This window comes from Acipenser ruthenus, chromosome 8 (genome assembly GCF_902713425.1).
Source record: "Acipenser ruthenus chromosome 8, fAciRut3.2 maternal haplotype, whole genome shotgun sequence".
NCBI classification, from domain to species: Eukaryota; Metazoa; Chordata; class Actinopteri; order Acipenseriformes; family Acipenseridae; genus Acipenser; species Acipenser ruthenus.
Genome location: NC_081196.1, coordinates 1,075,332 through 1,146,261, shown reverse-complemented (window position 1 = coordinate 1,146,261; position 70,930 = coordinate 1,075,332). Strand labels below are relative to the sequence as shown.

General features: G+C 40.8%; 5 protein-coding genes and 2 non-coding genes across 12 annotated transcripts in view; 4 read left to right on the top strand and 3 right to left on the bottom strand.

The window, feature by feature from the left end:
- LOC131737836 (odorant receptor 131-2-like) overlaps window positions 1-485 on the top strand; it is a 641-nt gene extending 156 nt beyond the window's left edge. The window contains exon 2 of the mRNA XM_059029611.1: window positions 99-485. Coding sequence (XP_058885594.1) covers window positions 99-439 — 341 coding nt within the window. The 3' untranslated portion in view covers window positions 440-485. The remainder of the gene's footprint in view (window positions 1-98) is intronic.
- A 7,992-nt stretch (window positions 486-8,477) lies between these two features.
- On the bottom strand, window positions 8,478-9,686 carry LOC117406329 (odorant receptor 131-2-like). Its single transcript, XM_034010265.2, has one exon. The coding sequence runs from the start codon at window positions 9,684-9,686 to the stop codon at window positions 8,733-8,735; it is 954 nt and encodes a 317-aa protein (XP_033866156.1). The 3' UTR covers window positions 8,478-8,732.
- Window positions 9,687-13,990: 4,304 nt separating this feature from the next.
- trnap-cgg (transfer RNA proline (anticodon CGG)) lies at window positions 13,991-14,062 on the top strand. Its single transcript has one exon. It is a non-coding gene; the product is annotated as a tRNA-Pro (tRNA).
- Window positions 14,063-14,473: 411 nt separating this feature from the next.
- trnap-agg (transfer RNA proline (anticodon AGG)) lies at window positions 14,474-14,545 on the bottom strand. The gene has a single exon. It is a non-coding gene; the product is annotated as a tRNA-Pro (tRNA).
- A 208-nt stretch (window positions 14,546-14,753) lies between these two features.
- Window positions 14,754-35,001, top strand: LOC117406143 (myelin protein zero-like protein 1). Of its 3 annotated transcripts, none has more exons than XM_034009983.3 (6): window positions 14,756-14,932; window positions 21,678-21,844; window positions 23,578-23,791; window positions 24,531-24,675; window positions 29,070-29,175; window positions 31,417-35,001. In XM_034009983.3, the coding sequence occupies exons 1-6, from the start codon at window positions 14,818-14,820 to the stop codon at window positions 31,516-31,518; spliced, it is 849 nt and encodes a 282-aa protein (XP_033865874.2). In that variant the 5' UTR covers window positions 14,756-14,817; the 3' UTR covers window positions 31,519-35,001. The 3 variants fall into 3 exon arrangements, with proteins under 3 accessions (XP_034778866.2, XP_033865874.2, XP_033865876.2); XM_034009985.3 differs by having other exon boundaries at window positions 14,761-14,932; window positions 24,543-24,675; XM_034922975.2 differs by lacking the exons at window positions 29,070-29,175; window positions 31,417-35,001 and adding an exon at window positions 25,712-25,808 and having other exon boundaries at window positions 14,754-14,932.
- Window positions 35,002-40,611: 5,610 nt separating this feature from the next.
- Window positions 40,612-49,621, bottom strand: LOC117407013 (kelch-like protein 35). The gene is made up of 7 exons (XM_059027957.1): window positions 49,306-49,621; window positions 47,111-48,124; window positions 46,466-46,650; window positions 46,261-46,379; window positions 44,352-44,540; window positions 43,690-43,878; window positions 40,612-43,534 (listed from the first exon to the last, which is right to left on the bottom strand). The coding sequence occupies exons 2-7, from the start codon at window positions 47,959-47,961 to the stop codon at window positions 43,346-43,348; spliced, it is 1,722 nt and encodes a 573-aa protein (XP_058883940.1). The 5' UTR covers window positions 47,962-48,124; window positions 49,306-49,621; the 3' UTR covers window positions 40,612-43,345.
- A 4,136-nt stretch (window positions 49,622-53,757) lies between these two features.
- Window positions 53,758-66,197, top strand: LOC117405547 (transforming growth factor beta activator LRRC32-like). Of its 4 annotated transcripts, none has more exons than XM_059027956.1 (3): window positions 53,758-53,976; window positions 56,493-56,583; window positions 61,874-66,197. In XM_059027956.1, exons 2-3 carry the CDS (start codon window positions 56,574-56,576, stop codon window positions 63,802-63,804), a joined length of 1,941 nt encoding a protein of 646 aa, XP_058883939.1. In that variant the 5' UTR covers window positions 53,758-53,976; window positions 56,493-56,573; the 3' UTR covers window positions 63,805-66,197. The 4 variants fall into 4 exon arrangements, with proteins under 4 accessions (XP_058883939.1, XP_033864591.3, XP_033864590.3 ...); XM_034008700.3 differs by having other exon boundaries at window positions 61,870-66,197; XM_034008699.3 differs by lacking the exon at window positions 53,758-53,976 and adding an exon at window positions 54,867-54,987 and having other exon boundaries at window positions 61,870-66,197.
- The last annotated feature ends 4,733 nt before the right edge of the window (window positions 66,198-70,930 follow it).

Here is a 70,930-nt window from a genome sequence, read left to right as displayed (position 1 = left end):
GGCTATTTCCAAGGCTATTTTAATTGCAAACGCAGTCTATTCATGATCCTTCCCTCTCAGAGCACCAAGCAAGCGGCTTTGAATGCTGTTTACTTTAGCAGCATATGGGCAGTGGTACATAAAAATTATGCTTACTGCTAGAAAGGCTGCTTCTGATAAGTCTTCAGCCTCCAAGGGTCAGAGGACCGTCCTGTTACACGGGGTGCAGCTCATACTCAGCATGAGTTTCTTTATCTATCCGCTGACTGAGTACTTTCTCGTGGGTCAGCCTCTAGAGGTCATGAGACATGTCTTATTTTTTAACTACTACGTGACTCTGGTTCTTCCGAAATGCCTGACACCCCTGATATATGGCGTCAGGGACGAGAATTTCAAAAGACATCTCAAGCAGTACTTGTGTTTGTGTGCTAAGAAAGTGCAGCCTCTGGGATCCAACTGAATTATTAAGACATGAATAAAGACACATCATAGAAAACCAAACAGTTGCACCTGGTCAGTCAGCCTTTCCTTTAACTCCAGATCAGTATGTTTCTCCTTACTGTGTCAGTCCTATTGGGGAGGATCCACAGCACTTGATATAGGACAGGGCTGTCCAATCCCGGTCCTGGAGGGCCATTCCACTCCAGGTTTGACAGGTAAAATGAGGTAATGAGCTACTTCAGGGTCTGGGGGGAGGTTTCATTGGTTCATTTAAACAATGTAGAACAGGGTTGGAACAAAGACCTGGACACCCCTGATATAGATCTGTGCAGGCTATTTTGGGGTCATTTTTTTTTTTTTTTTTAACGATATCAGTACTTATAAACACTCGGGATGATTTGAGTAAACATTTCTCATCATTTTATGTGTTTTTGTTTTGTTTCTGTGATCCCTTATCAATGTTTCCCACAGTATTTTTGCACAGTGTGGTAAATACATAATATACCCATAGGAATAGCATGGCGTGTAAAAATACTGTAGTAAACTTTTATAAGGGCTGTGATAGTGGAAAGAGATGAGATTTAGTGTTCCAGACTACCAGATTATAGATAATATCTATGTCAGCTGTCAACATGGTTGGTCATATTCACACAGCATCAGCAAATCAATGAGCAGCTGGACGCATTTACCTGGGTGCTAATGCTTTCTGAACACAGTCCCAGGCATCACCGCTAACTAACTGTACCCGCTTTTTAAATATTTGAAAGATGCACACATGGAAGCAAATGTATAATGTAAATAAGTCAGGTTGATTACTGTGAAACGTAAATGATCTGTATGTCATTCTAAACTAATAAATATAGCTATTTACTGGGATTGATTGTATTTATAACTTGGTATGTGCTTTCTGTGGTCCCTGTCTTTTTTTAATACAGTATATGTGAGCTTTTTTTTAAATGCTTCTGTAGTTAGTTACCTGTTTTTAAGAACTCGTCGACACGGCACATCTATTGAGAATTGAAACACACAGAGGCTCTCTCTCTCTCTCTCCCTCTCTCTCTCTCTCTCCCTCTCTCTCTCTCTCTCTCCTCTCTCTCTCTCTCTCTCTCTCTCTCTCTCTCTCTCTCTCTCTCTCTCACTTCCACTCTGGAAATCTGATGACTCATGATGAATTAGGTAAAAGTTTTACTCTGTCATTGGGAAGGATACAAATGGGCTGCACTTTTGAGACTGCTTGCACAATAAAATATCTTGCATATATTTGAAGAGGGGAAGGGTTTGATTTTCAGACAGGCAAGGCATTGAGAAAACAAAGGGTTTAAGTGGGTAAAACAGGTTGAAACAAAATGCTCCAATCCTTCTTTATGTGTCCAGTATCTATCCACCTATCCATGTGTTAGTTAATTGATACTAACTGTGGTCTGGGAAGATAGGCAATCATATTCATAGTTGTTTAGTACTCTGCATGCCTTTTCGATTTTTGCCGCACCTAAGCTGTCTCTGTTACAACAAGTTATATCTACAGTGACATGTTAGCAGTGCAATAGTGCAAGGATAGTGCATCAGCTGAGGATCCAGTAACGTGGTTCTGAGGTCAAGCAAGTCCAGTACAGAGTAGGAGGGGCGGATCAAGAGATCTACAAGCGCAGTCTAAACAGGGGGGTCTGGAGGAGGCGGTGGAAGGCAGTGAGAGATGGAGCAGTCCTGAAGTTCTCCGGTAGCTGGTTCCACCACAGAGGGGCTACGGAAGAGACACGGGTACATTCCTAATATCTTCTCAATAGTTTATTATCTAGGCTGAATACAAGTAAGTTTTATTTAGTCTAACGAAAAAAAAAACAAAACAAAAAAACATTGAAAGCCTCCCATTGTTTACAAACAGATATCTCTGTGGCCAGCAATGGAAGCCTGTGTTGGTATAATATGAAGAAATCCTATCTGATGCACACAGTTTAACATACAGCCAGATGGTACAATATTACCAATGCACCCTTTTTTAACCTCTAATATCCCATAAACCATTTGAGGTGCAGTTTTCCTGTTTGAACATGGAAAGCCCTCTCTGTGACCTCACATGCGTGCCATATTGTGGTCATGTGACTTTTTGAAAGCTAGTGCACAGCTGTGTTCTACGATTCTCCAGATCATGGGCATCGTTAATTGATGCTAACTGTGGTCTGGGAAGATAGGCAGTCATATTCATTGTTGTTTAGTACTCTGCATTGTCAAAGCCTCATAACTCAAACACTATTCAAGACAGTGAGCCTTTGCTTAATGAAAAAGCAACAACGAGCTTGTGGGTGTTCTGTGCTACTGAATTAGCGATTAGCTTCAGGATCCGACACACAGGCATTGAAGCATCAGAAACTGTGCTCGAGACTGGACCGTGTGAGAGGCAGTATGGATGTCTGGAAAGGAGCTGAAGTGTTATGTTTGTTCCTGTGTTTGTGAAGAATAATAAAAGTTTGCAAGAGCGCTAAACTGCAGCTTCTGAATCTGGCTTCACTATTTCAAGGGGTGCAGACCAGACGTGACCACGCGCCACATATACACTTAGCTGGAAAGGCTGATTCTGATAAGTCTTCAGCCTCCAACTTTTTAACTAGTACATGAAGCTGGTTCTTTCCAGGTGCCGCTCTTCCTAAGAGACAACTGGTCTCCGAAGGCAACTTCATCCATTGTTGCACAATATGGCACCTCCAAATCTGCATATTGTGCATAAAGGCTTTCTTACTGTGTATTACTTATGACTGAGCAAGTAAAGAAGAGGTCCTGTGCTCCCCAACCACCTTTCTCGCTCCTCCAAAGGGGATTTTCTAAGTCGCCCAATCAAACATCAGATAAGGCAGAAGCTCCGCCCCCTCTGCTCCTCTTGCGTCTTGTCCTGAGTCTAAGGAAAGCTGATAGGTCAGTTCTCCAGGTGGTTTTGGCACAAAGGGTATTTATCAATGCCTATGAAAGCAGAAGGCATTACTTGGTTTAAACCACTGAGTGCATCAGTGCCCGAGCCTTCTGCAGCAGGGAGAAAGGGCTTGACATCGAGTCGCAGACAGGATCCCTTCAATCACCTTCCTTGTTCGGTAAGAGACTTTATTCTTTTTTGTTTAAAAAAAAAAAAGAATTAATTATCTGGGGAAATCCCAATATCTCTTTAACAGTAGGATGCAGCTACTCCTTATAAAAGTATTCCCATAGTAAAAGCCTAGCAAGGTGTAATAGAGTGTGGTAAAGCATAGGGAAGCATTGTACAGACCAGCGAGGTATGGTAAAACATATTAATAACATGGAAAACCAGGGTAAACTATGGGAAATGCATAGTACAACATGGAGAAAACTGCCAAATTACTGTGCACAAATAGCAAGGTAAACTTTTCTAAGTCTACCTAGTCTTGCACAGCAAAGAGGAACACTAAGAGGTCAGGGCACTTCAAGTGAGCCTGGAGCATCGTTAGGATTGTTTCCAGGTTTATAGAGGCATCAGCTTATTGATAGCAATCGATTGCACATTATACACAATCTGATTGCATGTTCTGTACAAGCAGACTGCAATATTTCCAACCCAGTGTGGAAAACATTTCATCAAAATCAACATTCACTGCATCCTACTGAGGGGGATAACACTGCCATTAATACAGGGGGTCAATGCTTATTGTTGACACTAAATATATATTAATACTAACGAGAAACTTACCCTCGGATCACTTTTTTAAATGATGGTGCTGTTATAGCAGTTTTGAAAAATGCCACAATTGCAATTTAATACTAGACTTAGTAATACATTTAGACAAATATTTTGACGATGTATAAACACTGCAGGCTAAGTTGAGAATGGAGCCCAGTATGTGGTTGATGAGAAGTGCATGCCACAGACAGCTGAACCCTGTTCTCTTGCTGCACAGACACAGCTGCTCTCTGGTGAGGTCCTGTCAATGCACTTTGCATTATGAGAAGTGCATGCCACAGGCAGCTGAACCCTGTCCTCTTGCTGCACAGACACAGCTGCTCTCTGGTGAGGTCCTGTCAATGCACTTTGCATTATGAGAAGTGCATGCCACAGGCAGCTGAACCCTGTCCTCTTGCTGCACAGACACAGCTGCTCTCTGGTGAGGTCCTCTCAATGCACTTTGCATTATGAGAAGTGCATGCCACAGGCAGCTGAACCCTGTCCTCTTGCTGCACAGATCAGCTGCTCTCTGGTGAGGTCCTGTCAATGCACTTTGCACTTCGAGGTGTTCCTCCACCATGGGCTCCTGCAGACTGCTTCTGATCAGGCATGAATCCAGAGAAATGAGTTTAGCTGCCAGTGCAGGTGAAACAGTGATTGCAGGCAGCTGTAAAATGCTTGGAATGTATTCTTTAACATGTAGAGATCTTTCATTTGCCTGCTTTCTCAGTGGATTCCAAGACCATCACAAGAGTTTCCCTCATAATCGTTATTACGTTTTGAATGATTGATAATAGATAAGAAATCCACTGTTAAACTTTAGCAAACAGTAAGATATTCACCTCTATAGTTCACTGCATGGGAAATGTATTGGGGGGAAATGTAATCCAGAGTATAAGTACTGCATAGGAAGTATTGTAAAGAACAGATACACAATGTCAAATGCAGCATGTAACTGTGACTATGCAGCAAATATCCCATTCTTTGTATGGTAAGAGACTTTATTAATTTTTAGTTTAAAAAAAGGAATGATTTATTTGGGGAAATCCAATAGCTCTTTAACAGTGGGATGTAGCTTCTCCTTATACAAGTGTCCCATAGTAAAAGAACAGGAAAGTGTAATAAGCTTGGGAAAACATTGTAAAGACCAGCGATGGAACTTTTATAAAACACTGGAGAGAAAACCAGGGTTGGTTTATATTGAGCTCAGTGCTTCCTGTTCATAGCCAGGCTGTAACAGTGACAAGACAACTAGAGCAAAATAGCACTGCATGAATTCCCTGAGCATTTTGTTTTAATTGCTGGATTCTTATTTCTTTCTAGATTGCAGAAGGACAGAGAACATGGAGGCCGTGCTAAATTCCTCTTTGTTGCTCCAGCATCCATTTCCCGGGGAACTTTGGGTGCAATGCTTCCTCTCCATATTTCTTACTATTACTTGCTTTTCCTTAAACTTTGTCATGGTGTTTATTTACTTGAAAGAGCCTGTGTACCAGGGGGTTCTGCGCTACATGCTGTTCATACACCTTTTGGTTAATGATTTTCTCCAGACAGCATTAACTGTGCTTCTCTTTCTCTTTGCACTGTTTGACGGCACCATGCTCCTCTCTGTTTGCTCTGTAATTGTGCTCCTATCTGCGTGCACTAGCATCAACACTCCACTAAATCTTGCAGTCATGTCTCTAGAGCGATACATTGCCATTTGTTTTCCTCTGCACCACGTCCAGCTGTGCACGGTAAACAGAGGTTACATCGCCATAGCTCTGATATGGTTAATGGGGATACTGCCTACCCTAAGCGACATCAGCATAGCTTACGCATACGGGCCTCCAGGCTATTTCCAAGGCTATTTTGATTGCAGACGCAGTCTATTCATGATCCTTCCCTCTCAGAACATCAAGCAATTGGTTTTGAATGCTGTTTACTTCACCAGCATATGGGCAGTGGTGATATACACATACCTACAAATTCTGATTACTGCTAGAAAAGCTACTTCTGATAAGTCTTCAGCCTCCAAGGGTCAGAGGACCGTCCTGTTACACGGGGTGCAGCTCATACTCAGCATGAGTTTCTTTATCTTTCCACTGACTGAGTACCTGTTTCAAGGTCAGACTCTACTGCCAATGAGACACGTGCGCTTTTTTAACTACTACGTGACGATGGTTCTTCCCAGATGCCTGACCCCCCTGATATACGGTGTCAGGGATGAGAATTTTAAAAAACACCTCAAGGTGTACTTGTCTTCATGCCATAAGAAAGTGCAGCCTCTGCAGTCTAACTGAATTGTCAGTGCAGCATGGGGTAACCAGTGGAAACACTGTGACCTCTGAGACCTGGTCTGAATTCAACCACTGGAGCAACACCTTCTCCTTTCCATTGGTTCAACCTGTGCCTGTCAGAATGACTTGAGATCTGTGTGAAATGATGATAAATAATGTTAAAGATGCTGTCAGCTCCTGTGTGTCTCAACCACTGAGCCTCGCTGTTAACAGAAGCAGGCTCACAATGAGGAATGCACTATGGCTGTACAGAATGCAGGTCTATGTATAGTGTGTGTGTCTACTGTATGCACTGTGGCTGTACAGAATGCAGCTTTATGTATAGTGTGTGTGTGTACTGTATGCACTGTGGCTGTACGGAATGCAGGTCTATGTTTAGTGTGTGTGTGTACTGTATGCCGAATGCAGGTCTATGTATAGTGTGTGTGTACTGTATGCACTATGACTGTACAGAATGCAGGTCTATGTATAGTGTGTGTGTACTGTATGCACTATGACTGTACAGAATGGAGGTCTATGTATAGTGTGTGTGTACTGTATGCACTGTGGCTGTTGATTGCCTACTGTGAGCCTAGCTGGTTTCTGTTTTGTACTTGCGTTATAAAGCTCATAGAATGGGAATGTGCAGGCTATATATTACAACAAACACAACCTTTGTCTACATTCTAGATTTATATTTTATATTTAGTTAGTTACCTGTTTTTAAGAACTCGTCGACATGGCACATCTATTGAGAATTGAAACACACAGAGGCTCTCTCTCTCTCTCTCTCTCTCTCTCTCTCTCTCTCTCTCTCTCTCTCTCTCTCTCTCCCTCCCTCTCTTTCTCTCTCTCTCTCTCTCTCTCTCTCTCTCTCTCTCTCTCTCTCTCTCTCTCTCCCTCCCTCTCTTTCTCTCTCTCTCTCTCTCACTTTCACTCTGGAAATCTGATGACTCACGATGAATTAGGTAAAAGTTTTACTCTGTCATTGGGAAGGATACAAATGGGCTGCGCTTTTGAGACTGCTTGCACAATAAAATATCTTGCATATATTTGAAGAGGGGAAGGGTTTGATTTTCAGACAGGCAAGGCATTGAGAAAACAAAGGGTTTAAGTGGGTAAAACAGGTCGAAACAAAATGCTCCAATCCTTCTTTATGTGTCCAGTATCTATCCACCTATCCATGTGTTAGTTAATTGATACTAACTGTGGTCTGGGAAGATAGGCAATCATATTCATAGTTGTTTAGTACTCTGCATGCCTTTTTGATTTTTGCAACACCTAAGCTGTCTCTGCTTACTTTACACTGTATTGTACTGTGCAGGAGATAGATTCTCCCAGCTCGTTACTGCAAATCGCCATTAGATTAATCTGACTGAAAGGAAAACCACAACACAAAGTTACCAAAGCAATAAAAAAGACAAGGCAGACAATGAATTGAAGGACTTTTTTTTTTGTACAGTAACTGAATGAAAGATGTTTTTGAAAACATATGTTTTAATGATTAAACAATGGAATAAAGCTTGAGAATGTAATATGTTACATATTTATACTTTGAATAATAAAATCCATATATACTTTGATATAGATATAGTAAAACAGATTAACCACAAAATGAAGTGGAAAGAGACCACCCTTATAAAGGGTTACCATGGTAGTTTAGCAACTTTCCTATCCTTTACCGTAGCTATACAATGCATTTATCACAGTGTACCCTGGTTTGCCATGCTTATTAATATGCTTTACCATAGCTATACAATGCATTTATCACAGTGTACCCTGGTTTGTTTATTAATATGCTTTACCATAGCTATACAATGCATTTATCACAGTGTACCCTGGTTTGCCGTGCTTATTAATATGCTTTACCATAGCTATACAATGCATTTATCACAGTGTACCCTGGTTTGTCATGGTTATTAATATGCTTTTCCATAGCTATACAATGCATTTATCACAGTGTATCCTAGTTTGTCATGGTTGTTAATATGCTTTACCATAGCTATACAATGCATTTATCACAGTGTACCCTGGTTTGTCATGGTTATTAATATTTTTTTCCATAGCTATACAATGCATTTATCACAGTGTATCCTGGTTTTCCATGCTTATTAATATGCTTTACCATACCTCGCTATTATTTACCATGCTTATGCTTTACCGTGCTTTCACTGTGCTTTATTACACTTGTACTGTGGGAAGCTTTTATAAGGGCAATGCTGGATTTCAATGAGAATGAGAAGATGAGTAACAGTTCAGGTTAGATTCAGTTGTGTTGGCTCTCAAACCCACCCCACACACACGCTCACTGGTTGTGGATTTCAGACAGAAACAAGGCTGCCCGCCCACCTGCCTGCCTGTTGGTTCATTCCTAGCTACTCTTCCACAGTTTAACAGTGGACAGCCGCGGGGTTGACTTTGTTAAAGTTGCATTTCAGGTAAAGCCGGAGGTGCTTCTTCAAATTGTCATCTCTCAGGCCATAAATCAGGGGGCTTAAAAACTTGGGGAGGACGATGGTCAAGAAGAAGTTAACGTAGCGCACGTGCGCAAACACCATGGGCGGTGTGTACTGCAAAATATATTCTGTGAGCGGGTTGATAAAGAAAGCCATGCTGAGCAGGAGCTGGACGGAGTGCAGCAGGACAGTCTTCTGCGCTTTGGAGGCCTGTGAGCCAGGCGCTCTCACCTTCCTCGCCTGCAGCACGATCTGCACGTACGTGTAGAATATGGTGATCCAAACAACGGTGAAGTAGAGCCCATTGAAAACGGCTTGCTTGAGCTGCTGGTCCGAGTTCTGGATCAGCACGGCCCTACTGCACAGCGCTTTCTGGTTGAAGTAACTCAAGGGCAGCTTTGCCAGGACTATGAAGATATCGCTGCCGCTGGGCACTGAACCGATGAGCCAAGTGACACCGATCGCTAAGTAAGCCCTGCTGACAGAACTTATTTCAGAGTAACGCAGGGGGAAACATATGGCTATGTAGCGATCCAGCGACATCACCGCCAGGTTGAAAGGGGTGTTCATGGCAGCATTGCCTCCCAGGTGAACGAAAAAGGTGCAGAGAGTGATATTAAACTGGATTCTAAAAACCACGAGGAAATACAAGAAGACCGATATGAGCGACTGGATAGTGTCGTTGAACAGCATGTGAATGAACAGAACGTAGCGCGAGCTGTCTCTGTACACCGGCTCCTTGAAGAAAATGAGAATCATGACCATGTTGATGTACAGAAAGAAAGAGGACAGCCCCAGTATGAGTGCGAGCTGCAGCTGGATGGTGCCGTGCTCAATCAGGCTGATCGCAGACAGGCTCGTGGCATTCGCCCCCGTGCTGGAGTTCATGTTGGCTCAGGTGGTTGTGTTCTTGAGACGCAGGCCAAGAAAAAAAGAAAACAGTGCGCAATTGGAAGGATGCAGTCCTCGTGAAAGTTATTATGAAATTAAGGGACACATTTCCAATTAGTAATATAATAAAGTCATATTTTTAAACATCTGTTCATTTTACAAAACCAGAACCAAACGACTGAGTTCTATATTCCAAGTCCTCTTAAGCAATACTAGGCTAATAATGCAATCGCTAAATTGATTGAAACAATAATCGTGTTATTTTAAAGGCTGCTCACAGTACACTAACCATCCCCACTCTTACCTGGACAGCTGAGTGTAGTAAGATATACAGACGTTAATTCATTCTGCGGCTTCAATATTTTTTTGTTGAATGTTGTGGGTTTGCAAGGGTATTTATTTAATGCACTATTTGTCATAAATAATGCAGATAAATAACAAAACAGTCCCACGGCATGCACTGGTACAGAACCCTTCCCTGTGGATTCTTCTATTATTTAAACAAAATGTTAGGTCAATTAGACTCAACAAAAACATACATTAGAAAATGTTCCATTAGCTTTTTATTATTAGCAATATACTTATTGAAGGTGGGCTTTTAATTACTCAAATTACTCAAGCCTAAAACCCTAGAAATGAAATAGAAATGGAGGCTCACAAATAGAGAAATAAACTGATCTGGACATTTCAATCTCCCAGTCTACAATCTATATTATTGGGGTTGTGTCTATGTACAGTATACCAGATCTACACTATACCAGATCTAGTATATCAGATCCACAGTATAACAGATCTACACTATACCAGATCTACACTATATCAGATCTACACTATACCAGATCTACTCTAAACCAGATCTAGTATATCAGATCCACAGTATAACAGATCTACACTATACCAGATCTACACTATACCAGATCTACACTATACAAGATCTACTCTATACCAGATCTAGTATATCAGATCCACAGTATAACAGATCTACACTATACCAGATCTACACTATACAAGATCTACTCTATACCAGATCTAGTATATCAGATCCACAGTATAACAGATCTACACTATACCAGATCTACACTATACAAGATCTACACTATACCAGATTTAGTATATCAGATCCACAGTATAACAGATCTACACTATACAAGATCTACACTATACCAGATCTAGTATATCAGATCCACAGTATAATAGATCTACACTATACTGCATATATACCAGATCTGCTATTGTTTAGACTACAGCTGAGCTGATTTCTACAAAACTATATCTTGAAGTACTGTCAAAGTAGTAGAAGATCTCTTGCTAGAAGTCATCCATAAAACACTCAATGGTGATGCTAGGGTATACAGAACTACCAAAAGAAACTTCTGTGACAAATTTCCACTCTAAAAGTTTAATTATAAAAAGGAGTGTGTGATTCATTTAAGGAGAACAAAATTGCACGCTCATAAAATTTCTTAAGTAGGGGAAGCCTAATATTGGGGCACCCCTTGTATCAAGCTACCCCCCAAAAAGTTTGCAAGTTTATCATCTCTGATTTGCCAAGACACTAAGAGAGAATTCTGGAAAACAGCAGCACAAGCATCAGGAGATAAGGGTTCTTTAATTAAAGTCAGGTATCAGGAGTGCACGAGGGAGCGAGAGCAAGGCAGACCTGCAGTCCTGACAAACTGATACCCTTATCAGCAGTTTTACTGGGACAGGCGCAGCCAGGAGATTAGACAGGTAAATGATGGCATCAGAAAGTACTAATTGGCACCACGGGTGTCACAACCAATTAAAGTACAGAACAAAGAATCCTCAGGGCACAATATGTTGACATAAAATAAGGAGAACCGACAAGGGGCAAACAGAGCCTCTCAGTTTCCAAGACGTAGATTTGCCTTCAGTTTCAAAGATTTTGATCACTCAGGTTCACATGCAGAATGTCACTTAAAGATACATGAATTTGCAGCTTTTAAATACAGTAAGAACAGAAAGTATTGAGTATTAAAATCTGTACATTCAAATGGAATTAACTCATTATTATTATTATTTATAATAATAATTATTAACTCTGACGTGTGCTTGTTTCATAAAGAATTTACCAACTTGCTAAGTTAAATCCATTTAATGTAAACAGAAGAAAAAAAAACCAGACTTCTAATGTTTCAAAGCATAGGAAGAAACTCCTAAGGAGCATTTGGAAAAATCTTAAATGTAGGGCCTACTTTTTTTTAAAGCTTTTTAAGGTTTAGTTTTCTTTTACGAAAAATAAATGTGGAGTTAATTTATCAAGCTGGCTCTGTTTGCCCCTTGTCGGTTCTCCTTATTTTGTGTTATTATTGTAATAATAATAATAATAATAATAATAATAATAATAATAATAATAATAATAATACCATTTCTCTATTAATCTGCTGCGTGTAGTAACAAAGTTTATGTTATGTGGATGCAGTTCATAAAATAAATAAACGGCCTGAAGATGTCTGACACAGCGATAAAAAGCGGGAAGCGCAGCAATTAAAATGTCATCGTGAGGAATATATGTTCAACAAAACAGCAAAGCTGACAAGCAAAGTTTAATAAAATACTAACACGTGTATGCAGAGGTACCTGCACTTTAGAAAATACATCTGAGAAATATCAACAGGAGCAAACGGCCGGCGCTGATGTCATGGATTACATCGTGAGTTCCTGACAAGAGACTTGTTAAGAGATGAGTATAGCAAAACTCCAAATAACCTGCTTCCCCTTTTTTCAAATCTGGCACTAATCAAACGTCGACTCAGGTCAATATGAACTGGCTAAAAGTGAATGATCAATCAATCAATCAATTATTTTATATAGCGCCTTTCATAGTGGACCACCATCACAAAGCGCTTTACAAGATAGTGAGGAACAATGCATAGTACATTGCATAGTACATTGCATACAGTGAAATACAATGCATAGTACATTGCATACAGTGAAATACAGGGCATAGCACATGAAATACAAACTGTAAAAACAATACAAATACATCAACTACAGGCGTCATACATTAAATACAAGGCTAGGATGCGAAGTCTAAACATTGCGGATGCGTGTGTCACACACAATCATACGAGTGAAATTTGACATCAATGTCAATCGAGTGTGGTGGTAACACAATAAAGGGAAGGGATTGAATAAGCAAAGAGGGGCCTCCAAAGCGATAATAGCCCCGGGCCCCCCTCAAACTCAACCCGGTCTTGTGTGGATAGATTTTGCAAGAGAAACACAAATGCATTGACAACAATAATAAACTACAGTATACGTGTTCTTCTTTACTAAACACACATTTGCTAGAGTATGCATTGCTTGATAACGTAACATGCACCTTTGACGCTGTCAAGATCTGCACACAAACGACAGGATGCTTTGCAAATAATGGCATTTGAAAAAAAGGGTTGATATCGTGTTAATGCAACTAACTGATGTCTGCATAACAATAGCTACTTGCCGTTTGCATGCTGAGCTAGCTATTACTTAAGCATGACGGCATACGTGGAGCCACAACTCACAGAAGCAAGATGGCTCTGGCAATGCAGATATTATTTAAACCTAACTATTAGAGGATATTAAAAAAAAAGTCACAGTGCTTGATGTTGCAACGTATGACCGGCAGGTGGCAGTAACCATGTGTGACCGGCAGGTGGCAGTAACCATGTGTGACCGGCAGGTGGAAGTAACCATGTGTGACCAGAAGGTGGCAGTAACCATGTGTGACCAGAAGGTGGCAGTAACCATGTGTGACCGGCAGGTGGCAGTAACCATGTGTGACCGGCAGGTGGCAGTAACCAGCCACTAACCTTAGAGATTATTATTTTAATTTTATGAGCTGCAAACATCACAGTCAGTACGTGGCGGAGATGAGTGGGATATTTGTTTTTGATGATCGTTTGTCACTGTTATTAAAAGGAGTTTAAGTAACGACCGCTGCTGACTAGGCAGAAGTCGGATATTTTAAGCCACAGAACATGATTTGAGCAGATGCGTGTGCATTACGCGTCCATTACATTGTTGCATTGTTTTCTCTTCAAATTAAATTCTAGGTTTGTTTTTACCGTATTATCTGCTCTTATCTCAGGCTATGTGGATCGACCACGAGCAACATATAAACCGCACGCAAGACGTTATTTTGTAACAAAAAGCTCCATCGCTTGTCTCAAGTAACATAGCGCAATGGTTGTTTACGTACGACGGTGCTGGCATCTTCCTTGTGCCGGTTTTGATCGTTTTTCTCCTCACTTGCTGACTGGTGACATTTCAGAATGTTGGGAAATCCTTACAGCGGCTCGTTGGTCTAGGGGTATGATTCTCGCTTCGGGTGCGAGAGGTCCCGGGTTCAAATCCCGGACGAGCCCACTTTTTTTAAATGTTTTTATTTATATATGTATGTATATATATAAAATGTAAAAAAAGTAGTTTTTTTAGTGAAAATAAAATAAGCAGTTTTACGTCTAAAAATGTTCTATCAAAGTAGCATTACGTTAAAGCATTTCACATTTCCTCAAGTTAGTGTGGTATGTATTGCTTGTTCTGAATTATTAACTCTTTTAATGTACAGTGAAGTAGTTAGTAAACAGGCTGGCTATTATAATCAATAGTTTATGGTTTCAGATTTCTACTAAAGTTACACAAATAACAAAGTATTAGTGCAATTACAGATATTGTTAAAATGGTAAGAAAAAACAAAAACAAACGCATGACTAATCCAAATGGCATCATAAAATACTTTTATATTTAGAACTAACATTATTTTAGAAAAAGAAAGAGGGCTCGTCCGGGATTTGAACCCGGGACCTCTCGCACCCTAAGCGAGAATCATACCCCTAGACCAACGAGCCGCTATACAAAGTGCAATAGCATAGTATATCACACGCTCTATCTTTCGTGTAACAATTCAATGTTTAATGTTTTTCAATTCAATGTTTAATGTTTTTTTAATTGCGTTTAAGATGTTTCTGGCTTAGATATAAATACTGCATCTTGTTTTGTTGCTATGATTGCGTACAGACTCCGAGGAGTTACTGATTGACTGGCACTTACGAACACCAGTAACATTGCAGCATTAGTCGAGGCGAGAGGCGAGTCTTCCGGTGGAAACAGGAAATGAGAAATGGAAATACTCAAGGGTTTTTACTGGAGTGGAATTAAACACACAATGGGAGCGAAAGTGAGAAACCCGTCACAGATACTGGCAGTGTGGCTCGGATTTCAGCTCTTATCTTGGGGTAAGTAGATGTGTAAAGCGTTTGGACTTCTATCGTGGTGACTGATTGAATTAAAGTCTCGTTTTTACTGCGTTGCCTAACAAACTTTCTTACTGAGAAGTCCAATGTCTTCCCTCAGCTGTTGTCTCAGAGGTCCTTGTTTGTGAGTCCGGTGTTTTTAGCTACAGTATGTGGAGGGGAGTTTGCGGTAAACGTTTTCTTTGATTCTGATGTTGTAGTCTTTTGTGATTCAGAAACGAACGTGTATTTGTGATGAAATGAATGCCTGTGTCTGGTGTAGCGATATACTACAGCTGTGGACGCAAGTTTTGTATCGCTGCAATTTTAGGATCGAGACATCATTTTTAGGTCTTTTGTTTAACATCGTGTAATCAAAGAAACTACAATATTGTTTCACAAAAGTCTACGGAAGCACATTGTTTCATTGTTGGATTGCGAAATGTGAAATTTATTACAATATATATGTTAACGTAACGTTATTATTATTAAGCAGGTTTCATATGTGATACTCCAACGAAACCTCGGTTTTGTATTTTGTTTGCAGTGTGTGTACTGTATGTAACTGCTGTAAACTGCAGTACTGCGGTATTCGGTGTTTAAATGAGCAAGACGCGTTTCATTCTCAAATGATGTCTGTCTCGGGGTCTTGCAGTTTACTGGAATGTTAACGCGTCGTTTCTCGCTATGTGATCTTGTGTAATACAGGGGTGGTGGTGTCTGTTATGGTTTGCTGAACGATATTAACTGCAGATACTTTTTGTGTGTGTGCACATGTCTGTGGTGGCATTGGTTATTTACAGGTAAGCCCCCCCCCCAAACGAAACACAAAGTACTTTCGCTTTCTGTTAACTACAACACAAACCACTTCACAAAACAACAATTTGATAAGTAAAACAACCTGCTTGCTAAACATTTTTAAGCAGTTAGCTGAAATCCAGATTGTTCAGATATTGTACAGCAGCTTGAACTATTCATGAGGTGAAAACTGATCAATCCGCATCAACGAGTTGCTTGATAATTTGCAAGAAAAAGTTGATTGGTGGGTTTTATTTCTATAGTATATTCATTTAGCTGGTGGGGGAGGGATCCACATTTCTCAACAGTATTTCATTTCCTACTTGAGAACAAAGTGCAGAAGGGAAGTGGGCTTTTCCTGCAACTAAGTTTTTTGGAACAGTAGTTTTGTACAGCTTCGATCACTGTGTTCATCTCAGAGAATGGGCTTCAAAATAGGACGCATCTAACATGAACTATTTTGGCTTCTGTTTTACTTTTGCGGTATCATTTTGTAGTTCCTTTGATTACACGATGTAAATAAAAGATCTGAATGATGTTCATATAGTTTCTTTTTTTTTAAATGGTCTCAATCCTAAACTTATTCTAGATGATGCAAAGCTGTTGGCTGTAGCTGTCTGTGAGAACAGCGTGTCAATGAAGAGATGAGAATGAGCTGCGCAATGCTGAAGTCAAGGCTGACTCGGTTGTAGATTTCATTCTGAAAGTGCAGCTGAAAACTGTTTAAACTGTTTCTTGTTAGTCAGGAAGGAGTCTTTGGAGTCAGCAGTGTGGATAACAATGCCTTGCTGTGACTCTGCAGTAGAATGGCTTGACAAGGGCTTCAGTTATTTTAAAACCATGAGTCATGTTGTTCAGCTGGGCCAGGTCAGAATACAGTATGTTAACCAAAAAAAAACAAAGCGTTTAGTTGATGGACTGGGTAAATAAAGGCATGGTTTGTTTAAAATAATTCCTTTGCGGTGGCTGGGGAAAACAAGAGTTTGGTTTGTTGGTCTCTCATTTAAATGCAAGAACAGAGCTGCATCATTGACCCCTGAGAATGCAAGTCCACTCATTCAGCTGTGACAGGGATGTCCGTTCTGTCAGGTTTGTCTGCAGAGAATGACTCTGTTGTATTTGTCGTGTTTCTCATCTGAATCTGGACGTGTGGCTTGGCCTGTGTCGGACCCTGACCAGCTTTCTCACTGTTAGATTGAATGTTTGCAGTAAGGTTATCCACAGAGAGCTTTCATTGTAGACAGCTTTCCAATGGCACCTGTGTGCTGCTGGGGTAGTGTGGTACTGTATGATGCCTGTGTTGTTCTGCCAGTCACACCTGTGGTGTGTGCGTGGTGTGTCTCCCTGTAGCAGTGATGCTGTGTGGTGTGACAGCTCACAGGCTGTGCTTCCTCAATGGTCCTCTTGCACTCTTCTCAGGTCCTGCATGGTGTGTGCGTGGTGTGTCTCCCTGTAGCAGTGATGCTGTGTGGTGTGCCAGTGACAGCTCACAGGCTGTGCTTCCTCAATGGTCCTCTTGCACTCTTCTCAGGTCCTGCGTGGTGTGTGCGTGGTGTGTCTCCCTGTAGCAGTGATGCTGTGTGGTGTGACAGCTCACAGGCTGTGCTTCCTCAATGGTCCTCTTGCACTCTTCTCAGGTCCTGTGTGGTGTGTGCGTGGTGTGTCTCCCTGTAGCAGTGATGCTGTGTGGTGTGACAGCTCACAGGCTGTGCTTCCTCAATGGCCCTCTTGCACTCTTCTCAGGTCCTGCGTGGTGTGTGTGTGGTCTGTCTCCCTGTAGCAGTGATGCTGTGTGGTGTGACAGCTCACAGGCTGTGCTTCCTCAATGGTCCTCTTGCACTCTTCTCAGGTCCTGCGTGGTGTGTGGTCTGTCTCCCTGTAGCAGTGATGCTGTGTGGTGTGACAGCTCACAGGCTCTGAAATATTTAAATTTCTCTTCAAAGAGTTCATGCTGTTGAAGTTTTTCAGCTGCTCCAAAATACTGACGTGTCCTACTATATACTGTAGGCCTAGATTTTGCCTTTAGGCATTTGTTTTTAATAAACTAAGCAGACTTGAAGAGTGGTTTGGATCCCTTATATTATGATAATGTGTTTTTTAAACTCTTTGTTTTTATGACCTTTCACAGTAGATTAGAAAGTTAGTTGGATTCTTTGTATTCTCGTCACCACTCTTCATTTATTCATGGCTTCAGATAGCTAGTTCATTATTGACCAACCCCTATTGCAACACTTTGGCACCAGATGGAAACAGTACTTGGAGCTGATTCCTGTTAGATTTCCCAAATTGGCTCTTTCTTTCTGTCCGTGATATCCAGAGAGAGAAGTCATTCCAGAAGTGAAACGGAGCCAGCAAAGCAGTTGGGCTTAGATCACAGGTGAACTTTGTTCATTAACACCAGTTTTTATGATGCAGTGTTTATTCTCTGCAGGGAATATGATACTGTACATTGCCTGATGATTTATCTGCTTCCACTGTAGTAGCATCCAGAAACTGTTGAAAACTGAACCTTGATTTCCTTTCAGAGCACACAGAAGATTGCAGTGACATTGGTCTTAGAGATTCACAGTAGAAACTGTACCATTCATTTGCTTAAAGCAGTTTTCTGCATTATTGATGCAGTGCTGGCATGATGCCCTTACTGTTCAAGTACTCTTATCAAAGAAGGACTGTTGACTATTTAGTATGCCACAGTAGCTTCTGAAAGGATAAAACTCTGATGGAATTTCTCATTTCACCTCTACTGCAGTCCCGCTACTACCCAGCACAGGTGGCTTTAGCATTGTGATTCTGTATGATTCTACGGCACCCTGGACACAGTATGAAAAGTCTTCTTTTTTTTTAATTCTTTCTTTTTTCTTTTCAGGAACTATCTCTTTTTGTTTACCGTCCTGATCATGTCAAGAAGTGCCTGCAGCAGCACGTTGGCATTGTGGCAGGGTCTTGTGACCTGGAGGTTGTTGAGTCATGATTCGGGTTCTTTCCATCCCTTTAGACGTGTTGCAGCACAGACCAGCCTGCCCGTTTCACTGACTGCTACAGTATGGCTGAGAAGCAAGGCATGGGATGTTTGAGTGTAAAAAGAAAATAATTAAGAACATCCTTTAATATAGCTCCATTGTATGGAAGCAGAGGCCAGTGATTACAATAGTACTGGAGATAACAGGGGTGGCAATGCGACTCCCAATGCATACTGTAGCAGTTCACTCCATTCCTGGTTTTACTGTGAGTTTAATAAGACACTCCTGAGCTTGTTACAGTACATACACACTGAGGCTAACCAAACGTGTTAAAACCTGGAATGGTTTTTAGAAGTCTCGCCCAGTGAAGAATGCTAGAGTCAGGGCTGTTCCAGACCATGACCATTACTTCTGTAATCAGTGAACAGTAGCACTGTCCTGTTCTTCTTGCAGGCAACAAGCCTCCACAGGGCTGCTTACTGTAACTCTCCGTCCACTGTAGAACGCTGTGTATTACATATTCATTAGGTACTGGGGGGCATTTCCATCAAGTGTTTTGACAGACAAGGAGGAGCTATGCATTTTATTACTGTAGGAAGATGTGAAAGAAAAACAAAAACCTTTGTGAGTTTATTTACAGCAGCAGCTCTGTCCGGGAGATACAGCAACAGATCTGCTGTAGTGTGGAGCTTGCGCAACTGCAGTGACTTCACTCTTAAGATTGTGCTTCCCCTTTGGTCTCAGGGAAGCGCGTCATGTTATACAAACCAGACCTCGGAATAAGCGTGTTTCTGACAAACACATTCCAGTCCTCATGTCATCATGATAGGTAAAGTGAATTATGCAACCTGCTTGTTTCTTTGGGGGGGGGGGGGGGGGGATTGTTCCCAACATGTGACAAAATGTTATCCTGTAATCCTTGTTGTGGATGCACTGAAGTTTGATTCACACTGCAAGAGTTGCTATAGAATTCAGTAGCAACATAATCCAGTAAACCTGCTGAGGGGGTAGAGAAACTAAGAGTCCTGCATACCATGACTCTGAATTAAAACTATACACAGTGCCTTGCAAAAGTATTCAGACCCCTGACCAATTCTCTCATATTACATATTACAAATGGTACTTTGAAATTTCGTTCTGTTTGATATTTTATTTTAAAACACTGAAACTCAAAATCAATTATTGTAAGGTGACATTGGTTTTATGTTGGGAAATATTTTTAAGAAAAATAAAAACTGAAATATCTTGCTTGCATAAGTATTCAACCCCTGTGCTGTGGAAGCTCCCAGTTTACACCGATGAAAGAAATTGCCCTAACGAGGACACAATTACCTTACCATTGGCCTCCACCTGTGAACCATTAAAGTTGCTGTCACATTTTCTGGATAAAAAACCCCACTGTTGAAGGATCATTGGTCAGGCTGTGAATCTGAAGGAAAATGAAGACCAAAGAGCATTCTACAGAAGTTAGAGATAAAGTAATACAAGTGCATAGATTAGGGAAAGGGTACAAAATAATATCCAGTGGTTTGGATATCCCAGTAAGAACAGTTGGATCAATAATCAGGAAGTGGAAGCTGCATCACACCACCCACGCACTGCCAAGAAAAGGCTGTTCCTCAAAACTCAGCGCTCAAACAAGAAGGAGACTTGTGAGAGAAGCCACAGAGAGGCCAACAATCACTTTGAAGGAGCTCCAGAGTTCAGTGGCTGGGAGTGGAGTAATGGTGCACCAGTCAACCATATCAAGAGCTCTGCATAACACTGGCCTGTATGGGAGGGTGGCAAGAAAGAAGCCGTTACTCAAAAAGTACCATCTGAAAGCATGTCTGGAGTTTGCCAGAAAGCATGAGAGTGACCCAGCTGCGATGTGGGAAAAGGTTTTGTGGTCAGATGAGACCAAGATAGAGCTTTTTGGCCAAAACTCAAAGCACTATGTGTGGCGCAAACCTAACACTGCCCATGCCTCAAGACACACCATCCCTACAGTGAAGTATGGTGGTGGCAACATCATGCTGTGGGGATGCTTCTCATCAGCAGGGACTGGGCATCTTGTTAAAATTGAAGGAAGAATGGATGGAGCAAAATACAGGGAAATACTGCAAGAGAACCTGCTTCAGTCTGCTAAAAAACTGAAGCTTGGGAGGAAATTCACCTTTGTAGCAGGACAATGATCCCAAGCACAAGGCCAAAGCAACATTGGAGTGGCTCAAGAACAAAAAGGTGAATGTCCTACAGTGGCCCAGTCAAAGTCCTGATCTCAATCCCATTGAGAATCTGTGGCACTATTTGAAAATTGTGGTCCACAAGTGTCGTCCAACCAACCTGAACAACCTCGAGCAAATCTGCCAAGAAGAATGGGCCAAAATCACTCCGACACTGTGTGCAAAGCTGGTACATACTTACCCCAAAAGACTTAAAGCTGTTATTGCAGCGAAAGGTGGCTCTACCAGATATTAATGTGTGGGGGTTGAATACTTATATGATACTTATATGATAATGATATTTCAAGATATTTTTCTTAAAAATATTTCCCAACATAAAACCAATGTCACCTTACAATAATTGATTTTGCGTTTCAGTGTTTTAAAATAAAATATCAAACAGAACGAAATTTCAATGTACCATTTGTAATTCAGTAATATGAGAGAATTGGTGAGGGGTCTGAATACTTTTGCAAGGCACTGTATGTATATATACGTTCCTTCCAATTTCATGCACAAGGTCCTAATAAATGTAATCTGTGGAAATAATGACTAGGCTAGAGAAGGAGAACACATGCTGGCATGCCCACAAGACTCCTCCTGTGTGGATGGCTGGAGTTGAAACCAGGGTTGGGTACAGTAGTGGAAACGCAGCTTCCTCGCTCCTCCTGTGTGGACGGCTGGAGTTGAAACCAGGGTTGGGTACAGTAGTGGAAACGCAGCTTCCTCCCGCCTCGTGTGCGTATGTGTCCTGATAGGTGCCTGTCTTGTTTCTCTCATCCACAGCTGCTGTTCCAGGGTCAGCGGTGGACGTTTACACTCCAGCAGAGCTCTTTGTTGAAAACGGGACGGATGGAACTCTCCGATGTACCTTCACATCCAAGGACCTGGTCAGCAGCGGAACCTCCTTATCCTGGGACTTTCATCCTGAGGGGGGAGGAGACACGGTCTCTGTAAGACTCCCCTTCTGCATGTTCCACAATGGGACACTCACTTTCACTAGGGGTGTTAAAAAGGCCAAAATGATGAGTTATAATCCCCTGTCTTTCCGAGGTTTACTCTTTGCGGTGAAAATGTAGAAACACACTTTAAACCATTTATAGGCTACCAAATATATTTATGTAATTTGCATTTAGACTAAACTTTTGTGGTTAACAAATTAGAGTAAGTTTTCATAACAAAATAGTTAGAGAAAATCAAAATGAGTTATATGCCTGTTAAATGCTCCAAAAAAATTCCAATGAGGACGGTGGCACTTAATGGGTTAAATGAAAATGGGTTGTGAAACTTGCCAAGACATTATTTTTCTTTTTCCAACACTCCTCCTTAATTCTGAGGTAAACTAAACCCTGTACCCGCTGATGGATTTTATTAGAGCATTTTACACCACAGGAATCCTCTTGGATTGCATCGACCACCTGTCTTTAGAGATCAAGGTGGTTTCTGCATGGATGACAGGGATGCATTCCAGGGAGATTCACAGGTGCTGGGACTGATCCAGTAAGAAATGATCCAGGGGTACAGATCAATAATCAATTATCAAATTGACCCCTAAGTCAAGTACACAAGTGTGAAACGTGACAATATTTGTCACCCCAGCTCTCTACCAACAGTCGGTCCATACAGGCTGTGGAGAGCCAAGCCGAGTAATTATTTCCGCAAGGTGGACTCTGGGCTAGTTCTTGATAAAAATCTGGGATTTTCATTGGATTAAATCTGGTTAGAAAGAGGCTGTACTGTACATATAAGTTTGTGTCTCGCACAGTTGTACTGTATTTTGGTCTGTAAAGGTCTATTTTTTGATGGGGTGAGGTTGGCGAGGTAATTGTCTTTCCCTCTTCACTCTGTCTGTCTCTTCCTCCTTAACCCTGTTCCTGTTTCCCTTTTCTTAACGTCTGTGTTCAACTGAGCCTGTCCAAGCTGGCCCCCTGCTTCAGCCAGCCCTGGTCATGGTTCACCCCTTTCCCGAAAAACAGGAAACGAGAAATTGCATTAAAATATCCTTTTGAAGAAATGCTTGTAGTTTCTAACAGGGTATACATCCAGTCAGTTTTCATTTTCAGTAAACTAAAAACAATGTTTTTATTTTTATTAAACCCTGTATTTATTTTACCTGTAAATAAGTATTTTTTATTTTTTTTTTAATATAAAATAAATAAATAAAAGTTAAAGGAGGATTTGTTTTGGGCAATTAAATTCCTCAGATGGAGCCAAGGACTAATTAACCGGAAAAGGTTTACCTAAAGTGGTGCCTGACAAAGTGGTTTATACCCAGGGGTTAAAAAAAAAAAAGAACTGGAACTATCAATATAATAATAACAACATGAATGTTCAAATGGAATTTATTGTAATGCTGATGGTCTTTGGTCTTAATTACAATCTACATTTTGAAATCCCTCATTTTAAGGTCCTCATGCGAACCTTGTAGTATTTTCACTTTTTACTGCAAATCAAACCCTTGCAGCACTATAAGATGCACAGGACATCGGATCCTGCATCGTCTGGTGCCTTGTTAATGTCAGCATCTTGGACGATTCGACCAACTTGTCATTATTGGGAAATAATTTCAAGTACATTTTAAAAGGGCAGTCTGATCGAAGTGACAAATGTATGAACATTCTTTGGTTCCCAATTTGATTCTTATTTCCATTTCATGTTATGAACATCAGCTTCTCTGTCCCAACAGTTGTTCCACTACACGGGAGGGAAGCCCTATTTCGGGAAAACCCCCCAGTTCAAAGACAGGGTGTTGTGGGTTGGAGACCTGAACAAGAAAGACGCGTCCATCACCATAACCAAAATGATATTCAAGGACAACGGCACCTACTCCTGCATTGTGAAAAACCCCCCTGATATTGATGTCAAGCCGAGTAGTATACATCTTCAAGTTGTGGAGAGAGGTAACTTGTTCTCTTTGCAAACTATCAGCACTGGGAATAACTGGATGTGTTTTCAATGAGCATCAGAACCGTGCCAAAGGGGTTTCTGCACTGAGCTGTATTAAACACGACGTGTCTGTCTGTTACTTTTAGTTTTTACATTTGATAAATTGTAATCTGTGAATGTCACACAGACAGATTGTTCAGAGCTGTTTCGCAGGTATTTGTGACTTGTGATTTGAGGGTTTATGTAGTGTGTTTATATCTTAAACCACCTGCTATTCAGTCCTGCAACTGACAAACAGAGGGTAATGGGCAGTGTGGTGGCTTTGTGTTGTGCAATAAAGTTAGCTAGGAGCTGAGACCACAGCATTCTACTGTAATTTCAGTCCGGCCACTCATTTCCATGACATGAGCAAGGCTAGGGCTAGATTATTATTATTTTTTAGGATACAGCAAATGCATGTTAACACAAGCCCAGTGGTATTATGCAGGTGCAGTTGGTTCACATGTTGAATGTTAAATTATATGGGTAACATTTAACAAAAAAGGGCCGATTTTTACATTTCTACACACAATGGCAGTCAACAGGAAATCTAAAAGGTTGTCGGTCACAGAAGTAGAAACTTGCACACACACCCATTTTTGTGGTTAAATGTTTGTTCGTGAAATTCATCAGAATTCAGCAGCAGCTTGAAATGGGATTGTATCAGTGAATAAATGCTTGGTGCACATTCTCCACAAAATGATTGAGCTGTAGTTTCCGTTGAAGGGTCTCTCCCCCTGTCCAACGCTGGCGTGATTGCGGGAGCAGTGATCGGAGCCATCCTGGGGTTACTCATCATCCTGGTCATTGTGTTTTACCTGCTGGTCAGAAGGAAGCAGGCCAGTAAGGACTACATTGGGTAAGTCTGACACTTTAGGCATCTTTTTTTTTTTTTAACTTGCAGTATACTTGGTGTTGATTTGAGGAACTGCCCAAGAAAGATTTGGTTGATAGAGGGCAGCGGAACAAAGTGTTAATTGTATTGGAACAATATCCAGTGTTCTAGATTCAGCACTATGGGACCTACTGCCACATTCTTCTAACCGTAACCCATAAACTCACACATGTATCTGTCCTAATTGAGGGTTACTACCGTTTCACTGTCCCCTTGAATTATAAAGTCAAGACGCATGGACAGTGTGTAAAGGATGCATTGCTTCAAATATCATTTTAATAAAATATAATCAAATTTAAATACAAAAAAAGGTAAAAAATAAACTTGATGTATTGGTTGGCTGAAGTTGGGTTCATGTCTTTAGCAGATCTCTTGTCTCGAGTATACACCCAAGTTCCTCTGTTAGTGCAGAAATGCAGAAGGACTGAACAGTAAGGGTTAAACTCATACACTATTGCACTACAACTCTTGTATATGTGTATGAAACCCTTACACAACTGAAAGTTGCTTCTTTATGGTTTTTGTATTTCAAATGAATAGTGATAGATATTTGGTTTGGATATACAGCATACAGGGGAAGAATGTGTTTTGCAAGTAGACTTGCAATCATTTCTGCCCCCAAGCTACCCCTAAAAATAGAGACAAACATACGATGCAGGCCTGTCTGCCTCGTCTGCTGTGAAGTGTTGAGTACTGTACTCAAATCTGCAGCATCTCACTTTACATAAGCACACTTCAAATCAAATTACTGGTTAAAAACCCTATCATTTAGAAACGGATTCTTCCAAGGCCCGCAATGTAACAGATTGTTATTCTTGTAATGAATATGTGCAAGAAGTTTCTAAAAAAAAAAAAAAAAAAAAAAAAAAAAATGCAAATGGATTACTGAAGTCTTAAGGATAATGTCTTACACCACAGAATATTTCATGTTGCTGTCATTGCCAGTGGAATATTTAACAGTAATAATTAGACTTAACAGGGCTTTTATCTATCTTTAAAGAAAACAGCACAGCTTACTAAATAATCTGGTGGTAAGTTCATAGTGGTGGTGAATTGTTTGCTTTTCTGTGTTTTATTTATTAAATCATATTAACTTATTAATGTGTGGGTATTTCTTTTTTTTGTTGCATTGATTTGATTTCATTTTCAATTTAAAACCAACACTTTGATGTATGAGACTTCTGTGTCTGAACATATTGCTCAAAATTAAAATACATACTAGAATGTACTATTGAGCACAACAAATGATTTACAAAATGTCATGTCCGCATACAATTCTACAAACGTCTAGCAGATTTGGATATGTTCACAGCAGCCTCGACAGCACAGCTTCTGTAGAGCTGCTTTTTGCAGTGTCTGATTATGGCACTGCGTGAGAGAGAGTGGGCTGGGTAGTGCATCACACACCAGCCAGATGTACAGCATGCTTATGAACTGAACAAAGCGCTTCCTGTCTTGTGACACACATGCTAGAACGTCATGTAGAAGTCCAGTACAGCAAAGTGCTTCACAGTCACCTTTTAAATTGGATGGAGCTTTATTTATTTTTTTCTGTCAGTCTTGGACGAAAGCTGCATCCAAGACTCTTCCCCTAAGTGGAGTCAGTGACTGATTTTCACACTGGGGCTGTTTTAAACACCACTGCTCATCTTAACCACTGCCTGCTGTCAAAGTGTTAACATGCTACATCTGTAATGGTTCACAGCATGAAGCATGAAGACCTTACATACCTACTGTGTATTGCGGTGCCTTGCATGTTGGGCTGTTGGGTTTTCAGTGCAAGAGGATTGTTAGTGCTGTATTAACACAACAGGGCACTCACTAAAACACGCCAGGAATAACCCTGCCATCGCTGCACGGTTAGTACAACTATTAACCATTCAAGAAAATATCGAACAAGTTCCAGGATTGGAGCGTGTCTACTATGGTTTCTCAAAGTGAATGCGCACCAGTCAGGTCTCATTATAAATGGGGGATTTGATATCAATTGACTCCTCTGGATAAGTAAAGGTTTTGCTTGATTGAGTGACTGGTGTAGTTCATCTGAATTCCTGTTCATTAGTCAAGTGTTTTCAAGCAATCCTGGAGAACATAGTATGACATCCCTAGAAGACTCGTTTTGTACTTCCGACCCAATGACCCCCGCCCCCATGCATTACTGTGGCACTCCCTGCAGTCACCTCACTGCACAATCAAAGATGAGCCTCAAGAAGGGATTGTTCTTCTGTTAAACTGTTGCATCAGATGAATTGCCTAAATCTGAATATTGCCACAGGGCCAGGATAGAATGCAAGACACCCCACCCTCAGATTTAATGCATTTAAGCTGCTTCCAATCTGACAATGCCGAGTGTTTCAGTGAAGCTGATACTGTTGAGAAAGGTCTTTTAAACTTGGCATTCAGGCATTCATGCTAACCCACTAACTGCATTGCTTGTTTGGTTTTGATTTAACACAACTAACCAGTAAACAGTGTGTGCGTCTGTCCCGTCTTTTTAATATTCTCGTCACTGCTGTGCAGAACTGTAGGCACGTCGACTAATACAGATATGCACCTCTAAACAAAAAAATAAAGAATGGTATTACAATCGTAGATATAACTAATGCTTTCCAAGCATACAGGTTCCAGAAAGAGAATGCATTCTTCTAAAAAAAAAAAACAAAAAAAACAAACAGCCTTTCATTTTGGTGCATTTTGTATGTGTTAAATCAATTAACATTGATGTTAGCATCATTTTCATGTTATTACTATTGGTTTATTGTTCTTTATGTGTTCACCAGACTGTCACTCAGTGGAGGTTAATAGGTTTTTCAAGTGCAGTTTAATTTAACAAATCATTTTGAGTATTTGAAATGAAAAACAAAGCAGATATTCCTGACTGCATTGCAAAACAAAACAAAGTCGAACTGTATTGAAACCCATCACTGAATTCTGTCTTGTGAGCTTTATGTAGACTCTGTATGCAATCAGACCACCAGCACAGGGTCCTGGATGATGCAGTCTTTATATGGCACTCCTTTAATCAAGACAGTAGCTGTTTTAAATACAAAGAAAAACAAACAAACTCATTGTCACTGTTTTCAGCTTCGTACTTTAATCAGCATCCGCAGTAGAAAACCGATGGTTGACTTCGCAGTAGATTTAAACAGAAGGCTGAACAGACTGGCTCATTTTACTCTCTGCACCTTTAGTCTGTATACTGTCAAAAGAAACATTAAACAAACATAGAAAAAACATCCTGTAATTGCCTTTGCTTTCTATGGATAAAAGCTTATGGCTCCATCTAGTGGCTGAGATAGCGTGCTGTTTCAACTCGGGACAGACACTGCCTCTTGCCCCATTGAAAGCACATACAGTTGTGCATGCATTTGTTAATATTATCTCTTAAATATCAATTCAGAAATGGAGCCTGGTATACTGTGACCCAGGCCAACAGCTCAGACACTAACGGAGGAAACCGACAAACGAATGACTATAGGACTAGATGACAGTTTGTTACTGAAAAGCATACAGCATATTAATCCTCTCTGCACACAGGATGCATCGTAGGTAATTAATGTATTCTGTTGATATGAGTTTGCTTTAGAAAGACTTATCAAAGCCAAAGTTTCGAAATGGCTGGAACGGTAAACCCCTTTTGTGAGGTACGTACAGGAAGAGTCTTTTTTAACTAAATCATTACCGGATCAAAAGATAACCAATCCCAGTGCATCTGTCATTTCTGTTTTGAAAAGAGCCTCTGTCGATAGCTAGTGCTTTTTAAATTCCTGTTACAGTACAGTGTGTTTGTTTTTCTGCTTGTGTATTACAGCTGCTGAACTTTGCTCTCACCCCTGTGCTGGTGGGAGGAGGTTAACATTTTGGGCTGGGTAAAAAGAATACTGTACAATGTAATTCAGTAACCGCAGTACAGTACTTAAATGTATTTAATCAGAAATCATGCAAAATGGTTCTGGTTAAAAAATTGTTAATATGTTTTCAAATACTTCCTGCGACTGCTGAATAGCACTGTACACAGCCCCTATATAGTTTTGAAGTAGATGGCATTGTTTGTACCTTTAGTTTTGTGCGTGTGTTGTGTTGTGTTCTTTGTACACTCCAACTCAGTAGAGCAAGCCTTTTGATTCACGACATTGGGTCTTGTGTCACACTGAATCAGTGTAGCTGTACAATGAGAATGGAGTGTTTTGTTTGTACTGTGAGCTCATCATTCATTGCATTTTGTCTTTTTTTTCTGTTTTTGTGTTTTTTTGGTTTGTTTTTTCGCACTGCTCTGCCAACGCTTGCTTGTGTGCTACATTGTGCCATTTGACTTGTAAAACAAAACAACCCCCGCCCTCCAAAACATGACCCATTAGCTGCAGCTCCTCTGAAAGCGTGGTTCCTCAAGAGACGCGGGCGCTGAAGAAAGAGGGCTCAGATAAAGAGGACTCGAGATGTAGCAGTCCCTCCGGCCCTGCACAGGTATGTATGTCGGTGCTGCTGCAAATCCGTATTGGACATAGTAGGGAGTTAGTACAGAGTGCAGAGACAGACTCGGCTCCATGGGAGCAATGGCAAATACAACACGCCTTCGGGCAAGTTAACCCTGGCCCATACTTCAACCAAGACCAGAAGATACAGCCAGCAATTGAGTGGGCTCAGGACAGAGGGTGGGAGTCGCTTCTTTACACTGAGTGGTGTGGGTATGGAATGGGATACCAAGTCATGTTGATGCTGAATTATTGGGATCCTTTAACCCGACTGGACAAAGTTTTGAACCAGACGAGCTACTAGGAACAAAGCTACTAGGAACCAGACGAGCATGGATGGGCGGAATGGCCTCCTCTTGTTCGGAAAATCTCTAATGTTCTTAAGTTCGCGCACATAATTGAAAAATGACCTCGGAGAAATCCATGTACAGCCAGAGAACTCATGACTGTCTGTGACACAGATCACTGCAGGCACACACACAAACACACACAAAGTTAAAGAAACATTTTAGTTACAATGAGATAAACAAGTTCATTATGTATTTAAAAAAAATAAATAAATAAATAAAAAAAATTGAAAGCAGCTCTCCTAAATCTGTGAAACGAAAGCGACAATCAGGAAAGATGTTTCACCAGAAGCGTTTATGCAAATGATATTCTCTGCAGACCAACCCGGGTACTTCTAGGCTCTTTACACTCGCAGGTTGGAAAGGTTCTCTTTCCAAGGTGATTTCATAGTGAGGGGGCTGTCGCATGGGTGTTTGCACTTACAGGTTTTGAATCCAGCTGAGCCGCGGAGGCTGGGTTGGTAATCTATTTGTTCCTCATTTGAGTCTTGCTGCAGTACTGCAGTGTGTGCAGCTGTGTCTGTTCATGTGGGAAATGGTTTTGGTGCTCTAAACAAACACAGTGCAACTACTTATACTGTGTGTCATCCCTAGACTATTAATACAGATACAGTATCGTGCCAGGCTTTAATTAGTTTCAGGGTTTCTGGGGATTTTGCTTTGCTTTCCAGGGGACATTATAATCCTGGGGTTTACTGGTGCGCAACATGTGGCATTTCCCTGAACTATAGCAGAAGTGTACCCTTCCATATAGTACTACAGACAGGCAGAGCAGCTACTGGCATTGTGCCCACATGTTCTGCTGCCCGCTTTGATAACCCCGCTTCCAACATTTCTGTAACGGATAAACAAAATCTTATTGTTTGCCAAAGCTAGTGATAGATACACCTGAAACGAGATATTCTGACGTTTCAGATATACTCTGTGGAGAAAGAGGTACAGACTTGAAAGGTGTAACACAGGTTTGACCTGTGTTAACATCCCTTTAGCACAGTTTATCTAAGAGACCCGTATTGAAATGGTTTAAGCAGGTAAGTGGCTAGATACGACACATTGAATGAACCAAAGTGCATTCTTTTGTTGAAAATATTAAAGCTGGGCTTCATAAAACTTTTCTTCTCGTACCCCAATCTTTCTGTTTTGTTAGTGAAAGTGTCTGTACCTTTTGAACTACGGTATATCTCAAGAACATCTACTCATTCGTGGGAAGAGAAAAATAAACTAAAAATACATAATACTGTAATTCAACACCCCTGCATCAAGCATGCATGGAGTTTTTTTGGCCTTAAAGAACAAATTGGTAACTATGGCATACTTCTTGTTTAGAATGACTTGGTATATTATTTGTAGGGGTGTAACCATTCACAGTAAATCGTGATACTTTTTTACATGATGTTGTATCGTGATAGAGGTTTGTATCGTGATAAAGACTAAAAGCACAGCACTCATTGTAGTTCATCAAGTGGTTGTTGAATGTGGTTTTATAGTTGGCATGAATATATACCCTGCGGATCTCGTTTAATGTGTTTCTTTGAACAAAATGTTCCAACACAAATTTAGTTTGATCTTATTCTGCATCATACAAGAAGCCCATGGGGACCACGTGCTGCATATCGTATCACAAGCGGCATATCAGGATACGAATCGTATCGTGACGATAGTGCGTCCTTACATCCCTGATTATTTCTATAATTAGATAGAAATATTGTTTATTAAACATGACTAGTTCAAAGCACCTTATATTTTAGATGTGTCCCAAGTTGCCCTTTTAAAATGAAGGTTGGTTGAAGTTGCCCTCAATCTGTTTTTGTCCTCTGTTTTTATAATAAATGATGTTGACTATTGTGTTGTTTGCTCTCTGCAGTTCACTGTTCTCTCCTTTTCAGGGCCCAGTAATTTATGCTCAGCTGGATCATTCAGGGAAGAAGATGTCGAACACAGTCTACAAAACTGAGTCTGTGGTCTATGCTAACATCAGGAAGGATTAAAAACTGGAATATTTTGGTTCGATGTGAACAAACCCTGGACCAATGCATGTGTGAATATATGTCAATATATGTAAACAAATTCTATTTAGTCATTGAAGAAAGCATTGCATGGTGATAAATGTCCGGTATGCACAAGTCACTGTAGGAACTCACAAAGCGTACTGTGTGCTCCCCGCATTTAATTTATATACAATCTGAATGTTCTGTAGTGACCTGGTTTTAAAATATTCCTACAATCAAACTGATCCTGCATCATCGTTGAGGGGGTCCTACACCTTACAAATGACACTGCTTGCAATAGGCATGCAAAAATCTGATATAGTCCATCCTACAAAATATAGTAATCTTGTGATGCAGTGTTTCTACAACTGCAAAAAACAACTAGTCCAGGCAATCCATGCTTTACTATACTGATTAGGGTAGATTCCTTCTAGAGATTGTAACCCTGGTCCTGGGGACCCCATGTGTCCTCTGGGTTTCATTCCAACTGAGCTCACGTTACTTAACTAGACCCTTAATTGAACTAATGATTTGCTTAATTAGACCTTTTTAATTGTTCTCAGCTCCTAATAAGTTGCAGTTCAAGTTACTTACAAAATGTTATAGCTATCTTGAAATCTGCAACTGTTTAGGAGCTGAAAACAAGTAAAAAGGTTTAATTCAGCAAATGTATTTGTTCAATTAAGGGTTTAGTTAAGTAATTGAGAACTCAGCCGGGGTCCCCAGGACCAGGGTTTGGAAGCACTGTTGTAGGATAAAGTCCGGACAATCCCTTATACAAGTTTGCCATAATAAAAGCACAGCCAGTTGTAATCGACCGTAGTGAAGGACCAAGGAAAAAATACAGTGGTAAACTTTTCTTGGGGACCGGAGTCTGCCCTCTGTATACTGAAGGATCTTCATATTGGGCTGTCAGCAGATCCCAGAAACGCATGCCAGGGCAACCGGCTTCAAAACCATTGACCTTAATGGAAACAATTAAATTACACTAAAAAGCACATGCTGTAGTGTTGAGTGTAATATATGATATCAAAATGGTGAAGCAAAATATGAAACTACATCATGGGCTCAACACAGCATTACTGGAGTTATATATTGGCTAACTTAATATATATAATATATAGCTGTTTTAAATAGATATTTGAATTATTTAGGCTTATCATCCCACACCAAAACACAGCCTTTTAAAGTGATTTCAGACATCTCCTGTGTATTTTTTTATGTATGTATTTATGACACTTCCTCGATTTTAACTTCAATTCACTCCAGTCTTAAAGATGACCTTCCTTGTAAACGGTTAAAGTGTGCCTGTAGCCTGCAATGAACAATCCAATACACACTTTAATACATGCCCACTACTTGCTGTAGCTCCCTTGTGCTGGAATAGCATTGGTTCTAAACTAGAACTGTGTTGGACATGTAGAATGTCGTATAGGTGCTGTGCCATGCAGGATAATGTCCGCCCCTCCTGAAGCCTTTACCACGAGTTGACTTTCTGGATGCTTAGTCTGGGAGTGGGTTGAAAATCGACTTTATTCATTTTAATTTTATACAAAACGATCAATAAAGCAGACCGCACAAGGAAATCACAGAGTAATACATTCAGGACACCATAATCATAAAAAAGGCCTGTTCTGTATCATTTTTAAAAATTCATTTAAACAGACTTTAATCAGGTTTTATTCCACAGTTGAATTAAAGAGATACAGACTTATTAATGATGATACTTTGCCTTAAATTGCTGATTGTTAATTGTTGAGCTCTAAGCTTACAAACATGATCCATGTGTTTAATGTGATGCCTTAATATGACAAGAAAGGGACTGATGGCTGGTTTTACAGTCCTCAGGGCTGCGAAACCAGCCTGTCCTGTGGTAAATTCTTATTAATTGTTTGTTTTTTTCAGAATTCTTCCAGAGCTGTTCAGTATCTTTCTCTATCCTGGAATTACTGGTTTAACGTGTTTTTATTATTATTATTATTATTATTCTCAAACAACCTGCCTTGTTCAGAGAGAAGTGTGTGTGTGTGTTTCAGAAGGTACATCTCAATTCAGTTTAAACACAACCCTCAGTCAGCATAGGATGCTATTTGGTGAAAAATAATATAAAATGTAATCTGCAAGGAGTATTTGCTGCTCAATTTAAAACAAACAAACAAAAAAATAAGGTATTTTTTCTTGTTTTTAATATCTAAAATTCTCCAACTTGCTAAAACATTTGGACCCTATGTGTAAAATAAGAGTTTTGTTGCATATGACTCCAAAAAATATGTAAGCAACTTGCTATATGTGTTTTTTTTTTTTGTTTTTTTTTTACGAAAGCGGTATAGTTAAGAATTGTTTAGTCTTAATGTATATAGCGACAATAGTGTTTGCAATTTGGAAGCTGCGTAAAATCTTAACACATCAAGAATCGATCAGGCAACAGAACCACATAGTTCCTAGTATGTTAGCAATTTGTAATTCAATAAGAAAGAAAACGGTTAAGTATGGTACAGAATAAAAACTAAAATATGACAAAGCATCCACATCTCAACCCCCCCCCCAGTCAGTAGCCAGGCATTTAACCAATTAAAACAGTAGTTCTCATGGTGCTTTGTTCATTAGACTTGTGAAGCATTAATGTGTGTCTATATTGGTGCTGACTTTTAATACATTACAAAGCTCCTAGGCAAATGCTGCATACTGTAATAGCAAACCCGATAGGGGTGTAGTCCTATTGCCACAAAAATATAGAAAAGCATTGTACGTTTCGTGGAGACGCATTCTAAAAACATGTTGTGCAGGAGAGTGCCAAAGTTTTATAATCCAGTTTTCTTAACCTCTAGCACCAGAAATATGATCGTTGATTTTTTGAACATGCAGATGTTTCAAATGGGGTGCTACAGGTAAAGGTTGGTGCCACTTCATGCTACAGCACATGGTGCTCTCCCATGTGTTTTATAGTTCAGAATCACTGCGGTCAGACCACACGGCCTACAGCAAACGTGCCAGGATGCAGCACTTTCTCTATAGCATTAGGAAAAACCACGCGAGGAGCCAAAACATCTAATCAAGCTAATAGGAGGTAAGAAACTGGACTGTAGTGTGTGCACTACTCCTTTAAGGACAGTAAAGGAAATCGGACTGGTCTGTCTCTTGACACTGTAGGGTGACAGCTCTGGCTATAAAGAGGCTTTAAATAAAAAACGGAATATCTCATACTGCACAACAATCTGCATGGCTGTGTTTCAAAGGTTTGCTGTTGATTTTCAGCTCCTTCTGGTCATCATGTACACACTTAAGTATCTTTTTGTTTATTTGTTTTGGTACTAAAACTGGAGTGTGATTACATAACGTGCCTTTTGTTTCCTTATCAATGTTTCCGTGGTTTTATATTTTCTTGCTTAACTAAAATACAGATTATGTTTCTAATGCTGTTGTCCTGTTTTTTTTTTACTGTTCCCATATGTGCTAATTTTATATAAAGCTCGATTCCCTGTTTATCAAGCTTCTGTGTGTGTGTTTTGTTGATTCTGTTGTGAATAAATGCACATTTTCTTTTTCCAGCATTATGAAAACACACAATGCTTTAGGTAATCAACTAGCCCAGAAAACTGGAGAATGCAAGTAAAATGTGAGCATCCTCTCTGGAACGCTTGCAGATGTGTGTGGCTGATGCTGTCATGCTAATAAACCCTCTCGCAGGGCCCTTGGGACGCTTGCTTCCCTGTGATACCAATGGCCATATCTTGTGTACAGTATAAGTGTATTCAAGTATTTGTAGTGTATAATATCACTTTGGATTTAACAGATAGCAGTACAAATAGGAATTTCTTATTCCCATATATTCATTAAATTGTGCTCCGTTTCAAATCCCATTTTTGCTGTAAGAAGGAGGGGGAGGGGGGCTAATCATTTACAGTTAAAGAATGAGGACCATGTTATAAAGAGTTGGTATCCTGGTCTATGGGCAGTTACATTGTGTAGTGGCCCTTGGTACCTGAATGTTCTCTAAAAACTTATGTTCTGTAGCAAGCCTGGTTCCACTGAGTTTATTTTGCAGTAATTACGTTTCTGGTTCCAGCAGCAGAGGTAATTGTTGGCTGTTGTGTGCTGAAAGCCATGTAAACAAATAGTGGTCTGTCGCATATCTGCCTGCCGTGCGACCAGAGTAAGGGCGGATATACTAAAAGGCGGATCATTGAATCGTGTTTAAAATACCATTATACACACATGTAAGCACTACAACATAAATACAATGTTTTGGAATTTAACTAGTATTAAGGATAACCCCCTTGTTTGGTAAGATACTCAGTATTAGTGCAGTACAGTATAGATTTGCATTATTGTCGGGTGATTTGCAAGTGCATTGTGGGTTTACAAAACAAACCCACAAAAACAGACTGGACGAGCTGAAGCCGAGGAGCCTCGGTTTCAGGTTGCTGCTCCAGCCAGTCCAATCCTTTCTGACAGCACTCCATTGCTTCACTCTGGGAAACGGCTGGTTTGCTTTCATTGTCTTCGTCCTCACTTTCTTGTTTGACACTGTTATTTCCATTTAGCTCATCAACAATCTCTTCATCATCTAAAAGATGCTAGGCAGGATCTGCTTCGTCGCACCTCACCCGCTGTTGAATTTCGTCCCTCAATCTCGAACGCAGTTTCAGCAGATCTAGGTTCTGGTACATTTGGTACAGAATCGTTGGCTGTTTCATCAGACCCCAGTTTCAGTTTCTTCCAAGCATCCTGTAATGTTTCACTTTCCAGTAGCCATGTGTATTCGCGCTGTACACATACTTGGTTGCTGATACGTCTGGCCAGGGCGGGTAAACTGTCAGGGCTGATATGTGACGGGCGTTCAAGCCCCCAATTACTCCAGTCTCCGCCACAGGAAAGCTGTGGATGGAGCGGTGCAAACTCACCTGGGAACGGCATGGCTATTACCTGCTTTGAGAAGCAGCTCTAAAGGAAAGGTCGCTGCTAGCATTTATAATCTCGTGTTCAGATATACAAGCAATGGACAAAATATTTAGAATGTTGTGAAGGTCTATGTGATAATCCGTCAGTGATTACCACTGAGACATAATTTTCACCAGCCTGAGCCAGTAGGGCTTGCAGAATCAGATATTGTGTTTACTAATCAAATATATTATGTATTGCAGGTGTAGTTGCTGCGGGTATGCAATGGGCATGTGATTGAATACACAGATGGAGCACCCCCCCTTCTCCCCCTCCCCCTCTCCTCTAGTTTAATGAATACTCTCAGCCGGAGCTCGCGGTCCTTACCCAGCTCTTTGTCTGGTAACAGCAGCCTGGGTCTTTAGCATGTGCTGTATTGAGCTCCCTGGGGATTTCAGTAGAGGGATCCCTGCAATGTAACAGCTTTCAAAGGACAAAGAAAACAAGGCAATATAAACAGGGTTGCTTAATTAACACAACCCACGTGTCTTTATTACAGAAAAAACAGGAAACGTGAAATTTGTATTTGTTTAAACAGGTGTAAATGTATGGCCGTAGCGATTGGCATAATTAGGGGCAGTCTTCAAGCCTTTATGTTGCTTGCCACTGTAACAGCGCTTTTCCAGTTTATTTTTTCTTGTTTTGAAAATGGTGAGACATACAACAATAATAATCGTGGAGAAATTTCAAACACACCATAATGACAAAACAAAACAAAAATGTTTTTAATAGCAGACCCTCTGTACCAGGAACTGAGTGGCCACGTCACATCAGCGTGAACAAATCTGAAACCTTTTAGTCTCTCTGTTTTTCAATCATTTCCAGCAGCAGTGTGGAGTAGTGGTTAGGGCTCTGGACTCTTGACCGGAGGGTTGTGGGTTCAATCCCCAGTGGGGGACACTGCTGTTGTACCCGTGAGCAAGGTACTTTACCTAGATTGCTCCAGTAAAAACCCAACTGTATAAATGGGTAATTGTATGTAAAAATAATGTGATATCTGTATAATGTGAAATAATGTGATATCTTGTAACAATTGTAAGTCGCCCTGGATAAGGGCGTCTGCTAAGAAATAAATAATAATAATAATAATAATAATTTCATTTAAGCTTTATTTATTTATTTATTCATTTATTTTAATTTAACCAGGAAAGTCCCCTTAAGATTAAAATCTCTTTTTTGAGGGAGACCTGGTCAAGAAGATGGCTTATATAATAAAACATACAAAACAACTCACACATTGAATGAGCACAACCAAAGCAAACAAGTTCATCAAATTACAAGAAACAATTCAGGAGCGCCGGCCAAAGCAAAAGCATGGCTCGGCTACACAGATTGTATTTAAACTCCTAAAGGTATCAAAACAGTAAGTTTCAGTTCTTCCTGGGTTATTCCAAGACCACAGAGCTAGAAAACAGATGCCTTTTTTTCCAGGTTATGTAGGTAAGTTTAGGAACTGAAAAACCCAGAACAGTCTATGATTGTAAACACTACTAATTGACAATGTATTAAGGTAATTTGGGTTAATTTGGGATGAAGATCATTTTAAGGATTTCCATGAAGTGAACAGAGCTAGTAGATCAAGTTCAGGAAATCATGTGGCAGATGGACACTAGACTTTTTTAATAGTATTTTTTTTTTATAGCTATTACTGCAGGCTATTAGTGAAGACCAAAATGGACTCTCCCCGTTGTACTCTTTACTGTACTGCTGGGAGTTCACATTGTTCTTGTACAAGGGAACACCTGTTTAGTTTTTCTCTAGACTTCTTGAGCATTTATTAAAAAATAAATACAACATCAGTCAGTTACACCGCTCAAGAAAGTGTTAATCATTTAAATAAAATCGGTTAAACTAGGAACTGTTTAAATAATAATCCTGTGGTTTATATTTCTTAGAAGAAATTCAAGGCATTTTCAGTATTAAGCGATTGTGTTTCCATGAAGGATACGATTCCACTGGCTGTTCTCAAGATGATGCAGATCACATGACACATCTGTTTACCTGTAGTGTTTATCATACTGAATTTCACTGGAGACCTGCAGAGGGAGGGAGGGAGGGAGGTCAAGTTCAAGCTTTTTCTTGTCAAGGAAACTACGCATTTCAACACAACAGACGAAGACCTGTTGTGTTGAAACGCGTAGTCCTACTATTCTTTTGTTTGTTTGCTTGTTTTAGTATAAACATGTTTTAACTAATAAAATTAAGAAAATATTTTTTAAAATCCTGTCCTATTTTTGAGTGTGCGACCAATTGGTCTCTGGGACTTCAATCTACAAATTAAGGTTGGTGTACCTATTTGAGAAGTGAATGCAAGGCCAAACAGACTTTCTTTTGTTTTAATATACAAAAGTGCCGGGGGTGGGACGTTACAAACTTTTAAAAATACTCTCCCAGCAACCAACCTTTAGTACATTTATAACCCTTTATACCATATTTTCACTACCTGAATCCTGCTCCGTGGTTGCACTGTTTGATCCTACCTGAATCCTGCACCGTGGTTGCACTGTTTGATCCTACCTGAATCCTGCACCGTGGTTGCATGGTTTGATTCTACCTGAATCATGCACAGTTAGAATCTTGGTTTGTTAAGCATGTAGCAGTCCTGGGCAGAGCAGTGGACTAGCACTGACTCAAAAGGCAAACCCTCATCAGTAATTAAAACGATTTCTCCAGAGACCATGATCCAGACAGCCCCAGCTGCACGGAGCGCTTGATCATTCAGAGTTTAATGGAGCTCAGCAGCTCCAGACCAGTATGAGATACATTTCAAATGAGCTGCATGGCGGTGCACAGGGACTGCTATCTGGGGGGTAGCTGCATCAGCCCATTGTCCTCGTTTTCATTGTCATACTGAGAGAAGGCAGCTACTGCAGGCATAGAATCAGTCACTGAGGTACACCCTCATCCGAGAAGGGGGTTTTAACTCTGGTGTTCGTTTATTGTACCCATTTTAAAAGGATCTTCTATCCATCTACTGTACATTCTCCTAATATTAATATTAAATGTGATTAGTATACGCTCATGTGTGCGCTCTGTGATTCTCTGTTGTTTCTGCTGATCATTATTTGCCATGTTTACTAACTGTACCAGCGAAACAATCTTCGGAGAAGACTCCTCGGTAGCGTTGTGCTGTGCATTGAACACCATAGGAGGAGTATTGTGCAACCCTAATATGCTTCCCCAACTCACTTCCACACAGGAACAGAGAACAGGGTTTTCACAATACAGAGCGAAACATCAAAACCAAACTCTTTAATATCTCTCTGCATCATGAAGTATAAATAGAAATATTAAATAATATGAATAGAAGAATTAGAACAGTCTGCTTATAATAATAATAATAATAATAATAATAATAATAATAATAATAATAATAATAATAATAATAATAATAATAATAATAATAATAGAGATTGAACAATAATAAGCATATAGAATGTTCAATAAAGTGTTATCGTATGATAATAATCCTGTGGTTTTCATTTCCTGGAAGAAATACAATATGTATTCAACATTAAGGCCAGCCCCCTCTTAAGGCTACAATAATGTGGTTCTGCTGCATTCTGTTTCAGAGAAGGCTATTCTCAGGAAAATGCAGATCACATGACTTCCACAGAACTCTGCTTACCTGCAGTGGGGGGGGGGGGGTTGAAAAATAAACAATAAAGCTATGAAAAGAAAACAGGGAACATTGGGTTTCAGTAAACACAACGACAGCTCAACACAGGGGCGTCCTATAGAGAGCCTTTCCTAGTCTGAACAATAGGCAATTCGTTTATCCTTCTTATTATTCCACCTTCAGCTTAAAAATGTACTGCCTGAATTTATTTATTCAATGCCAAGATTAAAAATAATTTCTTGTAGACACCCTGTTCACTGACCTGTGCTTTGCTTCTGCAGAACTGTCAGTGTAGTTCACTGAGCTGTCTTTATATAGAACTCTGATGCTTTATACCTGGTTAGTATTACAGTTATATTGAGATCTATATTCATTTCTATTTAGATCCATCCAGCTGCTCTGCAGACCTTTAGGAACCCACATTAAAGCAATTTGTGAGAATAACAGAAACCTAGCCTTTAGATATAAATGCAACCATTGTAATTGAATTAATGCATTTTGAATAATTAAAAGAATAGAATCGAATAGAATCATTTTGTTTTAGAAAATCGTTTTTATTGGTACTTAGGAGTACATTATATTAACATTTTATTACCCCACAGTTGCTAAATTTATTTAAGACAGGGTATGATTAACATGTTAAATAACAACATAATGTAATCTAAAGGAAATAACTGAATTGCCCTTAAAACCCAGCAGCAAACCCCAGTATGTTTTAATCACCCTTGAGACAAGGCTGGCAATAACGTATGCTACGCTTTCTACTACGGCGTACATACATAACATATTGTTCTGTCCCTTTAAAAGAAAAAAAAATAAGAGACAATGCTTTTTTCACCTTTCAAGAAATCACAGGGCATGCCTGCATCAGTGTTATATCATTTTGCATTTCTATCATTTATAGTTTTACCTCAAGGAAAAACAAGCGCTTTGAGCTTGGTTTAACTTGATACAACCAAGAAGTTCAATCCGCTGAAAAGGGACTTTTATTAGCAGTCCTATTCCACGAAACAAAATCATAACGGAATTCCTGAAGTGTAAGCATTTGTACAATTAAAAGCAAAGTGCGCATGAAGCATAGAAAGAGAGAGTGTAATGCTGCTTCACGTTGAAAAGTTTCTCTCAAACTGTTTCGTTTTTCACATTACAGGCTGTTTTGTTTTCACATTGCCAGGATTTCCAGTTTCTTCAGGTACGGCTCCTTGCCCACTTCAGCTGCACTGCTCTGAGGTACGGTATGTGAAATCTCATTAGCAGGAATTCCATTTAACACGTCTAACGGCTAAACAATAATTCAAATCCCACGGAATTCACAGTAAATGTATGCAATCCTTAAATACAAGTGAGAATTAGTATAAAATGGAACAAAGACACACAATTAAAACAAATACACGCAATAACATTCCTATATAATATGAGACAAAGCACGGAAACAATAAACCCTTGAAACACATTGCAGAAGTATTTAAACCCAGCATACACGCAAACATGTTTCAGAAACAATGCTTCCTGATGCATGCTGGCTGCTTCCTTGTCTCCAGAAACAATTAAACGAGTTTCACAGAATAGACCGCAAAGAATACATGGAAAAATGAATTCCAGAAAGTGTGGCTCACTAAACAATCTGTCAACTCCCACACAGTCTTGAGAGCTGCTGAAATAAACACCTGTATTGATACTGGTATGTACACGGACAGACCACTTCTATACAGCGTGTTTCCACAGTCCTACAACAGTGCATGAGCAATCAACCTTTCAAAATACGAAAGGGAACTGAATAAAATCAATGACAAGCGTTTCAATGTCAGCAGTCAACCCCAAGAAAGAAGTCCTGAAGGACTAACTAAGCTATCATAACATTCACAAGCATACAGTACAACCTGTGGCACTTTAAGGCAGGAATAAAATAAATGCAAATACGTTAACTATAATTAGGGCTTCTGATTTTCGGTTTTAACTGATAAAACCCCCCCCCGGTACAAAAAAATATTAAATCAGTGGATAGCCAATAAACATCGGAAAACACTGGAAAAACTGTGGAAATGGTTCATCTATTCACATTGACTTTACCCTTTTCCCATTAAAAAATAAAACCTGCTACAAAAATAATAATAAATACATTTCCCAGTGCTGCTGGACAATGTCCTGCCTTCCTGACTTGTATCTATCATTGATTTGTTCTGAATACTTTAAGCCCACCCCAACTACTGAGTGACAGCACATTCCTACATTTCTATTGGAGACTCTGCTTGCAAGATTTAAAACGAAGTTACAAATCAGGATTTAGGCTTGTTAGCGGGATTTAAAGCTGCATTACAGTTAAAATACGGAGGATTTAAAACAGAATTGTGGTGAAATGTACAAAAATGCCTACACACAAAAACCCTGGAAGAATGTGCCTGTGACCATAGGGATTTCACTGTGGAAGACAGCAAAGGAAAGAAGGTACAACTTAAGTGTGCAAGTACTGTCGAGTTATTATACATATTTTGGAAAGTAACCGAAAACACTAATTTCATTTCACAGTATATCAAAAACGAAAGCCCCGAAAAAAAACGATTTACATATAACTCGAAAATAGCTAACAATAAGCACTGGAAAATACAATTAATAAAACCCGAAAAACAGAAGCCCTTCCTATAATCTCTGTGTTCTGGGAATGCAGCAGAACACACTATTTTTAAGGTAGTTTCAGGTTCTGACTCTATAGAAAATGACACAGTAATTGTAATCTTTGCCAAGTGATTTAAAACCACTTTACTTCCATTATCAAAACATCCTTATGAACATGTGCCAAGAAATAAATGGGAGACGTACAGATGGACACCCCTCTATAGCTCCAGAATCAGATATTCTCAATAACTGAAACAAAATAATGTTCATACCAAGTTTCATGACAACTGGATAACCGGTTCTACAGATGCATGCAAAACCGGAAGTGTGATATACAGATACATTGATATACAAACAGACACAAAATCTGATAAAAATGTTACTACTAAGTGCGTGACAATTGGAAAAGGGCTTCACCAGGTATATGGAAAAAATGTGTGAAGTGTGCCTGCACTATATCCCCTTCACAGAGGGAAGTCTGTAATACAGCAGGGTTAACTGTCTTGAGAACTAGAGCAGCAAACACAACAAAAAAAACACAAATACCATTTCCATGTAAGTGTAGCGTTCACAGATGGGACGGGTGTATATGTAAGTGTAGCGTTCACAGATGGGGCGGGTGCATATGTAAGTGTCTCTGTAGTAAGGAGGAGTTCACCTCTTGACGTGCTGGGTGATGGTGACACAGCCGTGGTAACTCACACAGCGTGACATCGGTGGCTCTTCGGTGAGCTCTCCCGTGGAAGGGTCAAGGCTGTGGACCCGGTCGATGCCAATGCCGCTTTTGTCTCTCCCTCCAAGGATGTAAATCCTGGCATTGCACACCGTCACACCACAGCTCTCCTGTGTGGGGAAGGCAAGGGCAGTGATCGGGGATCAGCTTTCATTTTGTATTTTGACGTTACGTTATTTTTCTTTCTACATGAGTGTCACCCCACAGTAATGGCGCTATGGGTCAGCCCTATTCGGTAACAAAATAGAAAACTATTCCTGCTTACCACCGATCCAGGCAACGTTGCAACTTCACTCCATACGTCCATCTTCGGGCTGTAACTGTAGATCTTATCCACGAGTCCACCCATCACGTATATGGTGCCATTAAAGGAAACCGCATTTATGCAGCGTAGAGTAAAAGGAGCAGGGCTCACATAAGCCCATTGGTTTTCCACGGGATCATAGCACTGCACCTGTCGTGAGATTACATTGAAATTAATAAAACCATGGATGTTATGGATGAAGTGGACAATGACACCCCAACACAGTAGCACTCCTAAAATCCATCTCAGGGAAGCATTGTCCTTCACTTACTGTTTCCAAACAGTCCCCCAAAAGTTGGAGCTTACAAAATGATCTTCTACAGGAAATGCATTGGTTCTGTACTTTCGGGTAATGGCAGCACGTGGACAGATACAATGGAATGGGCTACCATTAGAATGGTACGCTTAAAGTCCCCACATCAAGTTCCCAACAACTTTTTACAAAATGATAATATAATGTATTTTAATGCATTCATTGTTTAAAATTTTGAATTGCGATGCATAGTTTCTTTAATCAGACTCCTTATATATTAATACTGGGTTCTTTGCCAGTCCTATTGTCTGAGCCTGTACTGAAGTATAAAGGATCGCTATATAGCTGCTGTGCTAGTGGTCTCAGTTACCTTGTTGGTGTTGGAGAAGTCATTCACTGCTCCTCCGATCAGGTACAGCATCTCTCCACAGGACACAAGCGCAGCTGAGCTCACCGCCTCCAAAAGAGGTGCGACGGGCAGCCACTCATTGGAGAAGGAGCTGTAGCGCTCAACACTGCCCATTCGGTCCAGGCCGTCAAACCCACCGACAGCATACAGCTGCACAGAGAAAGACAAGGAGGATCATTACTGCTGTGCAAACCCACCGACAGCATACAGCTGCACAGAGAAAGACAAGGAGGATCATTACTGCTGTGCAAACCCACCGACAGCATACAGCTGCACAGAGAAAGACAAGGAGGATCATTACTGCTGTGCAAACCCACCGACAGCATACAGCTGCACAGAGAAAGACAAGGAGGATCATTACTGCTGTGCAAACCAACCGATAGCATACAGCTGCACAGAGAAAGACAAGGAGGATCATTACTGCTGTGCAAACCCACCGACAGCTTACAGCTGCACAGAGAAAGACAAGGAGGATCATTACTGCTGTGCAAACCCACCGACAGCATACAGCTGCACAGAGAAAGACAAGGAGGATCATTACTGCTGTGCAAACCCACCGACAGCATACAGCTGCACAGAGAAAGACAAGGAGGATCATTACTGCTGTGCAAACCCACCGACAGCATACAGCTGCACAGAGAAAGACAAGGAGGATCATTACTGCTGTGCAAACCCACCGACAGCATACAGCTGCACAGAGAAAGACAAGGAGGATCATTACTGCTGTGCAAACCAACCGATAGCATACAGCTGCACAGAGAAAGACAAGGAGGATCATTACTGCTGTGCAAACCCACCGACAGCTTACAGCTGCACAGAGAAAGACAAGGAGGATCATTACTGCTGTGGAGGGTCTCCTTTTTATTGTGTTTTTCTTTATTGTTCAACATCCCCCCCTTGTTTCTGACAGAGCACTCGAGCAAGCTTCGTAAGACAGAAGAGAGAAAAGTGTAGAGGAGCTTTCGCCAGCCGCACTATAAACATGTATATAGAACACCTGAACCAGCTTCAGAAGATGTTCTGTTGAGAAAGTTAACGAAACAAAAAAAAAAGCCTGACTGAAATTAAAAAGTCTGACCACGGAAACACAAACTTTTCCACCATTTCCGCTCTCAAACCGTAGGGAGCGAGCCAGCAGCTCTGTAGAGGAATCACGGCTTCAGCAACAACCACAACATGCACGCTAGGAAAACAGCAGGGATTTATTTTTTTGACGGTTTTGCAACATGAAACATCAGCCTCTCCAGCCCACTTAGTTTGATTGTCCACCAGCTAGCCAGCTGTCACTTGCTTATTATAAGATGGCTAAACAAAAACAAACACACCGCTAGTTAAAGAACACACGGAAAAAGCCATCTTTTAATCATCCCTTTGCTTGCCTTCACTTGCCTTCGGTTGGCAAATCAACGTCTTATAGTTTTAAATAACGGCAACAAATTTGCAACACAGGAGTGATGAAAACACACATCCCGTGATCATACAAGACTAACCTCACACAAGACTAACCTCAAACTGCTCCAGCTCCTGAAAACACACATCCCGTGATCACACAAGACTAACCTCAAACTGCTCCAGCTCCTGAAAACACACATCCCGTGATCACACAAGACTAACCTCAAACTGCTCCAGCTCCTGAAAACACACATCCCGTGATCACACAAGACTAACCTCAAACTGCTCCAGCTCCTGAAAACACACATCCCGTGACCACACAAGACTAACCTCAAACTGCTCCAGCTCCTGGTCAGATGGTGCATCGTTCCTGGAAACAGTATCTGTAAACCCCACTTTGCTCCCTGAGTTTTCGCTTTGTTGAGTTTTTTGACTCTAGAAAGCAAATACACTGTATAACACATGGTGTGAACATTACCCTGCCCTGGAGTGTAGCCATCTTGTGCCTCCATCTGCCTTTAATTAGGGAGGCAACTCTAACCCAGGCGTCCAGCTGAGAGATGTACCTCCACACGTCACTGCTGTTGTAGTGGCCACCTTCAAAGAGGGAAGGACAATTAAACACAACCCTTTGTAAATGTCATTCTAAAGAGTGCAATAGTACAGTATAACACGACGCTCACCTGAGATGTAAATGTCATTCTGAAGAGTGCAAGCAGCAAACTCTGACTTGGAGTAGCCGGGGATGCTGGCAGCGGAGACCCACTCTGTAGTTTCAGGGTTGTACTTCTCAGTAAATGAGAGCTGTGTGAAGCCCTTTTTATCACAACCTCCAATCACTGCAATAATCTCAGACAGCCCTGTAAAACTGGAGACACACAGGCAAACATTAGTGTACTGCAGCCACGGAAAACAAACTATACCGTAATCATTCCAGGTCTCTCGCAAAACACAGGGGAGTGTACCATGCTGTATTTTCACTTGTCATCTTTAGCACCAATCAATGCATTTCTCTTTACAGAATGCTAGATTCTGAAAACTGCTTACTCCAGATTGATAGCTGCATGACATAAGAAACAAAATCAGACCCTAAATTAAAGATCTGCATTGTTTAATTCTGATTGGAGTTTTACTGGGTGCATGTTTACTGTCTGAAAAATCATTCTAACAACATTTTGGAGTAAATAGCTTTGAGAACCAAGCTCACACTGCATTTTTAATAAACAGTTACGAGAAGGAAGCCTGCAAGGACATGGCTCTTCTCGTAGGTAAAGGTGCATTGTAATACACTACACTTAACAATAGTGTCAGTGGTAGAGTCATCATACCTTCTTGGGTGTGTTCTTGGAGACCTCACTTCGTTCCCTAACACATGATACTTCCTGGCTTCCAGAAGCAACGGCCGACAGTCTCGGGAGTCCTGGATGACGTCGTCTGTTTCCACCTTATTAAAGAAATAGACAGGGTCCAGCAGCGGGAGCCTGACCAGCCCGAGCAGCTCCTTCAGAGCTCCCTGCCTGCAGGGGGCGTCGTGGTGCACCCACTTCAGCACGGCCTCCAGGACGATCTCCTCCCGCTCGACCGCCAGCTGCTCGCTGGACAGGAAGGCAGCCAGCTCCTCCTGGGACAGCAGCAGGAACTCTTCGTGCTGGCTCACCTCGGCAAAGTCCCTGAAGACGAGGGCCTGGCACTGCTCGCTCAGGGACTGGATGAAGAAAGACCTGGCGAAGCCCAGGATGCCCAGGCAGTTGGAATGATCAACGCGCTTCTCCAGAAACTCCACGCAGGCATCGCGGAGCACGGTGACCTGAAGCAGATCAGACGCCTGGAAAAGCTTCTCCACGCTCTCCTCCTGGATGTCCGCTTTGCCCTCATACATGAAGTTCAGCAGGGTCTCCATGGTGCAGGGAGAGATTCCCGGGATCTTCACCGAGTCCTGCCTGCTCTCCTTCAAGCTGCCGTGGAACATGGCTCGGAAGTAAGCACTGTTGGCTGACAGAGTGGCCCGGTGGCAGGGGAACTCCTCCATGCCGGCCAGGAGGACCACGTCAGTGAAGAGTCCACTTTGCCGGTAGGTGTTCAGGGTCTGGAGGATCAGTTCAGCGTGGCACGGTCCAGAGCAGAACTCCACGTGCTTACTCTGCTCCACCTGGGGCTCCCCCGAGTTTCCAAACCCCATTCTTAGGGTTTCTCTGTAGAGATTTTTATTAACTTGAAAGGAATGGTGGGTTTCTCTGTAGAGGTTTTTATTAACTTGAAAGGAATGATGGGTTTCTCTGTAGAGGTTCTTATTAACTTGTAAAGGAATGATGGGTTTCTCTGTAGAGGTCCTTATTAATCTCCTAACGGGAGATTAACAAGAAATGGAATTACTGTGATATCAACAAATCGCTACAGCATTGTTATTTTCCACTCTAATACCAGACTCTATTTACAAAGCTATTTAAAGACTGGGGTGTTTTTTTAACTTAAGTTGAGTTTGATGAATTACATTTTTTTTTCTCACTACAATATTTTACCAGAAAAAAACAAATACATAGATGCACATCTACTTTTCAAGAAACAAGAGCAGACATTTTCTTGTGTAGCCACGGTATTTACCAGCCTCGCTTGATATTAGGAAGCGCTCTTTATTTGATGTGGTTTCCTGTTTGTTTGGGTTGTGTTTTGGGCTCAGAGTACTGGACTGCTCCGTACAGGTAGCAGCTGAACTAGCTGGGAAAGTTCGTTTACCGTATTCCTCATGTATTTGCCTTCTTAGCGGAAATACGAATCCCCACAATGAACTACAGGGAACAGAATAAATGACCTTTTTCTTTGTATTTATGATTTTATTTATTTACAAAATATGTCAAATGCGCACACGTTTATTCAGAGACAAATCACGGAACAGACTGCACTGTGTGCAGCCAATAAATACGACCCAATCTGAGAACACATGGCTTGCAGTCCGTGAATTATAGATGAATTGCATGAGCTCAGCCGGGCTCGCCTGATAATGTGACACATTTGCAAGGGAAACGAAGCACATTTTGTGAATCTCCTCTCTATTGTTCTTATAGCACCCAGTATTTCTGCAGGGGCGCAGACTTTCCTAATTGTATTATTTGTGATGTGAACATAACAAATACATGTTATTATTATTATTATTATTATTATTATTATTATTATTATTATTATTATTACTGGTAATAATAATTGGTAATAGGCAACCCCGACTAACATTATTAATAATTTTACAAAACAAGCAAGTTAAAACAAATAATTCATAATATGTATTGTTTCAGTCACAAAATGATGTTAAGCAATATTATATTATCAGCTACAATGAAAAACACGACCCCTCTATATAAACACGAATTTGTCGGTGCAGAACGTGTATCCTGAAAGAAACACACACACTTTGCTAAACGAATAAACACATTAATAAACTATTAATATCAAACTAAATATTGCCACAGAGTCCTATACACACAGTACATGATAGATAGTAAACACTGAAGAAGCGGCGACGTTAGCTTACCTCTAGCCGTTCAGTCATGCGAGGTGCTGCGGGCAGTCCGGCGTGCGGTCCTGTCTTATGAAGTGGTGCTGCAGGACTGTCAAACGAACAAAGCAAATCCGGTTTAATAGCGTTTGCGGTCAGACTCAAACTGAAAACACTTCCAAATGATCTCGGGCGACATGGTTTTGTGTAAATAATAACAGGAAACCGGTTTGTCTGATTTCCACTGCCAATATCTGCCCTATTACTAATGTAGCCAATATCAAGCGTTTGTATTGCTGTTCCTAAATCAGCCCTGAGCAGAGCGATGAATGGTGTCACTCCGTGCTGTGTTATTATTACCCCATGTGACGTCAGTTATTATTATTACCCCATGTGAATATGAGTAGGGCCACGGAAAATTCACGGTACTTTTTCAAGAAATTCACGAATGACAAAAAAAAAAAAAAAAAATACATTCACGGAAGTGCCATTTTATTAAAAAAAAAAAAGTTTCTATTGTAAGCTGCCTAAAATGAATAGCGCATCAAAGAAAATCATTTATAACATTTAATGGCAGCTACTGAGTCAACATTTACACTGTAACGTTTAAAACAATATTTTAAAATGTAACAAACAAGGGTCATTTAAATGTGTTGGCTGAAAAAAGTAACAGACTTTTTATCCATCTAGCATGTTGTGCACGCACGCACACACACACACAAGCACGCACGCACGCACACAATAATAATTCTGGCCCGTGAGCAGAAAACTAGGTATTTGTTGAAGGCCAGCATCTTGCATCTTGTTGCAATTTCAACACTCGTGGTTTGTCTTTGTGGTGTAAAAACCTGTCCATACGCGGAAACTGCTCGTTCTGCATCCACGGGGTTTGGTGGAATTGACAAAAAGCTGCGTGCAATTTAAAGGCCTGTTGTCTAACTACTGTATCAGGTTTAAGAGTATTGCAACGCTTTGATTAAATTCGGTGATTAAATACCTGAGTGTATTGTGTGAAATGCAACGTTAGATAGACCAGGAAGAAACTGCTTATCTGGATGGCGTGCTGTTTCAAGCACTGTATTTGCAGATCGTTGATAATCCTACACAGAAAAAAGCAAGGGCAGAGCAAAAAAAAAAATGCAATCAGAAATGATGTCAATAAAGGTGATAGGATGTAAGCACGTTTAGCTGTCTCTTATGATTTCTCTAGTCTAGGCTCCACTAAGGGACAAACACATCTGTGAAAATAAAGGTAACACTGACCCCTAATGGTAGGATTAGGCCAAATATAAAATGCGTCTATTGCTACCAATACAATACAACATGTAACTATCCCAGTGCTAAATCCTGCGGGGAAACTCATACAATAGAGAATTGCATAGGCTTTGAGAAATAATATTGTAAGTGTCCCCCGGGGAGTCTTGAATAGCAGTGTTGTGTTTTTTATACTGATTTGAAGGTCTGGGTTCAATTGTTTGGTTTTGGAGCAGACCTGTGGTTTTAGTGTTAGGGTTGTGTTCAGGGTCAGGAATGTACATTGACAATGTGCAGTGCTGTGGGAAAGAGAGCGAAGAACTAATGAAGAGACAACGTGCAGTGCTGTGGAGAAAGAGAGAGAAGAACTAATGAAGAGACAACATGCAGTGCTGTGGGGAAAGAGAGAGAAGAACTAATGAAGAGACAACGTGCAGTGCTGTGGAGAAAGAGAGAGAAGAACTAATGAAGAGACAACGTGCAGTGCTGTGGAGAAAGAGAGAGAAGAACTAATGAAGAGACAACATGCAGTGCTGTGGGGAAAGAGAGAGAAGAACTAATGAAGAGACAACGTGCAGTGCTGTGGGAAAAGAGAGAGAAGAACTAATGAAGAGACAACATGCAGTGCTGTGGGGAAAGAGAGAGAAGAACTAATGAAGAGACAACGTGCAGTGCTGTGGGGAAAGAGAGAGAAGAACTAATGAAGAGACAACGTGCAGTGCTGTGGGGAAAGAGAGAGAAGAACTAATGAAGAGACAACGTGCAGTGCTGTGGGAAAGAGAGAGAAGAACTAATGAAGAGACAACGTGCAGTGCTGTGGAGAAAGAGAGAGAAGAACTAATGAAGAGACAACGTGCAGTGCTGTGGGAAAGAGAGAGAAGAACTAATGAAGAGACAACGTGCAGTGCTGTGGAGAAAGAGAGAGAGAAGAACTAATGAAGAGACAACGTGCAGTGCTGTGGGGAAAGAGAGAGAAGAACTAATGTCACTCTCCCTGTGGAAGACATGAAGAGAGATGTAAGAGTACAAGCTAATATACAGCATGTGAAGCAGGTGTGATTAGAGAAAGTGGGATCCACATCTTTGTTTGAACTAAATGCAGTAAACCATGCCTTTTCATATCATTACAGTACAGCGGAAGACTGGCCCATATTTCCCTACCTTGGCGTTTCAGCTGCTGTCCCGGAGTCTTCTGGGTAAGATGGATCACAGCACCAAAGCAGGATATGGGGGTCAAGACTGAGCAGTTACCATCATTACCAAGCCCCGCCCCCCAGGCTCAGACATCAAGAGGAAAGGTGAGAACACCCGACAGATGGACTCGTCAACCAGACAGATGCCAGCCCTCCAGGCATGGGGCTGAGGGTGGGGGCGGGGCTGTGAGTAGGGGGCGGGGCTGAAGGTGGGGGCGGGGCTGGGGGTAGGGGGTGCGCAGTCTTTGTAAACCTGACTGATGTACAGGACAGCATCAGTTGTATGACGTGCAGTGCCAGTGTAGGCATCCAATAGCAGATTACCAGCAATCGATCTGAACATGCTGGGTAATCCATTGACAAACACTTTATCATAGAATCCTTTGTTTCTTTTGTTTTTTTGTATTGGTGTTCCAACCATGTGAAACAGATTAAAGAAAGGGCGGGATTCTCAAAGCCATTTGCCCCAAAATCATCATTAGCACAACTGCTGTCTGAAAATAAAAACAAAAACACCAGATACAATTTAAGCAGTGCTTGGGAAACTGAAAAAAGGCTGAAAAGGTTCCATGAACTGCAGACCTGAATGAATTATTGAGGAGATGAAACACAACAGGAATACATGTTTTTGTGCAACATGGGACGAGGGCTACTAAACAATTCTCTTGGCAGCTTTTTCAGGAAACGGGGGTGTTGTTCTGACCAAATGAACCTGCATAGGCTGAGCTTGAGTATATCAAATGAATGATGGTATAAATCCAGCAATGCATAACTTAATACTGTGCTTCCACAGACCACAGCCCGCTTTAGAACAAAAATACATGTGCCATATTTATACTACAAACCATACCAGTCGCGGTACATCAGTACAGATATTAGTATTAGTATTAGTATTATTAGATATTGCTGAATATGACATTTATATATAAACAGTTCAGCTGTTTCCTTCTGTGAACTCTTCACAAGTCCTTTCTTTACTGAGATTGCTAATATGCATTTATCCAATAGGGAGCACCAGAGAAGTTCAAATGACATCCAGTCATAATGCTTGTTAGCCACTGGAGGGAGTCTGTCACTGGTTGGAAATTTGCATACAATACCATTGTATGCATACAATGCATTTATACTAGCATCCACCAGGAGGCAAGAGGCATTTAGAAATTACCGGCAACCGTTTTAAAAAACATAAATTCCAGAAAGATAATAGCTTTATTAGCCAATTTAAAATGTCTTTCTTTCTTTCTTTCTTTCTTTCTTTCTTTCTTTCTTTCTTTCTTTCTGTCTCTCTGTCAGTAATCAGCACCCACACTGTATTAATATTGTCAAACAGGGGCTCCGTGCTTTGCAGCTTCACCAAATGGACGTTCTCCCGTGAGACACAAAGTGGACCAGAGCGTATTGCTCATTACTTTGAGAATGACAACAAGCGAGCACGGCTTCTTTGTTAACCCGTGTCTCAAAGTACAAATCAAAGTGAGCTGCACTGTTACAAGCTTGTTTGAAAAGTTTATAATGATAAAGTGTTTTTTCATATCGGTTTGCAGGCACCGATTGAACACACGTGAAAGCATGGTAAGGCATAGGCAAGCATTGTAAAGCACGGAGAGGCGTGGTAAAGCATGGGGAAGCATGGCACACCATAGTAATCTATGTTCAATGTATTTATATAACCATGGGGAAAGCATGGTAAAACTACCAGCACACTGTGCTTTTATAAGGGCTGCACATGTGTTGTTTAAGCATTAAATCAAACTGAGCATCTCCTAATGTGTTTACACGGCTGTAACATCTCTAACAATGTCATCATTCAAGGGAATTCCTCTGGGATCTCCCTACTCCATCAGAGGAAAGAAAAAGTGGGAATGTCCCCGGCAGCCAATATAAAAGCTTAGTGCACCTTCCCCACCTGACAGTCACAGTGCAAACTACTGAGAAGAGACGACTGCCACCCGGGCCCTGTCTATTCAGTGCATGCAGAATACTATCCGCTCTGAAAACCCAACCCGAAACTGGGGATCTAACAAGTGAACCATTCCTTATTAAATCACTATCAGTAATGATAAGACCCGCTGCTTGAGCAAGTCATCGTGGATGAGTAGTTCTGAGCTGCAGCGATGAGAAAGTCCACATTTCAAATGACTGGGAGGGAGAATTCTGCTCATGCATATATACAGTCCCATGAATGTGCCTGAAACTTTCACTTAGGAGTCTGGAAAATAAGCAGCACTGGCACTCTCAACACTACTCCTCTGGAAAGCAGGTATGGGAGCCAATGTTTTTCTGAATTAACTATTGCAATGCATTATTCAGACTGTATCACAATGTTAGCATACAGCGCAGCATGTGATCTTAACTTGCAAACATGAACAGTTCAGCTTGATCTCAATTTCTGTCAATGTAAAGATGTGTTTGTGTATGAACAGCTACTTTTCAAGCTAGTGTTAATGTTAACTGTTCCATCTACATCTTGCTAATAAAGGCTGCTTGTTCCATTCAGGATATACTATGAAGAGGCACAGTCTGTTGTTTAAAAAGTCATTTATGCATTGCAATGTTGCCAAACCATCAGATTGCTGTACAATATATTGATTATGGTATTACAGTACAGTATATGAAATGCTGTGACTCATGGCTCAAGCTTTGCTGTGTCTATAGTAACAATCAGCTGAGCCCTGTTTACTGGCAGCTGTAAACCACTACAGATGCTACAGGTGAGATGTGATTTGCGTCATCATGAAGTACTGCATTGTAAAATCTGAATATAAAGCAGGTATACGGTGTGTGAATCAGGGATCAGTGAAGTGTGTGGAGCAGGGTTAGGGGAATGAAACGTCTAACAGAGCATGTGAGAGAGACTGTCTGTAAAGTGTATAAAGACAGGGTCCTGTTAGTGAATTAAAGGACTCTACCGCAGTAAACTTTTATAAATGGAGGTATATGCTGTCGTTTAGATCAGTTGAATAACCCTCTGATAACTGCAAGAGTTTTCACCAAGAAATCAGATAATGAAGCACCACGAGTGAACGCCATCAGCTTTAGGACCCTGCAGCTCCGAGCTGCTGTGGGAAAAACAAGGGGAATGTGCACTTCCCAATCCCAAATAAGGAATTTCAAGAGAATGATGCAGGATATTCCTACAGGATGTCTAAACTGGCTTATTTAGCAGAAAGGTACAGAGCTTCACCCAGCTGACACACAGTCAGGGAGGATGTGTGAGCTTCACAAACTCACAATGAACTGGATCTGGAGAGGGGAATAGAACCTCAACAAGGTAACCTTACAGCATGTCACTTTTATTAGAATGCATAGATAAGAAGAACTGCTTAAATACAGAACTGTGTAACTGTGCCTGCAGTGCTATGAATAAATATTCAAGGAAAAGAACAAGCCACAATTCACAGAGTTAGGTATTGCTTAGAACGTCAATCTACACAAGAGCAAAGTCTTCGATGTGCTCGTAAATTATTATAAATCAAATGTTTTTTTGCTGCGTTTGTTCAACATAATATCAACACATCTGGTGTATTGTTATTATTATTACTATTATCATGAACAACGTGCTAGGAATGACCAGCATTCAGAGGTACAAGTTTATGCTAAGGAATGCATATGCCTGCAAATGTGTAAAACACTTCAGTTGTGTTTGTGTGATTGAACATCTACTTTGGAACTGAATTGTCAGTCTCAGGTCGCTATGAAAAACAAACCTTGAGGGAAAACTGAACAAATCACCAGCTGCTGCTAAACAAGATGTTATAAGATGATATGAGATGAATTAGTCTCTGAATGTGTCGCCTTCTTAATCCTGTCAGGCTTTTAAATTCTTTTTTAAAAGCTTTTTTGAAGATGTGTTTCCTTTTTCTTATGATAATGACATCACAACACAGAGACACGCAGATGGATCCTGTTTTCTCTACTTCTTGTCACCAAGGAAGTAGTAATCAGAGAAGTCAGATAAGAATGACCGTGTCACTTCCTGTAATTACAAAGAAGCCTAGACACAGGGAAAAAAACAAAACAAAACAAAACAACGAAAAACAAAAAAACTGTGGAAGATATTCATTAAAATGTTCACTCAAATGTTCAATTCTCCATACATAAAGATATAGTAAACCTATATTTGTTTATTTTTTAAATACCTGATATATCATGCTTACAGACTGAAGGAAAATGAAAAGGATGACAGCATCCCCACCACCTGACCAGCAATTGGGAACGTGAATGACTACCCTCACCTGACTTCTCCCCATTTAGCCCACAGAACGAATACCAAACCAGTGAAGAAGTTAGAACATATTTCAGGAGCGTATTCATTCTAACTTCGTTCAAACTACAGTTGGATGACCTTTTTTTTTTACCCAGCTTGTATCCTTTAGAATAATCCACCCACCCACACTGGATGCAATTGAAGGAAACTCACTGCAATTTTAGTTCACACAATAAAACACTCTGAAGTGCTTTCTTTTTGTTTCAAATATGTAATGCGTGGCCCGAGGGCACAGACTGCTTTACAGAAGAATGTGTGTTTTTAGACATTTAATACCGAGGTTACAGTCCTTTCAGTGTGAAAGCTCAGTGTCTGGGGCTTCCCCAGTCTCATACCAGATATTGAGACAGACAAAAGTGCAACCAGCAGTCAGGTAGCTGGTACAGGTGGCAGGTACCATTGCTTCTCCAAAGACACAAGAGCTGCCGACACATGGATTTGAATATCCGTGCCTTTCTTCTTGTTTGGGTGCTGCACCGTTTCATTGCAGGTTTGTGTGTGTGTTTCAGCGCGATGGCCGTGTATCTCCTGTTGCTCTTGATGGCTGTCAGTGAAGTGGAAGCTACATTCCGTCCTCGGCAGCTCTCCCCATGCAGAGTGGTAAGTGATTCCTCTCCAGCGGGTCCCCTTACCCAGCTGGATCTGGGGATCTCAACGTGTGTGTGTGTGTGCGTGTGTGTGTGCAGGTTTGACATGCAGATCAGGGCTGTAACAGCAAACACATGCTGCAGTGCATCTGACAGTAAAGGGTTGTGGCAGACTAGGGGAAGAGGAAAGAAAAATGTAGTCCAGGAGGGGCTAAAGGACTACATCCCCCAGAATGCCAGGATGCAGTTCACCTGGCACTAATTAGGAATAAATTAAAACAAGGAGATTTAAACAAGGAGAAATGTTTGTTCAAGGCAGTCTCCAGTCTGTGTGAAGGGAGAGCTGCGTGGTTTTGTTTAATAGGTAAACGGCTTAGCCGTCCAATGTTAGGTAATGCTGTCAAAAAAGTTTAGTTAGCGCTCCAAAATGGAGTTAGGTATTTGTTTTTGTTTTGATCTACGTTCTTTTTATTTTGAAGTAACAGACAGTATATCTGACAGTAAGGGTGTTGTCATGATCCTTCACTAACTGGTCACTGTACCTTGAAGTAACAGACAGTATATCTGACAGTAAGGGTGTTGTCATAATCCTTCACTAACTGGTCACTGTACCTTGAAGTAACAGACAGTATATCTGACAGTAAGGGTGTTGTCATGATCCTTCACTAACTGGTCACTGTACCTTGAAGTAACAGACAGTATACAGTTAATTTGTGCCACCTACTGGGGAGTGTCACTCAGTTGCAAGGAGGGTGGAGAGCTGTGTAGACGTGCCTCAGATGTATCTGGAGTATCACAAGTTAACCAGCGGGCTAAATAATAGAAGCACCTGGCTCTGTGACATAAGAGTTATAGAATGGAACTGTGGAGCTAGGCTATGTATGGTCTGAAGCATCTGACTGCTCAAATAAATGTGCTTTCTATGCTGCCCTCTGGCCAACATCAAACCAGCCTGCCCAGCGTTACAGTATATTAAACTAACCCCAATACCGCCACTGTGCAAATAATTAATAACGGGTTCCGATGGCATATCAGTCTTTTTAGTGCAGGGGGGGCCAAAGTCGCCCTTCCACTCCTGGTCTTTGTTCCAACCCTGTTCTTAATGTTTAATTGAAGCAATTAAACCTCCATCCAGACCCTGAAGTCATGTGATAGTGAAGTAGTGTGACAGTGAAGTAGTGTGACAGTGAAGTAGTGTGACAGTGAAGTAGTGTGACAGGGAAGTAGTGTGACAGTGAAGTAGTGTGACAGGGAAGTAGTGTGATAGTGAAGTAGTGTGACAGTGAAGTAGTGTGACAGGGAAGTAGTGTCACAGTGAAGTAGTGTGATAGTGAAGTAGTGTGACAGTGAAGTAGTGTGACAGGGAAGTAGTGTCACAGTGAAGTAGTGTAAAAGGGAAGTAGTGTCACAGTGAAGTAGTGTGATAGTAAAGTAGTGTGACAGTGACACTTCAACAACAGAACAATGTAGCAGATTGCATTTTCGCACATTGATAAACCCGGCCCCTTGCGTTTCAGTTTGAAAGTGTACCTGGAATCATGTTTCTTTTCTACAGTGCAGTCAGTGGTGCAAATGTCCCAAGTCTCTCCCATTCTACTGTGTCCCTGCGCGTCCCTGTTGAGACAGTGTGCTGAGCAGCTCCACTGAGGCCGTCTCCTGCTGCTCTGCATTGTCTCTCCCATTCTACTGTGTCCCTGCGCGTCCCTGTTGAGACAGTGTGCTGAGCAGCTCCACTGAGGCCATCTCCTGCTGCTCTGCATTGTCTGTCAAACATTCAGGGTGGAGCTCCACATTGATTGACAGTGCAGTAAATCACGCTGTGTATTTCCTTCATGTATTTAAAGCTGCAGTGTCCCCTAGTCAAGTTAAACTCTAAGCTGTGATGCTTGGCAGTTCTTTTTGGCTTACCAGTTTGTTTATATTATCTAAGGTAGTTTTAGCTCCAGACACACAAGCTTTGTCCCTCCTTGGAGATGTATGTCTGCTCTCTGTGATCTAAACAGCTATTCTCTATCTATTACTGTATTAGCAGCATTCAGGGTGTTTGGATGAAGGTAAGCTGTGTTTAAGCTCAGGCTTAGCAAAATGCATACAAAAGGATAAAAGGCAATCTCTGTACAATATGAGTTAATGAAGCCTAATATCCACCACTTGTGCTTAAGAAAAAGGGAACTCACTAAAATCAGACAGAGCCCCTGCGGACTCCACAAGAAGTTCAGGAATGGCGGCTATTCACCTCAAAACCACAGTTTGGCTTTTACTTTAAATATTACTATTCTTGATACGCTGCAGGATAAACAAACACAACAATAACGTATTATTGGGTAGCCCACCAGTGCATTGCAATTGAAACTGTTTCAAGTGCAACATTTAAAAAAGAAAAGCATGTACACAGGGATGTGCTCTGAGGGAATGGCATGCATACTTCAATATGATGTTATTATAACTATACTAGCACGATCGCTCAAATGGAAACAAGCCCTTGTGATTTTAAATAGAGCATGCACTCTGTTTATAGCAGCCTGACAGTGTACTGCAGGAAGAGAGATTTAGCTTTGAATGAGTTGAGATGCCATGTTAACAGGAGCTCTGTTAGTGCAGCTCAGGATACAGAATACAAATAAGCAAACATGCAAACTACTCAGCCCCACCGCTTTCAATAGAAACAACATGCACTGACCACAGAGCCATTTCTGCTATTCAGTATGTGCCCTTTACAGAAATGAAGAATCAGCCATTTACAATGCTTTTCAGGTAACACTTTACATGGTGTCTCTAATTACTGTGTATTTACATAGTAGTTACTTAGTAAATACATGTGTACCTACACATCATTACAATGTTATTATGCATAGTTACAATGTACTTAATGTGGAAATCTTTTTTGCACGATATGTGTAAGCACCCGATTGTATCAGATAAGGGTCAAGGTTAGAGTTAGGGTTAGGGTTATTGCGTGCAAAAAGATTACACAGCGATTAGAGACACTTAATGTAAAGTGCTAGCTCTTTTATTATTGCAGTCAGAACTGGTCAGCTGGCTTTAACTATGGTTAGAGGATAATGACATTTTCAATTACAGTCTGAAATGACTCTAAAACATGTTGTAACTTCCACGGATTGTGACTTTCTCCCTAGACCTTTCTGTCTCACACGCAATTTGTTTATTTTTTTCTGTCTGCTTTTTGCTTGTTAAAATGAAGCAATACCACCCCCGCAACAACTGGAGATTATATATATATAGGATCATTTTGAGCTTGACATGACTGTCAGAAACACAATTATTGCTGCTAATATGATCAGAGACTAGAGTTGTTCAGCACAATAAATAGTCAAATCTAATCACACCACTGCTGATATCACAGCACTCGTTTTGTAACCTTGCTTTAACACTGAGTCCTGGTGAATGTTGTAAAGCAGGTGTGTGGTATACGGGATGGAAAGGTGAGTCCTAAAAATGTGCCTGTAACTTTCTTTCTTTCCATTACCAAGAAAGCCTGAGGTTCAATGGAATGTTTTTTTTTTTTCCTTCAACTTCTTCACCAATCTAAACATTACCACTCAAATGTAAACTCATCATCTGTCTGGATGGTGAAATTATAAAGGCTTTTTGGCAGTTACTTCATTAAGTAAACAGGGTAGGCTGGGAAGAACTCGAGGCCCATCAGAAGCAAGGAAGGGACTGCAAGACATGCTTTAAACCAGTCATGGACGTCAAGGGCCATTCTACCCAGATATTTATTACAAACATACCTTTAATTACTGAATTAAAACAAGTCCACGTTGTGCCAGGAATGTGTTGCAGTCGTATACAAACACCACCTTTTACAATAAACAGCTCCAGACATTTTGTACGTAGAATCGGCCCTTCACCAAAATCAGATGGAATGCAATACATCCGGACCTTTGTTAGCTCTCATTAGTTTTAAAACAGCTCATATTCTTCTAACATGTACAAACAATTCCATTTTAGGATACAGTTGTTTGTTAATGTACGTCGGAAAAAAAATGCCAGCCTTGTGCCAGAAACACTCAAACATTAGTCATCTTTACTTCCTTCCAAAGCTTGGACAATTTATTTTTTATTTTTTAGGAGATCAAGAAATGCTTTAAACTAAAGATAAAAAAAGTGACCCCCACCCTCTTGGTGTGCAGAACAGTCAATTTCTAGTTTTGAAACCTTAGTGGTTTCTTTTTTATTATTTTTTTTTATATTCAGTTTTTATAAAAGTGGTACAGACTTTACATTAGAGTAAACATCTGTCTCAAAGTATGAATTCGGTATCTACAGGAGCTTTGCAGTTTGTTCGCAATGAAAATCAATAACTTCAGATTGCACTACGTATCTGACTTCCAGTTTTTATTGCAGATTGTATAGACTATATTTTACAGAGTTGCTATGCAAATTCTAACAAAGAGTGCACTTTGCTCTGGATGTTTTATAGAAGGAGAACAGTGCCCTCAATAACAATAGTTTCCTAACTGAAAATAAACGACTCTGACATTTCAGAAAGGGGCAGGCTGTTTGTAGTCTCCGGTTGTGTCATATTCATTTGGAATTGCAATTGGTTTTATGTCTTTGTAGTAGAGAATGGTGCTGATTATAATATGGACTAAAAATGTTTGAGAATCAAGGCCAGTGTGTATTTAAACAGAATGAGCCTGACTTCGCAACACTGAGCATCACACCTGAATCATGACACAATGCAGTCACTCCTCTGTGTCAACACACTGAACTGTATACCAGTTCAAACTAAATTCAACCCAGAGGAATGGCAATGCCAATGGTACAACAATATATACACAAAGTCTGCACAGTCCTATTCTATACATTACAAAGCTGTAATGTTCGAATGACACTGTAGGACTCAAGCAGGCCAGTTCACTGAGTTTATAAGCGGCACTACAGTGGACTTGGTTCATTAACTGCATTGATTTGGGATTTGATTGTTTCTTGTTATTTGCTCTGACCTCTTTTTCCTGTGTTTAAGACACATGGCATTCAAACAATATGAGTCAATTGTGTACTATGCTAAAACAAAGCATGTTACCTACATGTCACAAATCCAGGACACTTGCTTTTCCATTTATGAGTTTAATGACAAATGATTGGCTTTAGTATTGCTGTTCAATGCTTGTTTTTGTATTTATTTAACTCTAATTACTTGAGGATGGGTACTATATATCCAGTGGTGATGCCACACATTAGTATTCATACATGTTTCACAACTTGTGTTGAACTTGAGTGAGATGAACACACCCAGCACAGTGTGTAACATTGTGTTTGTTTGTTTCCTCAGGTAGAAATGGATGTTTATTGCAACAATATGAACCTGAAGCAGATTCCTTTAGAGCTCCCTCCTGGTTTCCACAAACTAGACTTGTCTGAAAACCTCCTCCAGAACATAACTCTGGAGCTCCTGCCTTTCAAAGACTCGGTGCAGCAGCTAGACCTGCATTCCAACAAGATCCAGTTCATACAGCCGGGCCTTTTCCAGCATATGGACAACCTTGAGGTCCTCGACATCTCCAGGAACTTCTTAGATGTGTTTGCACAATCCAAAACTGAGATTGGGCCGTTGCCCAGCATTAAGACCCTAGACCTCTCAGGAAACAACCTCTACACTGGCATGACTGTCTACTTCCTGCACGATGCGCCAGCACTGAGGAACCTCTCTTTAAGTGGGAACAGCATCACCAAAATAGAGGCCGACACCTTCTCGGGCTCGCTGGCTCTCAGCAGCATTGACCTCCACAACAACGTGGTCCTGGAAATAGAAGACGGGGCCTTTGAGTCTCTGCAGAACCTGTCCGAACTCAACCTGTCTATGAATTCAATCACCTGCATCACTGATTTCAACCTTTCTCAACTAAAGCTGCTGAACCTCAGCAAAAACAGCATTGAGTCTTTCCATACAGCAGAGTTAGACAAGGAGTATGATCTCTTATACCTCGATCTAAGTGAAAATAAACTACTATACTTCCCAGAGCTCCCGAAGAGGAACAGACTGATGTATCTGGACTTGTCCCGAAACATCATACAAGGCGTTATCACAGGAGCAGATGAAAATGACTACATTTCATATGGTTGGTTCAAAGCAACGAACCAGCCCTTGAACAGGACTCTCTTGGACAATGGCGTTCCCTTTACCAACCTCTCAAGTCTTCTGTATTTAGACATGAGTTACAATGAGATCAAAAGCATCCCAGTGGAGTTCTTCAGCAGCATGGGCTCACTGGAGTTCCTCAACCTGAGCAATAACTGCCTTGAGAGCTTCACGAGCTCCAGCTCCAGCTCCTTAAATTCCCTGGACACCCTGGATCTGAACTTCAACGCGCTGCGGAATCTGTCGTTTGCAGAGAACACGCTCAGGGCTCTGAAGCAGCTCTACCTGAAAGGTAACAATCTCCAGATTTTAGCACCAGATACTTTCACCAACCTTCACAGCATCAAAGTCATAGACCTCCAAGAAAACCACATGAGCGTGTGCGGGTGGTACCCCCGACTTTCCAACTGGGGCTCCACGGTACAGGAAACCGACTGCGTCTCTTTCATTGGGATTCCAACACTTCGTTACTTATACCTGTCCAGTAACGCTATCCGATCTCTTCCCCAGTACGCCTTCAGACAGACCCCTCTTCTGCTGTTGGATCTATCCAAGAATCCAGGAATAGAAGTGAACAGCAAGGCCTTTTCTGGGCTGGAATCGTCCTTAATGTTCTTATCCCTCAATGGAAATAACCTCCCAGCGCTGAACCCGGACCTGTCGCTTCTTACCAGCCTTAAAAACTTAAATCTGTCTGGAAATCTGTTAACCGGGCTGCCTCCTTGGAGTAAGGACTCCTCCTTGGAGGTTCTGGACCTGCAGAATAATGTCCTGATCAGCTTGCAGTACAACGTAGTGCTAGTCTTAGAAAAAACCCTAAAGACCTTATACCTCGCAGGGAACCGTCTAAGCTGCTGCAGCAACCCACGCTTCCTGCACATGGTCCAGAAGTCAGTGATTGACATCCCTGATATAGACTCTGTAACATGCCAGTATGTGAAGAATTCTGAGTACACAGAGATCAGCATCCTCAGAGTCGCGCAGGACGAATGTGACCAGCAGGATGTTAGAAGTATAAGCATCATCATTACAATTACTACAGCCCTGGCACTGGCTGTGGTGCTCGTCGTGCTTTCAAAATACTGCCATCAGCGGAGACTGAGGCCAGAGGGCAGCTATAAGGCCTAGAGGAAGTGAACGTTCTCAGTTGATGTTCATTAGCTAACAGCCTCTTTAAAAAGCCGTGGTTTCTTTGAAAGCATGCTGACGGTTGTGAAAGTTAAAAAACTGGCGTCCAAACACGAACTGAGACTCAGTTTTGTTTTGACTTTTATTCAGAATAACATTAGTGAAAGAATGCTGTGTGTGCGAGCGTTTGGGCTTGTGTTGTCAATATTTAAAATGTATTCCCTGTAATGTTGTTGCGATTGGTGGTTACAGCTGATTAAATGCATAGTTACAGCGATGCAGCATTTCACAGTAACACACCATAACAGAGAAACTAGGGTAACACTTTACATGAAGTGTCTCCAATTACTGTGTATTTACAGAGCAGTTACTTAGTAAAGGTATGTGTACTTACACATCATTACAATGTTATAATGCATAGTTACAATGTACTTAATGTGTAGATCTTTTTGCAGAGTATATGTAAGCACACAGTTGTATCAGAAAAGGGTTAGAGGTAGGGTTAGGAGGGTTAGGGTTAGGGTTAGGAGGGTTTGGGTTAAATCGTGCAAAAAGATTTACACAATAAGTACATTGTAACAATGCCTGATACCATTGTAATGATGTGAAAGTTGAGATGTATTTACTAAGTAACTATTCTGTAAATACACAGTATTAGAGACACTTCATGTACAGTGTTTCTTAAACTAGTAGGCTACATGTTTGGGAAGTATTTCACAAGTTTCTTTTAGCATTTCTACATGTCTTGAGACTGTTTTAAGCGCATGGATGACAGTTTTTGTTGCTGTAGATTTTACAGCATGTGTTCTATGCAATGAAATTTTGATAAGGCTTCATTTTAAGTTCATACCAACGTTATTGCCTCGTAACTTTTTAGTACAGACAACTGTATAAATACAATGGTCTGTACACATGAATTAATGATGCATTCAAGCCTATTCAGATTGATGCTGAACTCACACAGCTTCTTCATGATCATTACATTGTTATTAACGGCACTTAAACTGAAGCAATAATACAATATGATGAAAAGAGAAGGCTCGATTTCTTTTAACCAAAAAGACTGAACTTGACATTTTTACCAAATTATGATATAAAACATATGTGTATTGTGTCAGGTATTGTGAAGACGCATGTATTTTTTATCAAAGGCCAGTTGAAGACGTTGTTGCAGAATTATTAACTGGGGTTACATGGACATTGTGGGCATAGCGATTTGTCTTGTAAATAAGTGTGTGTGTGTGTGTGTGTGTGTGTGTGCATGTGTGTGTGCGTGTGTGTGTGTGTGTGCATGTGTGTGCGTGCATGTGTGTGTGTGTGTGTGTGTGTGTGCATGTGTGTGCATGCCTGTGTCAGTCAGAGAGCATTTAATTCCATTGCATTTATTTGCATTACTCAATGTTATCTAAGAATAGCACTACATACCAATAGCTTCGTTAGAGGATTATATTTAACAGTATTGAACTAAGTTTTGCTGCTTTTCTTTTCAATTAAGTATTATAATAATATGGGCCCTTCTGTACAGGAATGGGTCACCAAAAGCAAACTGTGAGATGTTTGGTGTGCAAGTTCTAACCCCTCAGTCACAGTGTGCGCGATTGCACAGTGTGCGCGATTGCACAGTGTTAAGTTTCCTATCTAGGTATCGATTTGATAATGCGTCATGGTTTTCTTTTTTTTTTTTTAAGTTGTGGCAAGGTAACTTCTTGAACTCCATAGAGTTCACACCAACTGTTTTAGAATTTCTACAAATGAAACTAAAACTCTGTGACCGAAGGGGATATTCACTGCATCTGTTTCTATCAAGTTTAAAGGCTGATTTGAGACAATCATGATGATTTTTACCGGGTTAGCTGATGGCCCTCACAGCTCTGTCTATCAGTACTTTGCTGCTTTTATATTCACGCTTCTCTTTCCTCTCATTAGGAAGTAGTGACAGTATTATGCATTTGTTGGCTGAGGACAATTTAGGAAAATGTTGAATTAAATTTCAAAGATGTCTTCTTGTGTTTTCTTGAGGGAGGAAAGGAGCAATGGACTTTGAATGTTACATACATTAAATTGTATATTATACTGTGCTTATATCGTACATGAAGCGTTTATGTTGTTTAATAATTCCATCACAAAACCCACAAGGCCGCACCCACATTCAACGCCTTTGCTTTTTGAAAAAGTGATTTTCAGTTATATGTCATTTCAGAGTATTAAAAATTATGAAGGATTTTGTAACATAAAACACTACAGGCCAAAGAGGTTATGATGTGGATATACAGAGCAACAGAAGCGTTTGAAATGAATGTATCAAAGATATGGAGTTTTTTTAAACAGATATTTATATGTTTTGTCTCCTATTTGTATGTAAAAATAAATGATCTTTAAAAGTACTTTTTTTTCTCTTCATCATTATATTTAAACATTAGCGATTCAAGTCACAACTGAATCACAAACGAAAATAACCAGAATTACCAGCACGACTCAGGACTGACATTCCCCAGAATTACCAGCATGACTCAGGACTGACATTCCCTCTGAATTTAAGCAAGCCACCCTCCTTGTTTTCTTCTACCCTATAATCCATTCTTTTGGAAGATTCTCTTCCGTATTTACCTTTCACACCTGGGCGGGCTGAGAATCGCGCACCATTGATGTAATACCGAACAGGCTGTAGAGTCGACAAACAAATATATTTTTCAACAAAAACTCAAATACTAACATATGCGGCACAACTGGTAGATACGGTGACTCACTGAGAACATGAACAAAGATATTGTCATGCCCAAATCACAAGCTCCACCTGAGTACACCCTGGTACAGACAACTGGCTAAACTGCACAGACCGACACACTGACCAGCGGCAGCGAGGAGCGAGTCGGCTACAGATCAACCACACCCAGCCATCTCATCAGAAAACAGGATGCAGACTCACAGGAAAGAGGTGGGCATGCTGTCCTGTGAGCTGCAGGAAGCAGCTATTACAGAGTAAGTACCTTTTCATTTCCTGGAACGAGGTACAATTAGGCACCTCCTGGAGAGTGAGTGCTGCCGTTACAGTAACTCTTCCAGTAATCATCGGGAATGTCCAGTAATTTTCTCCCAGTGATTCCAGGTTTCCTACAGATGGAAAGGACGCCCTACTGGGTTATCCCAAACAGGGATTTCAAATTTAAATGAGAAGAGCTTGATAGGAGAGGAGTGGTGCACAGCAATTACTAGGCATGCATGTCTAAGTAAACTCTTCAAGAAAAGCAACATACTGTATCGACAAGCAATGATAGTGCTGACTAAATTTACAGAATTAACACAGCCTTCCTATCAGCTCTATTCTGGTGACCATGACTGCAGCATTGGAGAGCATTTCAATCTATTTCTGAAAACACAATTACCCTGAATCACTTGAATATTATTTTCCTTATCCAGTTGGAGGATGCAACAGGCAGGATAAAGTAACTACCCAACGGCAAGCACACACTATGATAATAAACATAGCAAAAAAAACATTGACTTATTAATGCCGTGATTGGCATTATGGAGATTCTCACTGCTTCAATCTCCTCCCGGCCATTTACAGAAAAGTCACGTTAACTTCCTCCATCAGTGACTGGTCTGGAGCAACGAGTCCACCTTCAAACTGTGTCAATATCGCTCTGCTGCCAAGGGAAACCAACCAGACTGGTTTCCAAACACTTTCAACTCAAACCCAGTGGCAGGTGGAGACAAGTCATGTGTGGAATGTGCTGGACGCAATGCATGCGTTACCCTGGACTTTATCAAACTGAGATTAACCAGAGAGCACATTGAAACTGAGCTAGCTGAAAAGACGGGACAACCTACGACCAGTGGACTGCAGGGAATGGAGTTTGATGATGAGAGATCCATGGCCATGAGTTTATGTGTGTGTGTAAACAGTGAGTGATGTTTGATGGTGCCACCACATCTGCTCCTGTTCACTTTTATTAGGAGGGTTCATCCAGCCTGATCTCCTATAAATATCATATGTTTCTATGAGTCCAGAGTCTGAACAAGGCCTGCTGTTCAACATGCCTTACAGTGAGCTGTTTATCATCCTGCTTGCCGTACCTGCAATAAACAAGTATTGCCGTAATTAGAACCATCAGCAACAGCACAAAAGTTTTAATTGCGTGCACATGTCGTTGTTTTTTTGTGAATAGTTTCATGGTTAGGTTTGCTTGCAGGGAAAGCCACAGAAAGCTATTTTGGTTACCCGAGCCTCATGCACAAATAACATAATGCAATTCAAAACTTTCACTTCATTACCTTACTGGTAACATGAAGCCTGAACGGAAAATGGAATCAGAGTATACTTATTTATCTTGATTGATATTCTGCTACAAAATTCCAGCCAGGATCAGCTTGTATCAGAAACAGATGAAGCCAAAAGCCAAGCCGTAGATATTGTGAGGTTACGAGAAAAGGTTTTAATACAATTGGGTCACAAGAACTGGCATCTCAGCACAGTGAATTGAATGAAAAGCACACGAACCGACCCTCTTACATTGAAATGGCAATTCGAGGTAACACTTTACATGGTGTCTCTAATTACTGTGTATTTACATAGTAGTTACTTAGTAAATACATGTGTACCTACACATAATTACAATGGTATTATGCATAGTTACAATGTACTTAATGTGTAAAATCTTTTTGCACAATATATGCAGGTACCCAATTGTATCAGCAAAGGGTTAGGGTACGGGTTAGGGTTAGGGTACGGGTTAGGGTACGGGTTAGGGTACGGGTTATGGTTAGGGTACGGGTTAGGGTACGGGTTAAGGTTAGGGTTAGGGTTAGGGTTAGGGTTAGGGTACGGGTTAGGGTTAGGGTTAGGGTGGAACAGTTTCAGTGTCGGTGTATAATAGAAGCAGCAGCACAGTGCTCCTCTGTGTTTACAAAGCATTTCTCACAGTGCTACGCCTGTACAACTTGATGTAAAAAAACAAACTGCTAATGTTATACAAGTAGTGCTTTATCTGAAAAAACATTTTAACAGTAGAAAATAACTCGTGGTTGTGTGTTTGCCCTGTTGGTTTGTTTTTCTGGTGGATATCCATTGGTTTACAATGTTATTAAAGTTTATTGCAGTAAACTATATTATATCAACTACTGTACTGGCTCACAGAGAGAGAGATCTGTGGGCAGATAAGGCAAATACACAGCTTTCATTTGTACTTTCATATATACTAGTATATAGAGTAGATTTTTATATACATATATAAGACACTAGTTACTGGAAAGTGTGTTTGAAAACAAACAGTGGAGGCACTTCTAGGGTTTTGATGCCATGGTAGCTACACTCCTTTATTTCTGTTTAAATCCATTGATGTGCTTGTGATGTCATTTACTACATGGTGAACGATGTAACAATCTACCATTCCTTTCTATTTAAACCTTCAGGCTTACATTTAACCAATTGCCTTTTGACAAACCTGGAATATTTCTAATGTTGTAAAAATAAAGAGTGATGCGCTTACTGTGGCATCACGCCAGGTTCACTGATACAGTTGTAGGTCTGAAGACACTCAGAGCCAGTATCAGAATGGGAGTCACGTGCAGGACCTGTGGAATAATAGAATGACCTGTCCATTGGGACTGGGAGGCTGAGCAAACAGAGGCTTTTGATGTCTTAAAGGAAATGCCTGGACGTCTGCGTCAGATAGAAGGTTAAGGACTCAAAAGCTTTGGAGCAATCCTTCTCATCTCAGTGATTCATACAATCAGTCATGTCACATAATAAGATGACTACGATATTATGTGTAGGTGAGACATTAAAGAAGATATAGTGGCTCACCTTGTAAATGCACTAGAAAAGTCATGCAATCAGGGTTCGATTCCCATTCAGGACAAGTTGTCCAAGTTGGGAACACTGCAGGACAGCAGGCGCACCAATGCTTTGCGTCAAAAACTTGAAGTTGGACAGACAGGAGCGCCAAATCTACCTACCCCTGGGGTAAAGGAATAGAATTATTTTCCTTTCAAAATCATCATTGCTCTGTTTATTTTGGTAGTGTGCCACAACAAACCAAGGATTTATTTTTTATGTGATTAGTTTCTTTTTTAATTGGCATTGAAAAGCCCCAGATGAGTTCGTGGGAGTGGGAATTAAGAAACCTGCCCCCCCCAGCCCCCCCAGAAGAGTGAAGCATATTAAACAACATGAAATGTTTCTTGGAAGCCTGACAAAACTCAGCTGTTTTGAGAACATCTCTTCATCACGTCAAGGGTGAGAGAAAGGGTCATGAAAGTCTGTCTGTCTGAGTTCCTCCCACAAGGGAAAAAAGAACTCATGCTGCTGCAGAGCATAGTCAGCTAATTGATTCCACTTGTGCTCCAGTACAGATCGCTCCATTGTGTGCCAGCAGTCTTCGAGGCCAGAGCAGCGTGGATCTGTGTGTTGTACTAGCGCAGCCTTTATAAGGTCTCAAGAAATCCACAGCCGGGACGTTCTATTCAATGTCAGGGCATTCCATAATAGCGGTGTGCTGATACTCATCCATCTCACAGATCTCTCTCGGAATTGCCTTTAAGAAGTATTTTTTTTCGGCAGGTATTAAAAAAATCCATTCAGTAACGTGTGGATTTCAAAACAAGAAAAGCTCTCCTTCCCTCGGCTTTACAATTGAGTACAAATTAATGGCGATTCACTTCTGCATGGAGTGTTTTAAAAGCCATTGGAAGCTGATTTTCCTCTCATCCGGGGTTCTGACATTTGTACTGCCGTACTTCCATACCTGAGGCTGTAACCTGACTGAGCGCACCAGAGTGAAAATGAGGCAAACGGTCATATCTTACGTACAACAGGTATATAAACCCCACCTGAAACCTGAGACTGCCCTTACTGCACATACTGCAGGACTAAAGTGAGATCCTAATACAGTAATGCTGCACAGGATAAATAGGCTTCATCCAAATCAAAGTGAAAATAAAGCTTGGAAAACTAATACAAAATCTAATTATTATTAAAACCTTTTTTTCTGTATGTTATTTCTTTATTATTTAAACTTTAGTGATTACCCACTTCAACATAACAAAGGCAGTTATAGTTGTGCTGTTTACAGCTATAAAGCCTGCTGTTTAATGGCCATGGTTCTTTTGGTCAGGCGCTCACAGA

Excerpts from the sequence above, each read along its gene's own strand:
- LOC117407013 (XM_059027957.1), bottom strand. The coding sequence starts at position 47,961 with ATGGGGTTTGGAAACTCGGGGGAGCCCCAGGTGGAGCAGAGTAAGCAC. Across the intron at positions 46,651-47,110 it reads CCAAGAACACACCCAAGAAG|TTTTACAGGGCTGTCTGAGA; the intron begins GTATGATGACTC and ends GTGTGTCTCCAG. Across the intron at positions 44,541-46,260 it reads TGGCTACACTCCAGGGCAGG|CTGTATGCTGTCGGTGGGTT; the intron begins GTAATGTTCACA and ends TTCTCTGTGCAG.
- LOC117406329 (XM_034010265.2), bottom strand. The coding sequence starts at position 9,686 with ATGAACTCCAGCACGGGGGCGAATGCCACGAGCCTGTCTGCGATCAGC.
- LOC117406143 (XM_034009983.3), top strand. The coding sequence starts at position 14,818 with ATGGAAATACTCAAGGGTTTTTACTGGAGTGGAATTAAACACACAATG. Across the intron at positions 14,933-21,677 it reads ATTTCAGCTCTTATCTTGGG|CTGCTGTTCCAGGGTCAGCG; the intron begins GTAAGTAGATGT and ends TCTCATCCACAG. Across the intron at positions 21,845-23,577 it reads GGGGAGGAGACACGGTCTCT|TTGTTCCACTACACGGGAGG; the intron begins GTAAGACTCCCC and ends CTGTCCCAACAG.
- LOC117405547 (XM_034008700.3), top strand. The coding sequence starts at position 56,497 with ATGGCCGTGTATCTCCTGTTGCTCTTGATGGCTGTCAGTGAAGTGGAA. Across the intron at positions 56,584-61,869 it reads AGCTCTCCCCATGCAGAGTG|GTAGAAATGGATGTTTATTG; the intron begins GTAAGTGATTCC and ends TTGTTTCCTCAG.